This window comes from Heterocephalus glaber, unplaced genomic scaffold (genome assembly GCF_053883595.1).
Source record: "Heterocephalus glaber isolate CG9 unplaced genomic scaffold, H.glaber_assembly_v1.0 deba00001461, whole genome shotgun sequence".
Taxonomy (NCBI): domain Eukaryota; kingdom Metazoa; phylum Chordata; class Mammalia; order Rodentia; family Bathyergidae; genus Heterocephalus; species Heterocephalus glaber.
Genome location: NW_028258308.1, coordinates 1,481,470 through 1,553,558, shown reverse-complemented (window position 1 = coordinate 1,553,558; position 72,089 = coordinate 1,481,470). Strand labels below are relative to the sequence as shown.

Sequence of the window (72,089 nt, the reverse complement as noted above, 5' to 3'; positions counted from 1 at the left end):
AAAAGATGTCTCAGGATTGGGACTTACTAAGAATGTGGTATATGTCTTAAATTCTCATAAGGTCTCATTGTTTCTCATTTTTTGTCTTATAGCACTATATCCCTCCCATTAAAGTATTCTGCATGTGATAGCAATATTCCAGAAATATTTTAAACACTTCTTCAAAAGCATGAAGCAATGTTCTAATATGTATCCATTTTCATGAGTCTTGGTAAAAACAACTTAAATTTGCCAAAGGTTTTTTGAATAAATTTCTGCTATTCCTACGTTCCATACAGCATATTGATGTCCAATTTTCTCTGGGGATATAAAATCAGTGACATTAACCTGTACCTCCGCAGGTACTCACCTTCACTTATTATGAGGGGTATACATGTTGCAGAGGAAATATTTCAACACAAGTAAGACCTGCACTCCTTTACTATGCAAATAGAAGGGTTTTATTCTGTGGTGTAGTTGCACCGAGCCCCTGATTTCAAATACTCAACCCAATAAACAGCTCACGAGGATGTTAGTTAAGATTTTTTCCTGGCAAATTACTTATTTAGAATAAGCTTTTGCAGTTCGCTGTTTCTTTGCCACTTTCATTCTAAAGCAGTTGCCAAGTATCACTTCCATAAAAAGATATATGTTAAAAAAATAAGCATACACACATGCTATTTAAATCTTAAACATTGTATAAACAGAACAAATATATAGTCTAAAATAGCTGGCTCACTTAGAAAAAATATTTATAATATTATCACTCAAAAATATCAATGGTGCCAGATGTGGAGATGCATTCCTGTAATCCCAGCTTCTGCCAGGGGTAGGGGAGGCTGAGACAAAGGATCATCAAGTTCAAGGCCAGTTACACTACTTAATGAGATTCTGCTCAGTATTGTGAATGTAGCTCAGTTATAAAGCATCACTGAGTTAGATCTCCGGTACTGCAATCATCGATCAATTAATCAATCAATCAATCAATCAATCAATAAACAGGGTTCAGTGGTACAAGAGTTGCCTAGTATGCATGAGTCTTTGTTCAATCACCAACACTGGTGTGAGACACCCTAGATTAAATCTCTAGTACTGGAAAAAAATCTGTAGGTAATATTTTGGTGGTAATTTAATAGTTTTTTTGTACAGTTGTATTAATTTATACATATACTGGTATAACACTTTAGTCATTGCAGTTTTATTTCCTCAGCATCAGTGAAGTGTATTTTTTTAGAGAATTCTCTTATAGAGGATATATTGAGTGGACTATAGCATATTTATTAGGCAAACTAGCTTTCTGCATCTACCTACCTGCCAAGTAAATATTTAATTCTTTATTTCATATTTAATTCTTACTTCTCATACTTTGCACATAAATATTCTTGCTCTAAGTCTTGTTTTCATATCATGTTGAGTATGCAGAGCTTTATGTTCACTTACTTAAATATTGATGTCATTATTTGCTAATTAGAAAACTTGAAGAATGAGTCAGTTCTGTTATATGTAAAATGCAGAAAGCAATAGTACTATATCACAGTTTTTACACTGTTAAAATGAGAATGCATATAAAGGTATTATCACTGTTTTAGCATGTAGTAAATGCTAAATAAAGCTGGTCTATGGTTGACTGATACCATTAATGTCAGCATATATCTTTATTCACATCAATTATTACACCCAAGCAACACACTCTTACATGTAGCATTACTAGAACAAAAGGATGAAGTTTCAAAAGATTATTCTTCATGTGACTAAATGGCCATCTTGTGGTAATTTATGATTTGTATTTTCTTCAAACCTCATTACACTCTTTTCTTTTGTTTATTTGGGTTTTTTAAATTTTTTTATTTTTTGTTGTTGTTTTGTTTTTGTGGGTTTTTTTTTTTTTTTTTTTTTTTTTTTTTTTTGAGAGCAGGTCTCACCATGTAGCTCAAACTGACCTTGATTTCACTATGTAGCCCAGGCTGGCCTGGTATAGTCTTTCTAGCAATTTTATCCAAGAAAACTTATTTCTTTTTAAATACTTTTGTATAGAATACCCCTGTGACAAATATATGGCAAGAAATCAGAGAACAAATGAGATGGAACAATGGGAATATTAATCAGGGAGAGACATGTAAAAAGATGTTATTTTACGTGATGGTTACAAGAGAAACAGAAGCCTACAGCAGCTGTATGAGAATAATAGAGGAAGGCAAGTGAGGAAATGGAGGGCTCCAGTAACTATGGCTGGGACGAGAAACAGAGACTTAAGTGCTGGAAATTTCAGTAAACATTTCATTCCTGGCTTTCAGGGAATGGATACATGGTTGCTTGGACTACTTTCTGTCTTCCGTACATTAACTACATTCACTGACAGAAAACTTCTACTATTTAAGGAAATCTAATTGTGTCTGTTTTCTCACAATTGAAAGAAGTGATTCAGCCAGGACATACAGAACAGCAACAGGGTATTAGCTAAACTATGATCCTCAGACATGAGCAGGTTTTTGCGAACACTACAAGGCAGGAAGTATATCCGGCAAGCACTGGGCACAATCAAGTACTAGTTTAGGTAAGAGACTGATGTGCTGTGAATTAATGTGATCAGACGGCTCTTGGTCATTAAAAAAAATAAACATAGAGGGAGTGAATGAAAAAATACAAGGAATACCCAAAATTGAAGTGAGAAAGTAAAGAATCTTAAGAAAAAATATCTATTAAAAAGATACTGAAGAGTTGAAATGATCCAAAATTTTAGATTCACTAATGTCAAAATTAACTGTGTATGGTATGAATGATAATACAATGAACTATCATAAGAAGTAGAAGAAGAAAAATGATAAACATGGCTTATGGGCAGATGCAAATAAAAGATAGATAATAGGACATAGAGCAACAGAACTTTTTCAAATGGGAGGGGTATGAAGAGATGGAGGAAGGTGGAGGGAGATAAGGGAAAGGAGATGGAGAAAGAACTAAAGTATGTTATGTACATGTACTGTCACCACACAAGGAATGTAATAGTTATGGATTGCAAACATATACAATAAAAATAAAAAGTGAAAAAAATGTTCATAGATGTGCAAAGACTATACAGTTGAACAATATTTATAATTTGCTGAATGTAATCATTAAAAGATTTAACTTCTTACTAATTTCATGTATTTTTGCACCACTGGTTTTATGGATAAGAAATGTGTATAAAAATATATCAGGTCTATAATAAACTATACTAATAATTCTGATTAAATGTTTTTTATCATTTTGGCCTTATTGCAAGAGATTATTAGCAATCTAGTGAATTGCATGATAACCAAAGCTGTGATATGTGTAAAAAAATAACAGATAACCAGGGCATTCGAAAAAAGTATATTTTTTAGAATCAAATGGAATAAAGGAATACCTAAGTACCAAGGTAAAACCAATTCAACAAATATAATTTTTACTCAAGTTAGAAAATGTGATAGTTTTAGGCAACACATGACTGTAACAAAGCACATGCAAAGGCCTTTAACTTTTAAAAAATTATTTTTATTTGTACATTTAAGGTATACAATATAATGACTTTCATCACTAGAAATTTGAACATTTACGTAATCTCTTCTTGTTCTTATATTTTTGCCATTCCCCCTCAGCAACCTCTCCATCCCTCCCCATTAACAAAGACTTTGTTTCCATTCTTTCATTTTCTCAAATTAATTCAATTTCCTTCTTTCCTTTCCCCTACCCCTCCCACTTCCCCTTCCACTTTGCCCCTTCTCTTCCTATTGCACATTATTTATTATAACTTTTACTCCTTATTTACACTTTCAATTTCTCACACCAGAGAAACTATTCAGTATTTATACATGTTCTATTTATTTCACTTGAGTATAGCCTCAATGTGCATCCATTTAGCTATAAATATCTCTAATTTCTCATTTTTTAAGGCTGAGTAGTACTTCATTTTATTAAAAAAACACATTTTCTTTATCCAGTCTCAAGCTGATGGGCACTTGGGCTGCATCAAAGTTTTAGCTATTACAAATTGTGCTGCTATGAACATGGGTGCACATGTATCATCATGGGATGATTCTTTTAATTCTTTGGGGAAGATCCCCAACAGGGGTATACCTGGGTCAAATGGGACTTCCAGTCCTAGTTCTTTGAGGTATCTCCATACTGATTTCCACAGTGCTTGCACCAGGCTAGACTCCCACCAGCAGTGGAGAAGGGTTCCTCTTTCCCCACAGCCCCGCCAGCATTTGTTATTGGTTGATTTCATGATATCGCCCATTCTTTTCCTGGTGAAGTGGAATCTCAGCATTGTTTTTATTTGCATCTCTTGAATGACCAGTGATGTTAACTATTTTTTTTTTCATATGTTTATTTGCTATTTCTACTTCTTTGTCTGTGAAATGTCTGTGCATCACAGATGCCCATTTTTGGAGTGAGCCTTTAAATTGGGAGGTCTGATTTTTTTAAGTTCTTTATATACTCTAAATAGTAGACCTTTGTATGAGAAACAGCAGGTGAAAATTGTTTCCCACTTTATGGGTTGTCTCTTCACACTGTTGGTGGTTTATCTTGCTGTGCAGAAGGTTTTTAACAAGAAGATATCCCACTTGTTGATTGTTTCTGCTAGTTCATGTGCAACTGAAGTTTTCTTCATAAAATCTTTTCCTACACCAATGTCTTCAAGAGTTCTACCATAAATAAATAAATAAATAAATAAGAGTTCTACCTAACCTCTCTTCCAGTGAGTTCAGTGTTTCTGTTTTAATATTTAGATCGTTAATCCATTTTGATTTTAGTTTAGTACATGGTGAGAGATATAGGTCTGGATTTAATCTTTGGCAAGTTGAAACCCAATTTTTCCAGCACCATTGATTAAGGAGCCTATCTTTCCTCCAGTGAAGGTGTTTGGCTCCTTTGTGGAAAATGAGGTGGCTGAGTGTGTCTGATGTAGTTTCTGCAACTTCTAATCCGTTCCACTGTTTCTCAGGTCTGTCTTTTTGCCAGTACTATTCTGTTTTTATCACAGTAGCTTTGTAGTATAGTTTCAAGGTGGGGATTGAGATAACTCCTGCCATGTCTCTGTTGCCTAGAATTGCTTTTACTATTCTAGGTCTCTTCTAGTTCCAAATGAATTTTTGGATTGTTTTCCCAATGTCTGTGAAGTATGGTGCTGGGATTTCAATTGGGATTGCATTGAATCTATATAGCAGAATTGGAAATGTGGCCATTTTCACTAGGTTAATTTTTCCTACCCAGAAGCAAGTGATATCTTTCCATTTTCTGATATAGTCTTCAATCTCTCTTTTCAAACGGCTATAGTTTTCAGAGAAGAGGCCTTTGATTTCTTTTGTTAGATTGATTCTTAGGTATTTCAGTTTTTTGGATGCTATTGGGAAAGGAATTATTTGCCCTATTTCTGTCTCAGTGAAATTGTTCATGTAGAGGAAAAAATATTGATTTTTTTGTGTTGACTTTGTATTCAGCTACTGTACTGAATTTGGTTATTAAGTCTAGAAGACTTTTGATGGAGTTATTAGGGTCTTCTATATACAGTATCATGTCATTTACAAATAATGAAAATTTGACTTCTTCATTTCCTATCTTTATTCATTTTATTTCTTTCTCTTATATAATTGCTGTGGCTAATGTTTCCAAAATCATATTGAACAGGAATGGTGACAGTGGACATCCTTGTCTTGTTCCTGATTTTAGTGTGAAGGATTTCATTTTTTGACCATTTAGTATGATATTAACTATTGATTTTTCATAGATCGCTTTTATCAGATTGAGGTAGAGATCGTCTATTCCAATTTTTCATAGGGTTTTTATCATAAATGCATGTTACATTTTGTCAAATGCTTTTTCTGAATCTATTGAGTTGATCATATGGCTTTTGTCTTGGTTCTATTGAAATAGTGTATTACATTTATTGATTTGTGTATATTGAACCATCTCTTCATCCCTGGGATGAATCCCATTTTGTCAGGGTGTATGATCTTCTTGATGATCTTCTGCATTCTATTTGCCCTTATCTTATTAAGGATTTTTGCATCTATGTTCATTAATGAGATTGGCCTACAGTTCTCTTTTTTGGTTGGATCTTTCTCTGCTTTGGGGATCAAGGTGATGCTTGCTTCCAGGAAGGAATTTGGGAGTATTGCTTCCCTTTCAATTTCATTGAAGAGTTTAAACAGTAGTGGCAGTAGTTCCTCTCTAAATGTCATATAGAATTCAGCAGTGAAGCCATCAGGGCCCGGGGTTTTCTTAGTTGGTAGGGTTTTTTTATTACATTTTCAATTTCATTGAATGATATTGTGTTGTTTAGAACTTTAGGTCTTCCTTGTTCAACTTTGGTAATTCATACTTATCTAGGAATCTGTCCATTTCTTCTGTGTTGTCCATCTTATTGGTATATAGATTCTGGAAGTAGATATTGATGATCCTCAGAATTTCTGCTGGGTCCATTGTAATTTCACTCTTTTCATTCCTAATTGCATGGATTTGAGCCTTTTCTTTCCTTTTTTTTTGATAAGAGTGGATAAGGGTTTATCAATTTTGTTTATTCTTTTGTAGAACCAACTCCGCTTCCTTGATTTTTCTGTATCATTCTTTTAGTCTCCATTGCATTGATTTCTGCTTTGATCTTTATAATTTCCTCCCTTGTGTGAACTTTGGGTTTGTCCTGCTCTTCTTTCTCTAGAAGCTTGAGGTTCAGCAGCAGCTTGTTTAATTGAGCTCACTCTGTTTTCCTAATATGAGCATTCACTGCTATGAATTTCCCTCATAAGGCTGCTTGCATTGTGTCCCATACATTCCAATATGTTGTGTTGGCATTGTCATTTAATTGTAGGAACTGATTTCTTCTTTAATTTCAGCTGTGACCCAATGGTTATTCAAAAGTGTGTTGTACAATGTCCATGTGTTTATGAAATGAAATTCTTGCAATTTCTTTTGCTATTGATCTCCAATTTCATCACACTATGGTCTGATAATATACAGGGGATAACTTCAATTCCTTGGGACTTACTTAAACATGTTCTGTTAGCGAGTATTTGGTCAGTTTTGGAGAACTACCCATGTGCAGCTGAAAAAATGTGTATTCTGATTTGGTGTAGTAGAACACCCTGTAAACATCTGTTAAGTTTATTTCTTCAAGAGTTTGATTGAGTTCTAGTATTACTTATTTTTTGTCTAGTTGATCTATCAATTTGTGATAGTGGGGCATTGAGTTCCCCCACTACTATTGTATTAGTGCCTATTTGATTTTTCATGTCCATTAGTATTTGTTTTATATAGTTGGGTGCACTAGTGTTTGGTGCATATATGTTTATGATTGTCATCTATTCCTCTTGGATTGTTCCCTTTACAAGGATGTACTGTCCTTCTTTGTCTGTCTCTCTTAATCAGTGTTGATTTGAAATCCACTTCATCTCAAGGAGGATAGGTGCTCCTGATTTTTTGGGGGGGTTCTTGTCCCATGGAGTATTGTTTTCCATCCTCTACCTTTCAGTATATGAGTTTCTTTTTTAATTAAGTGTGTTTCTTATATGCAACATATTGTTTAGATCTTGCTTCTTGACCAATTCTACCAGTTGATTTCTTTTGATTGGTAAATTGAGACCGTTAACATTGATCTTTATAACTGATACATATTGACTTATCATTGTCATGACTTTTTTCATTTTGTTGGATTCTTTCACTTTGTGCTTAGTTTCTTGTCATGCCTGATGAATTCATTTTGCTGGAGTTCCTGGGCTTGTAATCCTCATTGTCTTTTCCTAGGGTATTGTTTAAAATTTTTTGGAGTGCTGGTTTGGTAATCATGAAGTTCCTAAGGTGCTTTTTGTCATGAAAGTATCTTATGTCTCCATCAATTTTGAGAGATAGTTTTGCAGGCTACATCAATCTGGGTTGGAGGCTGTTTTCCTTTAGGGCTTGAAATACATCACTCCAAGCTCTTCTTGCCTTGAGGGTTTGCATTGAGAAGTCTGTTGTGATTCTGATGGACTTTCCTTTGTATGTGATTTCTTTCTTTTCTCCAACTGCTTGTAGAATTTTGTTCTTCTTTTGGATTTCTGGAATCTTAACTATTATCTGCCTATGTGCAGATTTTTGATCAAGGCTTGTTGGAGTCCTATATGCCTCACTTATCTGTATGTCAGTTTCTTCTCCCCTGCTTGGGAAGTTTTCTGACATCACTTCTGGGATCCATTTTTTTTTAATGTAGTCTGTATTCTCCCTTGTTTCTTCATTGACTCCAGTCATTGTTATGTCATTCTTCTTTGAATTGTCTAGCAGCTGATGGATTGATTTCTCATGGTCCCTTACTCTTTTAAAGAGATTTTTCTTTGCCTGGTCACTAATTGCCATCTTATCTTCTATATCTGAAATTCTGTCCTAACACTGGCTCATTCTGCTGTGTAACATTTCAATGGAGTTTTTAATCTCCTGGAAATCTGTTTGGATCTGTTTTATGGATTCCATTTTTTTCCTATGTTAGGATTCCATCATGTTCCTCAGCTCCTCTATTTTTGTATATGCATCCTCTCTAGATTTATTAATCATGTCTTGCACAATCTCTGCTGTTATGTGAGAAATTATTTCTTATTTCATTTTATCCAGATCCTCTTTTGTTGCCAGTTCAGGGAGTCCAGGTGGTTGAGTAACAGATTGTTCCATCTCGCTTCCCTTTGGGGTTGCTTGAGGTGATCTGGGAGTCTGGTTTTGAAATTTGTTTATGTGTCTTCTCATTTCAACTGGGGGTGGAGGGGTGTGTGCTGCTGGCAGCTCACCTCCTCAGGGCTGGGGGTGGTGGAACGGTCACCCTGAAGGCTCCTCCTCACTGCTGGGGGTGGCTCTGACTGGTATCAGTCACTCTACAGCCCAGCATGAGACATCCTTAAACTTTTTTAATCACATTGAACAAATCAAGTAGCTAATGACTAAATTTTTCTGAAATGGGAAGATATTAAATCTAGATGAAAATTTGTGAACCAAGCTGTCCATCTTGACCATCAGAAATATCTATCTTCTCTCATAACTAGGTTCAAATAATAATAATAAAAGAACAAGCATATAATATTGTTTTGCCTAATATTAAATTTAATTCTAAAATATTGTTATCCAAATAAATTACATTAATCTCACATTCTTGGGTGAAGGTAATTGCTATTTTCTTTCATAATAGCCAATTTCTGATAACATGAACATTGTGAAAAGACATTAGTAAAAAATGTTAATTTTGGAAAAAATATATAACTACTGACTAAAATGATTTCCAAGGTCTATCATTATTCATTATTTACTTGCACGAATTATGAAAAAAAAGACATCACTACCATAAACACAGTTTTTGAACAAGGAAGACAATAGATAGATAAATATCAACTTAATAAATCAAATAAACCAGGAGAATAAAAATAAAAGCAAATAAATGGAAGTAAAACTTGATGGAAAACATTAGAATATTCCCACCAAGATCAAAAATAAAAGAAGAATGCCCCTGCCTCCATTTAGTCAACATTTTACTCATTCTAAGTATGGCAACATACTTAGAAATTAAATCAGTTAGAAGCACTGCACTGTGTAATGGGGAAGTAAAATAATATACAAATGATATGATGGTATTTCTAGAAAATCTTAGAGGATCACTGTCCTGCCATTCCCAGCCCAGAGGAAAGGGCTTTTGGGCCTCCATCTGATCCTCCACTCCCGGCCAAGAGGAAGGGGCTTCTGAGCCTCCATCACACTGCTCCTAGTCCAGAAGAAGGGGCTTCCCAGCCACCATCCCTACCGCTGCTCCCGGCCCCTGTCCCACTTCTCCCAGCTCAGAGGAGGTGAGCCATGCAGGCACCAACAGCAATCATCCCCCACCCCTCCAGTCGAAATGGGAAGACACATAAATAAGTCTCAAAACCAGATGTCTAAACCACCTACAGCAAGCACAAAGGGAAATGAGATGGAACACTCTGATACTCAACCACCTGGACCCACTGAACTGGCAACAAGAGGGGATCTGGAAAAAATGAAATCAGAAATAATTTCTCACATAACAGGAGAAATTGTGCTCCTAGTGCAAGACATGATTAATAAATCTAGAGAGGAGCTCAGGAACATGATGGAATCCCAACATAGGAAACAAATGGAATCCATGAAACAGATGCAAATAGATTTCCAGGAGATGAAAACCTCCACTGAAAGTCTACACAGCAGAATGAGCAAATGTGAGGACAGAATTTCACATATAGAAGATAAGATTGCAATTAATGACCAGGAAAAGAAAAATTGCTTCAAAATTATAAAGGAACACAAGAAATCAATCCAGGAGCTGCTAGATGATGCAAAGAAGAATAGCATAAGACTGATTGGAGTCAAAGAAGAAACAGGAGAGAGTACAGATGACCTAAAACAACTGTTCACAGAAGTGATGTCAGAAAACTTCCCAAGCAGGGGAAAAGAACTTGACATACAAATAAGTGAGCCATATAGGACTCCAAATAGCCTTGATCAAAAAAAATCTACACAGGGCTGGGGATTTAACCCAGTGGTTCATTTGCCTGCCTTGCAAGTGCAAGGACCCGAGTTCGATGCCTGGTACCAAAAAAAAAAATCTACACATAGGCATATAATTGTTAAGATTCCAGAAACTCAACAGAAGAACAAAGTTCTACAAGCAGTTAGAGAAAAGAAACAAATCACATACAAAGGCAAGCCCATCAGAATCACAGCAGACTTCTCAACACAAACCATCAAGGCAAGAAGAGTTGGAGTGACATATTCCAAGCCCTAAAAGAAAACAGCCTCCAACCCAGATTGATGTAGCCTGCAAAACTATCTTTCAAAATTGATGGAGAAATAAGATATTTTCATACAAAGTGCAAATTAGGAACTTTGTGAATTCCAAACCAGCTCTCCAAAAAATTTTACACAATATCCTAGGAACAGATATTGAGGATCACAACCCCAGGAAGCAAAGCAGAATGAACCCATCTGGCATGACAAGAAATTAAATGTAAAGGGGGAGAACCCCAAAAAAGAAAAAGTCATGGCAATGATAAGTCAATTCGTTTCAGTTATAACCATCAACATTAATGGTCTCAATTCACCAATCAAAAGAAATAGACTGCCAGAATGGATCAAGAAGAAAAATCCAACAATATGCTGCATACAAGAAACACACTTAAGTCAAAATGAAACTCATAGATTGAAAGTTAAAGGGTAGAAATCAATACTCCATGTGACGGGAACCAAAAAAAAAGCAGGAGTAGCTATCCTCTTGGCAGATCGAGTAGATTTCAAACCAACACTGATTAAGAGAGATGAAGAAGGATACTACATCTTTGTAAAGGGAATAATCCAACAGGAAGAGATGACAATCATAAATATCTATGCACCAAATACTAGTGCACCCAACTACATAAAACAAATACTAACAGACATGAAAAGTCATATATGCACTAATACAATTGTAGTGGGGGACCTCAACACCCCACTGTCACAAATAGATAGATCAACTAGATAAAAAATAAGTAATGAAATACTAGAACTCAATCGAACTCTTGAACAAATGAACTTAACAGATGTTTACAGAGTCTTCCACCCCACAAAATCAGAATAAAAATTCTTCTCAGCTGCACATGGGTCATTCTCCAAAATAGACCACATACTCATGCATAGAACATGTTTAAGTAAGTGCAAAGGAATTGAAGTTATCCCCTGTATATTATCAGACCATAGTGTGATGAAATTGGAGATCCATAGCAAAAGAAACTCAAAAAATGTCATAAACATGTGGAAATTGAACAACACACTTCTGAATAACCAATGGGTCACAGAGGAAATTAAAGAAGAAATCAGACAGTTTCTTCAATTAAATGACAATGACAATACAACATATCGGAATCTATGGGACACAATGAAAGCAGTCTTATGAGGGGAATTCATGGCAGTGAATATGCATATTAAGAAAACAGAACGAGGCCAATTAAACAACCTGATGCTGAACCTCAAGCTTCTAGAAAAAGAAGAGCAGGACAAACCCAAAGCTCATACAAGGGAGGAAATTATAAAGATCAGAGGAGAAATCAATGCAATGGAGACTAAGAGAATGATACAAAAAAATCAATGAAGCCAAAGGTTGGTTCTTCAAAAGAATTAACAAAATTGACAAACCTTTAGCCAGTCTTATCCAAAAAAAGAAAGAAAAGGCCCAAATCTATGCAATTAGGAATGAAAAGGGTGAAATTACAACCGACTCAGCAGATATCTAGAGGCTCATCAATACCTACTTCCAGAACCTATATGCCAATAAGATGGACAACACAAAAGAAATGGACAGATTCCTAGATACATATGAATTACCAAAGTTGAATGAAGAAGACCTAAAAATTCTAAACAACCCAATACCAACCAATGAAATTGTAAACGTAATAAAAAACTTATCAACTAAGAAAAGCCTGGGCCCTGATGGCTTCACGGCTGAATTCTACAAGACATTTAGAGAGGAACTGCTGCCACTACTGTTTAAACTCTTCAATGAAATTGAAAGGGAAGCAATACTCCCAAATTCACTCCTGGAATCAAGCATCACCTTGATCCCAAAAGCAGAGAAAGACCCAACTGAAAAGGAGAACTATAGGCCAATCTCATTAATGAAAATAGATGCAAAAATTCTTAATAAGATATTGGCAAATAGAAAGTAGAAGATCATCAAGAAGATCCTACACCCTGAGCAAGTGGGATTCATCCCAGGGATGCAGGGATGGTTCAACATATGCAAATAAATCCATGTAATACATTATATCAATACAGCCAAGGACAAAAACCATATGATAATCTCCATAGATGCAGAAAAAGCATTTGACAAAATCCAACATGCATTTATGATAAAAACCCTACAAAAAATTGGAATAGATGGTCTCTACCTCAAACTGATTAAAGCCATCTATGAAAAACCAATATCCAGTATCATACTAAATGGTCAGAAAATGAAAACCTTCACACTAAAATCAGGAGCAAGACAAGGATGTCCACTATCACCACTCCTGCTCAATATAGTTTTGGAAACATCAGCCACGGCAATTAGACAAGAGAAAGAAATAAAAGGAATAAAGATAGGAAATGAAGAAGACGAATTGTCATTATTTGCAGATGACATGATACTCTATATAGAAGGCCCCAAGAACTCCACCAAAAGTCTTCTAGACTTAATAACCAAATTCAGTCAAGTAGCTGGTTACAAGGTCAAAAATCAAATATCAAAAATCAATAGCTTTCCTTTACACAAATGACAGACACACTGAGAGAGACATAGGGCAAATAATTCCTTTCACAATAGCATCCACAACACTGAAATACCTAGGAATCAACCTAACGAAAGAAATCAAAGACCTCTTCTCTGAAAACTATAGCACTCTGAAAAGAGAGATTGAAGATGATGTCAGAAAATGGACAAACATCTGCTGCTCCTGGATAGGAAGGATTAATTTAGTGAAAATGGCCATACTTCCAAAACTGCTATATAGATTTAATGCAATTCCAATTGAGATCCCAGCAGCATACTTCACAGACCTTGAGAAAACAATCCAAAAATTCATTTGGAACAAGAAGAGACTCAGAATAGCAAAAGCAATTCTAGGTAACAGAGACATGGCAGGGGGTATCACAATCCCCAACTTGAAACCATACTACAAAGTTACTGTGATAAAAACAGCATGGTACTGGCAAAGAAACAGACCTGAGGACCAGTGGAACAGATTAGAAAATGCAGAAACAACACCAGACACACTCAGCCATCTCACCTTCAATAAAGGAGCCAAACACCCTCACTGGAGGAAAGATAGCCTCTTTAATAAGTGGTGCTGGAAAAATTGGGCTTCACCTTGCCAAAGATTAAAACTAGACCTATATCTCTCACCATGCACTAAACTAAAATCAAAATGGATTAAAGTTCTAAATATTAAAATAGAAATGCTGAACCAGTTGGAACAGAGGTTAGGTAGAACTCTTGAAGACATTGGTATAGGAAAAGATTTTATGAACAAAACCTCAGTTGCCCATGAACTAGCACAAACCATCAACAAGTGGGATCTCTTCTTATTACAAAGCTTCTAAACAGCAAGAAAAACCCCCAGTAGTGTGAAGAGACAACCCACAATGTGGGAAAAAATCTTCACCTACTTTTCCTCAGACAAAGGTCTACTATATCAGATCTATAAAAACTTAAAAAGATCAGACCTCCCAAATTTAAAGACCCAATCCAAAAATGGGCTTCTGAAATGAATAGACATTTCTCAGACAAAGAAGTAGAAATAGCAAATAAATACATGAAAAAATGTTCAATATCACTGGTCACTGAAGAGATGCAAATGAAAACAATGCTGAGATTCCACCTCACTCCAGAAAGAATGGCTGCTATCATGAAATCAACCTATAACAAATGCTGGCGGGGCTGTGGGGAAAGAGGAACCCTGCTCCACTGCTGGTGGGAGTGTAGACTGGTGCAAGCACTGTGGAAATCAGTATGGAGATACCTCAAACAACTAGGACTGGAAGTCCCATTTGGCACTACTACTGACCTGTTGGGGATCTTCCCCCAAAATTAAAAGAATCATACCACGGTGGTATAGGTGCCCCCATGTTCACAGCAGCACAGTTTGTGATAGCTAAAACTTGGAAACAGCCCAAATGCCCATGAACTGGAGACTGGATAAAGAAAATGTGATTTTTTAATATAAAATGGAGTACTACTCAGCCATAAAAAATGAGAAATTAGAGATGTATCCACATTGAGGCCATACTCTTAAGTGAAATAAATAGGACACATATGTATAAATCCTGAATAGTTTCTCTGGTGTGAGAAACTGAAAGTGTAAATAAGGACTAAAACATATAATAGGTCATGTGAAATAGGAAGAAAAGGGGCAAAGGGGAAGAAAGTGGGAGGGATAGAGGAAAGGAAAGAAGTTAATGGAATTAATATGAGAAAATGGAAAAATAGGAACAAAATCTTTGTAAACAGGGAGGAATGGAGGGGTTGAAGGGAGGGCTGGGCAAGGGTGAAAAATAAGGACCAAGAGAAATTATGTAAAGGTGCAAATTTCCAATGATCAATGTCATTATATTGTATACCTAAAATGTACCAATTATTAGACTGAATAATCAATAATGCAAAATAGGAAGAAAAGGTCCAAAGGGGTAGGGGTAGTGGGAGGGGCAGGGGAAAGGAAAGAAGGGAAAGGAAAAATGATGAGAAATGGACAAAATGGAAATAAAGTATTTGTAAATAGGGAAGGGTGGAGCGGGGGAAGAGAGGGCTAGGAATTGGGAAAAAATAAGAACCAAGATGCATCATGTAAAGGTAAGAGTTCCCAATGAGAAATGTAATTGTGTTGTATATCTAAAATGTACCAATACAACAATTTAAGAAAAATAAATAAATAAAAATAAATTGGTTGAATCCATGGGGAAAAAACAAAAAAAGAAAACCTTAGAGGATCAAAGTAAAAAAATCAAACAATTTAGTAAAGTAATAGGATAAAGGATTAGTGTACAAAAATAAATTGCCTTGATATACTTAAAAATAAAAAACTAGAAAACATAATGACCAATAAAACTATATTTACCAAATCATCTGAGAGGATTCATGACTTAGGAACAGACTGAATAAGAATTATGCCCATCCAATACATGGAAGCATTTGTTAATATATGCTAATAGCTTTCTTTTTGACCAATCTTATTCTGTGCATTTTCTATCTATAAACTGGAAGCTGGATGAAATTATTTCTAACTGTAAGAAATTTTGTTTTAATACATGTCAAGACTAATGCTGTTTTTTCAATAGAACTCTAATTCAAAAGAGAATTTTTCTTTGCTGACTTGAAGAGCTTACTTGGAGATTTTTTAAAAGCCATTGGTATTCATAGGGCACAGTCTGAACTTTGAAACCTTTTACTAAAAAATTTAAAGTATTGAATTGTGCCATGAGGTTTTCATTGAGAATTTTTTAAGGATGGATGAATATATTCATGTGTTTGGAGAATAAATATTTTAATTTATCAAATATATTTAAAATTAAGAAAATGTAATTTTAAACTCTTTTAGTATTCCTAAATATTAACAGCTCCTAGAAGATTCTCTGAACTGAGGTTACATGAATTAAGTATAGAAAGGTTAATTTTATGTCCTACATCTGAACGTTACCAAAGCTTCAGGTCTGAAGAAATGAATTTATGTTTTGTTTTTCCTATTGTTTATTTGAAAATCTTTATTTGAAATTATCTTCTTTTTAGAAGCACTATATTTTTTTCATATCAGGTATAGAATTTTGAAAAATGTATTTAATATGTCCAAAGATTTAAAAGACAAAGAAATTTAGCGGAACAATGAACACTATAACAAAATATTAATTACTCCTTTGGCTCAACTTAGATACAAATAAATCCAGCATCTGGTTAGCTTTTGTAAATTTTGAAAAGATTATATTCTACACTTGGGAATCTTCAAATCCAAGAAGTTGCCCAAAAGAAAAATTACACTGCTCTTTGTAACATTCATACACTTGTCTCAGATTGGGAAATTGTGAGAGTCATGCTAAAATATTTTAATTCATGCACAATTTCCCCACAAACTTTCTAGATTATTAATGAACTGTTTAGAAGTCTATTTCATATGCTAGGTATCTTCACCCAAGAAACTCAACATTTTTTGAAACAGAAGTTAAGATTTATTTCCTCCCAGAAAGCAGATGCACAAATGATGAAAAGGCGTACTCTCTGTAATCCACGTTTAAGTACCAGTTCTATGCGCTGATTCAAGAGTCAAGAAAGAGGAAGAAAGTAAATAATTGAATTGAAATATGAATTTTAATATTTGTAAGTTATAAAGACATATAAAATAGTATATCAAACACACTGGAAAAATAGGGGATTGGGATCCTAAGCATCAATAAACATAAAGTTTAAATGAAAACAGACACATGGAATTTGATCTCTTAAATTGTATTGCTGCTGTAGTCTGAATATGTGTGTCCCTCTCAAAATTGGTATGTCGAAATCCTTTAGATATTAAGTCAGAATTTGCCAACTGAGAATGCCAGACTGGCATGCAATTAATTGTTGAAAAAAAAAAAGTGTCTTCAGTGGCCAGTGTCACAAAATCCCTTTACCATTTCTGCTCTAATCCATGACTGACTACTAACCTATAAATATTTGCTATTAGAGCAGAAATGGCTGAGACAAGAACAAAAAAGTAGAAGACTAAATTATTTTCTGTTCTGGGGTTGCTCAACAAAGAGATAAAAATTGGAATTGGAGGGAATTAACTAACACCATTGGATTTCCATTGCAATCCCAGAAGTACATATGAAATTCCCATATATGCTTTAGATGTAAACAACATATTCCTGAAATAAAAGCTATGCTCTAGACCTAAGGGCAAATGTAGAATAACAAAGCTTAAAAACAACTTTGCACAAGATCAGTTTTGCTGGCTGATTTTTAAAAAGTAGTCAATGTTTTCAAAGTCCTTTGCTTCTATATAACCACATCTAAATATATAATATGTAATAAAAAATTATCAGGTATGTGCAAAGCAGAAGCAATTGGAATTAGAGTCTAAAGAAAAGTCAGTCAATAGAAATAGACTAACAAATTAAATATTTAAAGCAGAAGACCATAATTTTTAAATAATGGTGACAAACACACAAATGATTCTACAAAAATGATAGGTATAATAGGTAAAAATAAAGACTTTAAAAGATTGTTATAAAATTTAAAAATAATCAACTTAATGTAAAAATAAGAAATGTAAATGTGTGATTTTTTAAAAATTCTTTAGTTTTAACAGCATTTTATATAGAAAATTTTAAAAGTACCTATATAATCTAAGGTTGATAAATTAAAAATTAGTTACTAGAAATTATCCAAACAGTAAAACAAAGGGAAAATATTGACAGAGGAATAAATAGTGAACAGAACTTCAGTGAGATACCATATTGCCTATTGCCTACTGAGCACAAAGAGTATGAATTCATTTCTCATTAGGAAGAATGGAAGCCAGGAGAAAGTACATGCCTCCAAAGTCCTGGGGGTTAAAAACAAAGCAAATAAACCAAACTGCATCTACAATTCTATATCCAGAGAAAATAGCTTCTGATGATGAAGAAAGACAACTGTTCTGTTCCCTAGAATGATGTATTAAAAACCAAAATTACACTTTCTTTAAAAAACCTTAAAAACTGGACAATATGTAGGAAGCAATATTCTCTAGACATGACATAACAGTGAGAGCTGAACAGTAATCCAGGAAACCGATGAGCCCTCTGATGGTCCCATTTACTGTAGGGAGGCAATTTCTATGATAAAGTGCAGAAGGAAGGAAGGAAGGAAGCAGAAACTCGTGATTTTGCAGATGTGAGACTAAAGACAAGAGATCGGACAAAACCAGGTGGCCAGAATATGCAAGGTCTGATCCTTGCAGAGAGTCCCATAGTGCTCTGCACGGGGGTCCCTTTGAGCCTTTGACTGAGTCCTAGTCTGCAATGAGTGAAGGAACATAATACAAGAGTCTGGGAGATAACCCCTGGTGAATAATCATAATTATTACCCATATTTTCTAATTATTATATTTTAATATAATAATTTAATTATTATATTTTACAAAAGCTTTAGCCAGTATTGAAATAAATATCAAAATGTAAAAGTAGCCCTTTACATCAAATATTTGAAAATGGTATGACTGCTTAGCTTTTGTCATGAAGAAAAAGCATGAATCAACTTACTGGATTTGAGACCCTACTGTATGCCCATGAATTTCATCCTGACAAGACCCTGCTGAAGTAACTGAGGAGGAATGTGCTATTCAAAGAAGAATAATATTGAGTTGACTAGAGCACTTCCTTTGCTTCATCTCTTTGAAATTCCAAAGCATAGAAAAGGACTAACCCAGACACTAGAAAAGACTGTGTTGGTAATGTAATTATTTATAAAAGCAGTACTAATAAATAAACTAGGGAAGTCCTAGGAAAGTGCATAGGTCTAATATTTAAACCTCCTCAGTTTTACTTTATCTAAATAATATTTTATTCAACATCTTCTTCATAATCTATTTTTTTTTTAACTTGAAGGAATCTTTGGAATATGCTCTTTGGAAAGTTGACAGTGAGGCCTGTGACTCTAAGCACAATCCCTGACATCTGCCAAGGGAGGTCCAGCCCTGATTGCTGAGGTACACCAATTACCCAGTTCTTAATTGATTTTCTCGCTCAGGTGGAATACCTAATCCTTGAACTAAACCGTCGGATAATATGTTTTCCCTGAGTAATGTGTTGCTGCATAATTCCAAGTACATTTCTCTCTCCAGTGTGATATATTCTAATATGACCTCATTTGTTATGTGTAAGTTAAGAAAAACATATTTAAATAACAAATTCATTTAGTGTAGGTCCCTTGTGTGTATAACTTGCAATGTAGCATAGAAGTTTTACTTGGTAGAATTGTATGTGCACACAGTAATATTTACTGTATTTACGATATTTACCATGAGATATTTACCAACAAACAAAAATTGTTGATCTAAATTTATTTTAAGAACACAGGCAAAATATTTCCAAATACTGTCTAGATCTCATAATATGAATTTTAACATCCAGCAATTATCCTTAAATGTGAATTAACAGGAATGTTTTTGACACAGTTTAATTGTCCATTTAAATGATTTAAAATATAAATGGGATTGTCATGCTCATTTTACATGCAGAACCATTTCTTTAATGATAAATAGCTGTACTGTATAGCTTTGGATTTTTCCTACTGAAATAATTGCTTCTTTGAAGTTGCACAGGTTGGATGATTTGTTTCAAAAATGAATCCCAACAGGAGATAGAAGATATTGTTATTTGTTGTGTTTTTTCATGCTGGACCACAATTTTTCTCTTGTTGCATTTATTTTTAAAGAATGTGTGAAGCTGAACTATGATGTTCCTCTAAAAAATAAAATAGGTGATTCTATAAAATACAACTTTCAAAGTACATCTATGCTCTTAATGTCCATAACATCTAGTAAATATGAGGTCAGCCTATTAGCAATGCTAGAGTGTATCTTCACTCTTTAAATAAAAGTTGTTAATTTATATATTTAATGTAATTTTATATATAATTGTTTATTACATTTGTGTATATATATGTCATACACATTACATTTATATTTTTATGCCTCTATTTAATACTTTATATTTGAAAAAAATGGTAAAAATAACTTTATATATGGACTACTGATTTGGAACATCCTGCCCAAGCTTGCTTTACTATCATTCATATGTGCATATATATGATAAACATAAACACTGTATACCAATAAGTGAGTGTACATGAATGCATGCACACATAAGTGCATTTTCTCCATCATGTATGGACAAATGAAGTTCTTTGATTTGCCTCAAGACTCTTATGTTCACTTAAAGCATAGTTTATTTAAACCCAAATTGATATAATTAAAAATAAAGGCCTTCTGAAATCAAAAATAACTATAGATTATATTTTAATGATGCAGAATTGTTTTTGATGCACCATGCTGTAGAATAGACTAGAACACTTCTGTGAAATGTGTAACTTCCTAGGACAACATGTATCAAATTTACTCAACTGAGGGTGCACTCTTAGCCAGGAGAATACAGAAGTTCTATTTTCCAGCTTTTTCCCCTTCTACTGAACACCAGATAAAAACAGACAGGACAGCAAAATTAAAGCAAACAAGCAAGCAAACTTGAATGACATCTTAAATGAAATCTTGTGACAGGAAAACCTCCCTGAAAACATGTGCTGGGAGCAGCAAGCAAATCACTCATAAGACAGCAGGAGCAGAGGGTTAAATCAGTGGAGCAGGAGTGGTGGAAAAAAATGATGGTCACTACAAACACAGATTTCAAAGTAATGAACACATACTCACTTATAGAAAGAGTAGGAGTACACCACTAACATAGTGAATAGGTCTCCAATAAAGCTTCAATGAAGCACAGGCCACACTTTCAGGTTCCAAATTTTGTGATTGACAACAAAGGTATGATCAAAGAGCACACTGCACAGGGGATAGCTGAGGATTCAGTATGACCAGAGAGTTCTGAAGTGGTGTTCAGCTGGAAGATTTCACAGGTATCTAGCAGGTGTTCTCTGAGGGTGTATTAAGACTATTCAGGGAAGGGGAGCCAAGCTAATGTGGCCATAGAGGGATCAGATTGTTCAGGGAGGACATATTGGATAGAAGAGGGAAGGAAAGAAACACAGCTTTTAAGGTGAAAGCATATCAGTGAAAGGAACTACTTAGTCAATGTATGCTGTTCTCACCCTGAGTCCAAAGTAACTCATAATTATCTTAAAAAAAAAAAAATGAACCACTAGAGACCTGAGATGTGCACCTACAAATCTGCAGATATGTCTACAATTAACTGCATTTGTTTTCCTTTCTGCTGCATTGTATATTTACCTTCCTTAAAGCTCTGTGAAATTTTATAAGTTCTCTCTTTAGATTCTTAGGAGTCTTTTCAATTGTCCGGCCACATATCATGGCTACATAAACTTTCTTTTTTTTTTTAATATGACATTAGTTTTGTCTGTATTTATTGGGAGCAGTTTTTTGGGGGGTTTTTTGGGGGGTACCGGGGATCGAACTCAAGTACTTGTGCTTGCCAGGCAGGTGCTGGAACCACTGAGCTAAATCCCAGGCCCATTTGATTTTTTTTCTAAGGAAGAGAAACAGATCTTTGGGTTGCAAATAGTTACAGGTGAGTGGGCTTTTTAGTTATGCAAATATGGACAGGAGTGGTTTTTTCCATCCCTGCTGCCCCTCCCTGAGTCCCAGGCATTAAAAAGCTGATCTCCAGGAAGAAGGTAGATTATTTGCCTAAGGAAGATAGGACCTCTTCCAAGGGAGGAGAAAGAAACATTCTGATGAACTTCTCCTCCTTGGTTTGTAATTAGGGTGCTCTTTGGTGGACTAGATACCTCCCAATTCCTCTCCCTTAAGATCTTATGGCAAGAAAGAACATGTAGGGTTTGCAAACCAAAGGACCCAACTTCCTGGAGGAAGATGAGTGTGGTGAGTTGGTGACTCAGGCCCTGACAAAGTTCCAGGGTTTTTCTTGGAACCGCAGTGCTTTGGCAGAAGCATGACCATCATTGACTAAGGCTGCAGAGGAGCATTTCTCTATCCTGACACTTGTATTTCATTCAGCAAGCAATGAACATGAGGTAAGTACAAGGAGGATTGGCATCCTCTACACAGAGCAATTTTTTGAGGAGGGAGAGACCTAAGAGAAAGAGGTCATGGACTTCTCGTGTGGGTGATCACGAATAATTGTGACTGCTTGCAATCTTGAGTTTATGGAGGTCTTCTTACTGCTTACATAGAAAATTCATTCTTTCATCTTATCTTTACTGAGTTCCTTTTATATATCAGGCCCTGTTCAAGACAAAATTCCTTGAGAGGAAGGGGACAAAAAATAGCTATCCTCATATCTAAGACGGTAGAAGTCCTAAGAAGAGAGAGAAAGATAGGGGGCGTGTGTGTGTGTGTGTGTGTGTGTATGTGTGTGTGTGTGTGTAGATAGTTATAGCTGAAGAAGGCTTCATAGAGAAGGTATTTTATGAGGAAGGTGGTAAAGGAGAGGTGGGTGGATGCTTGGGGGTGTTCCAGATACAAGGTGATCTGGGCCCCTGAGGAGCGACTGAAACAGCAGGCACTGTTGGTGAAGAGACAAAAGTAGGTGCATTCATGGGAGGCCAGTTCCATGCAGGGACTTTCACACTACTGTAGGCCACTGTGCAGCTTTTGCCTTTTACTCTGAGTGAGACTGGCAATTATTGGAAGGAAAATTTGGATAACACAAATGTAGAAAGAGGAAAAACAAATGGTTTCCACCCATGGTTCTCTCATTGAAGGCAGTGGCTGGGTGAATCATTCTTTGTCCTTCTTTAAACTCTTCAGTAGCTTATTTGCTGGTAGAATGAGGTCCTGAATCCTGGACTGGCCCTTCTCTCTGCCTTCATCCTCATCTGCTTTGACTCATTCTCTCTCGCTAAAAGCTGTCTCACTTTCTTGAAATCTCTGTTCTCTATTGCCTTTTCCTGTATGACTTCTGCATGTATTTTTTTTTTCTGTCTCAATTTTTCTCTCTTGTCTTTGGGCTCATTCATACTCATCCATCAGATCTCAACTTTTATTCATTCATCACTCAGCCCTTGTCATCGCTTCTGGGCCTTTTGGCTAAGATTAAGTATAGCCCATGTCATTGCACAAGTCTGTGCTTATAAGGTCCCCAAGCTTGGTTTAATTCTCTATTGTCACAATCTTCAGATCCTTAATACTTTTTGAACAAGCAGCCCTGTTTTTTTTACTTTGCTCTGGGCCATTTATATAGCAGGTCCTGTTGAACATCCTCCATGTATCTTTGCCTTGGTGTTGTGGATACAATGAATCATAAAAACAAGACAAAACAAAAAAATGATGTGGTCTCTTCTTTTGTGGAGCTTTCAGATTAATGGAGGACGTAGTTGTTAATCAAATAACTGGAAAATAAATGTAAAATTACAACTTAGATAAATGTGGTAAAGGAAAGGCACTTATGGGAATCTGGCTTAGGGACATTGAGATTCTTCCTCAAGTGCTCAAGCAAGTGAGCACTTGAGTCCTAAAAGATCGGAAATGAGCCAGGCTTTCCATGGTTCCCCTACCTCACACTTGATTATGTCTTCCTGTTCTAGTCTCTCATTGACCCTGCCATTCTTTTTTTTATAATGTCTATTAATATTGTAAATAATTGTATAACTCAACTTTCTTCAGAAAACATAGGTCCACAGGGTATCTCTCTTTTGCCATAGCACAGTGCCTGGTATATACTGAATCTTTCCTCTCTCTCTCTCTTTCTCTCTCCTTCTCTCTGAGACAGGATCTCCCCATTTTCTGTAGGCTGTTCTTAAACTCTAGGGCTCACATAATCCTCCCACATTGGCCTGAGTAGCAGTGACTACAGTCATTTACCACTGTACCAGACATGAAGTAATTTTTTTTTTCCATACTGGGGATCAAACTCAACCTTGCACTTTCAAGGCAAATGTGGTGCCACTGACTACTTCCCCAGTCCTAAGTCATATTTTTGAATAAAAAGATTAACTTTTTGGTATTCGTTTTTGCATCATTAACTTTTTCTACTTTTTTTTTGAGACAAGGTCTCAATATGTAGCCCAGGCTGGCCTTGAGCTCACGGTAATCCTCCTGCCTCAACATCCTGAGTCCTGGGATTACAAGTGCGAGCCACCAAGCTCAGCTACATTTTTCCATATACAAATCAGGAAACTGCAGCCTGCATTTCAAAATGATAAATTTTCCTTACTTTTTTTTTTGGCCAAATTGATAAAATGGCAAATCAGAGTTTTCAATGATTATGTGGATGTTTGGATTCAAAATGGATTTCAGGGGAGAAGGAATTAGAGATAAAGAGACAAGGTTAGGACACAATAGGTACAAAGCAGGAGTGGGCTTGAATTAATACTTATTTAGCAATATTTGCTAAAAACTAATCAGGCACTGTATTAGGCCCTGGTAATAAGATGATTTTCTAAAAAATGACAGACTCTCTACTGGAATTTATAGTGCAGAGTCCAGGGTACTGTATAGGGATAGAAGGAACATCCACCCCTTCATAAATGTAGTAGTGTTTTTGAATTAAGTGTGTTTCTTGTATGCAGTATATTCCTGGATCTTGCTTCTTGACTCATTCTGCCAGTCTATTTCTTTTGCTTGGTCAGTTGAGACCATTAACATTGATGGTTATAACTGATACATATTGACTTATCTTTGTCATGACTTTTTCTTTTTGTTGGATTCATTCTGCTGGGCTTCCTAGGTTGTGATCCTCATTGCCTGTTCCTAGAATATTGTCTAAAATTTTTTGGAGTGCTGGTTTGATATTCATGAAGTTCCTAAGGTGCTCTTTACCATGAAAGCATCTTTTCTCCATCAATTTTGAAAGACAGTTTTGCAGGGTACATCAGTCTGGGTTGGAAGCTGTTTTCTTTTAGGACTTGCAATAAGTCAGTCCAAGCTCGTCTTGCCTTGAGGGTTTGCATTGAGAAGTCTGCTGTGATTCTGATGGGCTTTTGTTTATTTGTGATTTCTTTCTTTTCTCTAACTGCTTGTAGCACTTTGTTCTTCTGTTGGGTTTCTAGAATCTTAACAATTATATACCTATGTGTAAGGTTTTTTTTAAATCAAGGCTAGTTGGAGTCCTATATGCCTCACTTGTCTGTATGTCAAGTTCTTTTCTCCTGTTTGGGAAGTTATCTGCCATCACTTCTCTGAACATTTTTTTTTATGTTATCTGCACTTTCTCCTGTTTCTGCATTGACTCTAATCAGTCTTATATTATTCTTCTTTGCATAGTCTAGCAGCTGATGGATTGATTTCTCATGGTCCCTTACAATTTTAAAGAAATTTTTCTTTTCCTGGTCATTAATTGCAATCTTATTTTCTATATCTGAAATTCTGTCTTCACATTGGCTCATTCTGCTGTGTAGACTTTCAATGGAGTTTTTAATCTCCTGGAAATCTGTTTGCATCTGTTTTATGGATTCCATTTGTTTCCTATGTTGGGATTCCATCATGTTCCTCCACTCCTCTATTTTTTATCTGTGTCTTCTCTAGATTTATTAATCATGTTTTGTACAATGGGCACAATCTGTGCTGTTATCTGAGAAATTATATCTGATTTCATTTTTTCCAGATCCTCTTTTGTTGCCAGTTCAGCAAGTCCAGGTGGTTGAGTATCAGAGTGTTCCATCTCATTTCCCTTTGGGGTTCCCGTAGGTGATCTAGAAGTCTGGTTCTGAGGCTTGTTTACCTGTCTTCTCATTTCAATGGGGGTGGAGGTGGGGGTGGTGTGCTGCTGGCATCCATGCAGCTCACCTCCTCTGTGCTGGGAGTGGTGGTAGCTTGGCCCAGAAGCCTCCTACTCTGCCCTGGGAGCTGCAGCACATTGACCGTAGACTCATAGACATTCAGCTCCAATGGAGCTGGGAGTGGAGGTGCACGCCTGTGATCTTAACACTCGGGAGGCTGAGGCAGGAGGATCACTTTGAGTTTCCATAAAGTTTCAAGAAAGGTACATTAAACAGATTGCTAGGACTTCCTGGAGTTTGGGATCAGATAATGTACATTACCTTGTACTGCTAATGGCAGTGCTCTGCTTGCTAATATATATATATATATATATATATATATATATATATATATATTTTAATGCACTGATGGCTACCATATCTATATCTACTACCAAGCCGCTTGTCATAATATAGTTTACCTAACACCTAAACTTGCTTTCCAAGGTAAGTCTCACAATCAGTGTGCCTGAAACTGAACTTGAAAGATCTTTCCCTTGATTATAGACTCCTGTAACACTTTGTTCCAAAAATGTCCCTGAAATTAGGATATAAAAAAAGTTCAGATATGGTCTTTAATTTCACTCAGCTATTCAACCACTTTTCAATCTTCCATTCCCATTCCAGGTCCAGCCATCAGCTCATTTTAGGTCCTCAAACACAGAAAAGATGATTACTTTGTCTGACTAGACTCTTGTTCGGTTTGATTGCTTCCAAGTAAGTTCAGGCCATTTTTAACAGGGTCTGGTAGCTTTTCCTCCATGACCAACAAACACTTGAGCAGTGATTACCCTCTAATTCAGACAAAGGAGCATGATTACTTTTAAAGCATTCACAACATAAAGTACTTCTATACTCCTGAAGAGGCTCATTTTCTACAGTACACATTTCATCAGATCAGAACAGGAAACAGATGTAACGTCCACTGCAGCAACCTCTCCTTAGGGAATGTGCCTCTGTGATCAGATACATTGGCACCACCACTTTGCCTAGCAATGTGATCTCCAACAGTTTACATCCTGTTTAAAAGACTATTTCTCATTTATAAAAGTGAATTAAATGACAAAATATCTCTCATAACATTATAGTGATGATTAAATGATTTTCTCAGAATATACTTTCACAAGTTATATATGAGTTTGTTGCCATTGTTATTACCAAAAGAAGACTCTTTCTTTTTCCAGTAGACTATTCAGTTTTCTAAATGTATCTGAGTAACAAATTCCATACTCCAAACCATATGATCTTAAAGTCACATTTAGAATAATTTCAACCTCATCTCTCAAAAATCAATTGAAATATCTTTTCCTTAATTTACTTTAGAGTATGCCATCAGCATCTCAGTATATCAACAATATACCTATTGATACACTACATTTTGGTACCATATTGTAACTTAACTTTCAAAATACAAATATCCTGTATGTTCTTAGTAAGCTTTTCTAGAATATCGAACTACACATATTTCATCACATTCATAGCACCTAGTTAAGTTGTTAGAAATAGTTGTTCAAACATATCTGACTATCTTGTCTCATATGGGTCAGTGAGTAAAATAAATTCACAAAGTTTGAGGTAACTTAAAATATAAAACTAGTAATGATAACCTTTCAAAAAGAAAAGTTAAATATATCAGAATCTCCAAGGAAAAACTACCACATTTAATTGATTTCAAAATTGATTCATGTGTTATCTTTGCATTTTTAAATGATTATAGGAAAATAAAACCCTAAGATCATAAAAGAAATATCCCATACATTTTGTCATGTTCTGCCAAATGTAATATCTCATAAAATCTTATTACAATTATCAAAATCAGGAAATTAAAACTGATAAAATACATAAATGCATCAGCAGACTTTCTTTACACTACCAGTTGTTCATTAAAGTTCTTTTTCAGGTGCAAATCCCACATTACATTCAGCTTCATGGCTCTTTATTCTATTAGCAGGAAGAGATTCCTCTTTCACGGCCTTCACATGATTGAATAACAGTGACCAGGTACATGCTACAGATATGTGCTCTTTGGCTGTGGGTTTTCTTTTCTGTTTCCATGAATAAATTAAAGTACAATTGGATAAAATACCACATACAGGTTATTGTATCATTCTCTGTGTATAATGTCAGGCAGTAGGTTATATTAATATTTTCCAGTGAACATTGATCTTTTGATTAAGATACAATCTCACAGGTTTCTTCACTGTGAGGTTTTTCATTGTAATTACTAAGTATTTTCTTGGGAGATCATATATAAGGCCATGGAATAAGCCTATTACTTATTATACTTTTATTCATTAATTTTTAGTATCTATTGATAATTCTTTCCTTCAGCACATTAATGTGTGGTTTTCACTAAATATTGATTTTATATTTCCATTTTCCATTTTCATCTATTGATTTGAATTCTATAAGGAGTAGCTCTTTCTTCACATACATTTATTTATTTATTATTTTGGCACATTTTTGTATACATAATGATCACATTCATCATAAGGAAGTTTTACCTGTACATAATATATTTTAATTCTTTTTTCCCATTCCTCTCCCTTTCCTTCAATGCTTTTTCCCTTCTCCATTTACAAAACTTTGCTTCTATTCTTCTTCTTCCATTATTTTTTTATTCCTATTCCTTTCCTTCCTTTCCCCCTCCTCTTTCACTGTTCCCCTTTCCATTTGAACTTTTTTTCTTTATCAATTCCTGAACATTTATTTACTTATCTATGGTTATAATCCTTTGTAAGTATTATTATTGTTCAGTATTTTTTAAAAGATTTGACCATTGAAAACTGATTTAAACAGGCTCCCACACAATTTTGATAGGGGCCCATTATTATTGAGTATTCTATTTGTTATGAAAAGTCAGAATAATTTCATATACATTCTTTATTTTTTCTTTTATGAATTATACATTCCTATTATTAATATTATGTGTCATAGAAATCAAATTTTTAAAAAATTATGTACATTTTTGAAATTTTGCAGTTATTCAGCCAATTTGAATCAGTATTTCCAAAGTTTCATGGACTCTATAAGTTGAAATGATTCTGTAATTTTTATGATTCTACCTTCTCTTCTGAGCATTAGCATTGTTTTGCAGATGAAAACAGGCAAATGTACTGTTGTTCTGGTTTTGACCTAAAATGTTACCCAAAGGCCTGTGTTTACAAAGTGATTGGATCATGGAGCTCCTTACTCCTCAGTGGATTTATGCACTGAGTAGGTGAGTGCTTTGCTAGAAAGTGTGGTATGGGGAGAGGAAGGTCACTGTAAATGCAACCTGGAGGAGTGTATTCCTGTCCCTGGCTCCTCCCTTCTCTCTCTACTTCCTGGCTGCCACAAGTTGAGCATATTTTCCTCCACCAGGCCCCTCTGCCATCCCATTCTGCCTCAGTAGCAGCCAAAATGGACTGAACATATGAGCCAAAATAAACCTCTCCTCCTTTAAATTTTAGGTATTGGATATCTATCTTGTCCTCATGATTGGAAACTGAGTAAGACAATTGTGTTTTCTGTACTTTAATGTATTTTAATTTAATTTGGCTTCTTCATCCTTATATTCTAAACAATGTAATCTGACTTCAGCAAACTTTTGTCTCATTCAAAACATTCTGCCAATGCACACTAAAGATTAAAAATATTGAACATTTATAATTTATTAGATATGTTTCTTTGGGACCTAAATAACTCCACATAAAATAAAATTTAGAAATGTTTATATATTATTCTTTTTAGGTTAAAGGCATAGTGAAACATAAAATAATATTTAATTTAGATACATATGATGATCATATTCATGTATGGAATTTGTACCTGTGCATAATATATTTTGATTATTTTTTCCCATTTTCCTCCCCTCCCTTCTCTCCCCCCTTTCCCTTCTTATTTACACAAGGTTTGTTTCCATTTTATCTTCCTTTTCTCATTTTTTTCCTCTTCCCTTCCTTCCTTTTCTCTTCCCCTCCCTTGGGCCTTTTCCCATCTGAACATTTTCTTACTGTATCACAGTATCTATTATACACTTTGGTCCTTATTTACACTTTCAGTTTTTCATACCAGAGAAAAAAATGCACTATTTACACATGTGTCCTATTTATTTGACTTAAGAATATGGTCTCCAGGAGTATCCATTTAGCTAGAAATGTCTAATTAGCTACAAATGTCTCATGTATATCCTTTATAGCTGGGTAGTCCTCTATTGTAATAAAAAAAAATACATTTGCTTTATCCATTCACCAGTTGATGGGCATTTGGGTTGTTTCCAAGATTTAGCTATTGCAAACCTGTGCCACTATAAACACAGGTTTGCATATGTCACTGTGGTATAATGCTTTTTTTCTTTGGGGAAGATACCAAGTAGAGGAATAGTTGGGTCAAATGGAACCTCAAGTCCTAATTTTTGTGTTTTGTTTTGTCTTTTAGTACCAGGGATCAAACTCGGGACTTTGAGCTTGTGAGACAGGTAGTAGAACCACTGAGCTAAATCTTGGCCCTCAAGTCCTAATTTTTTGAGGAATCTCCACACTAATTTCCATAGTGGTTGCACTGGTCTACACTCCCACCAACAGTGAAGAAGGGTTCCTTTTTGCCCATGACCACACCAGCATTTGTTATTGATTGATTTCTTGATAATAGTCAATGTTTCTGGAGTGAGGTAGAATTTCAGCATTATTTTTTATTAATTTTATTGTTACATTTAAGGTATACAATATAATGACATTTATCATTGGAAATTTGCACCTTTACCTAATCCATCTTGGTTCTTAGTTTTTTCCCATTCTCCTGCCCTCCTTTCAACCCTTCCACCCTCCCTATTTACAAAAACTTTGTTTCCATTTTTTCTTTTTCTCACATTAATTCCATTTGATTTTTCTTTTCCCCTACCCTTTCCCACTTCTCCTTCCCCTTTGCATCTTTTCTTCCTATTTCATGTTATCTATTATACCTTTTAGTCTTTATTTACACTTTCAGTTTCCCACACTAGAGAAACTATTTGGTATTTACACATGTGTGTCCTATTTATTTAACTTGAGTATTGCCTCAATGTGCATCCTTTAAAAACTAGAGCTATAAATATCTCTAGTTTCTTATTGTTTATGGCTAAGGAATACTCCATTTTATTTTTTTTTTATAAAACTATATGTTCTTTATCCAGTCTCCAGTTGATGGGCAATTGGTTTGCTTTCAAGTTTTAGCAATCATGAATTGTGCTGCTATGAACATGGGTGCACATATATCACTGTGGTATGATTCTTTTAATTCTTTGAGGAAGATACCCAGCAGGGGAATAGCTGGGTCTGGCAAAAATTATTCCCAATCTTGGTTGTCTCTTTACTCTGTTAGTGATCTCTTTTGCTGTGCAAAAGCGCTTTAATAAGATGGAATTACAATTGTTGATTCTCTGTAATATTTCCCATGTAATCAGGGTTTTGTTCATAAAGTCTTTGCCTACACCTATGTCTTCAAAAGTTCCACCTATTCTCTTTTGCAGCAGATTTACTGTTTCTGTTTTAATGTTTAGATCTTTGACCCATTTTGATTGAAGTTCAGTGCCTGGTGAGAGACATAGGCCTAGTTTTAGGATTCAGCATATAGAAGGCAAGTTTTTCCAGCACCATTTATTAAACAGGTTATCTTTCTTCCAGTGAGGTGTTTGGCCCCATTGTAGAAGACAATGTGGCTGAGTGTGTTTGGAGTTGTTTCTGTATCTTCGGTTCTGTTCCACTCATCTTTGTGTAGTTGGGTTTTTGTTTTGCTCTGTTTTTTTTTTGGGGGGGGGGGGTTGCCAGTACCATGCTGTTTTTCTCACTGTAGCTCTGGAATAAAATTTCAAGTCAGCGATTTTGATGCACTTGCCTTGCCTTGCCTTTATTGCCCAGAATTATTTTTGCTGTTCTAGGTCTTTTCTGGTTCCAAATGAATTTTAGCAGTGTTTTCTCTATCTCTTTGAGGTACGCTATTGGTATTTTAATTAAGATTGCATTACATCTGTGTAACAATTTTGGCAGTATGGCCATTTTTTCTCTGTGGGTTCTTCCTACTCATGAGCAAGTAATACTGTTCCATTTTCTGGTATCCTATTTGATCACCTTTTTCACAATGCTGTAGTTTTCAATGTAAAGATCTTTTACATCCTTTGTTAGATTGATTCTGAGGTGTTTCATTATTTTGGATGCTATTGTGAAAGGCATTGTTTCCCTAATTTCTCGTTCAGCAAGTTTGTTATTTCTTTTTTTTTTTCCTCATTGGGAATTGTACCTTTACATAATGCATCTTGGTTCTTATTTTTTCCCCATTCCTAGCCCTCCCTTCATGCCCTCCACCCTTCCCTATTTACAAAGACTTTATTTCCATTTTTTTCTTTTCACATCATTTTTTTCCTTTCCCTTCTTTCCTTTCCCCTGCCCCTCCCAATACCCCTACTCCTTTGGATCTTTTCTTCCTATTTTACATTATCGATTATTCATTCTAATCATTGGTACATTTTAGGTATACAATATAATGACATTCATCATTGGAAATTTGCAACTTTACATAGTCTCTCTTGGTTCTTATTTCTCACCCTTGCCCAGCCCTCCCTTCAACCCCTCCAGTCCTCCCTATTTACAAAGATTTTGTTCCTGTTTTTCCATTTTCTCCTATTAATCCCATTCCCTTCTATCCTTTCCCCTAGCCCTCTCACTTCCTTCCCCTTTGCCCCTTTTCTTCCTATTTCACATGACCTATTATACATTTAGTCCTTATTTACACTTTCAGTTTCTCACACCAGAGAAACTATTTGGTATTTATACATGTGTGTCCTATTTATTTCACTTAAGAGTATCACCTCAATGTGCATCCACTTAGCTATAAATGTCTCTAATTTCTCATTTTTTATGGCTGAGTACTACTCCATTTATAAAAAAACCCCAACATTTTCTTTATCCAGTCTCCAGTTGATGGGGATTTGGGCTGTTTCCAAGTTTTAGCCATCACAAACTGTGCTGCTATGAACATGGGTGCACATTATATCACTGTGGTATGATTCTTTTAATTCTTTGGGGAAGATCCCCAGCAGTGGAATAGTGGGGTCAAATGGGACTTCCAGTCCTAGTTCTTTGAGGTATCTCCATACTGATTTCCACAGTGCTTGCACCAGTCTACACTCCCACCAGCAGTGGAGCAGGGTTCCTCTTTCCCCACAGCCCTGAGAGCATTTGTTATTGGTTGATTTCATGATAACAGCCATTTTTTCTGAAGTGAAGAGGAATCTCAGCGTTGTTTTCATTTGCATCTCTTGAATGACCAGTGATGTTGAACATTTTTTCATGGATTTATTTGCTATTTCTACTTCTTTGTCTGAGAAATGCCTGTTCATTTCAGATGACCATTTTTGGATTGGGTCTTTAAATTTGGGAGGTCTGATCTTTTTAAGTTCTTTGTAGATTTGAGATAGTAGACCTTTGAGGAAGAGCAGGTGAAGATTTTTTCCCACATTGTGGGTTGTCTCTTCACACTACTGGTGGTTTCTCTTGCTGTGCAGAAGCCTTTTAATAAGAAGAGATCCCATTTGTTGATTGTTTGTGCTAGTTCACGGGCAACTGAGGTTTCATTCATAAAATCTTTTCCTACACTGATGTCTTCAAGAGTTCTACCTAACCTCAGTTCCAACTGGTACAGAGTTTCTATTTTAATATTTAGATCTTTATTGCATTTTGATTTTAATTTAGTGCATGGTGAGAGACATAGGACTAGTTTTAATCTTTGGCAAGTTGAACCCCAATTTTTCCAGCACCATTTATTAAAGAGGCTATTGTTCCTCCAGTGAGGGTGTTTGGCTCCTTTATCGAAGATGAGATGGCTGAATGTGTCTAGCATTGTTTCTGCATCTTCTAATCTGTTCCACTGGTCCTCAAGTCTGTTTCTTTGCCAGTACCATTGCTGTTTTTATCACAGTAGCTTTGTAGTATAGATGCAGGTTGGGGATTGTGATACCCCCTGCCCTGTCTCTGTTACCTAGAATTGCTTTTGCTATTCTGGGTCTCTTCTTGCTCCAAATGAATTTTTGGATTGTTTTCTTGAGGTCTATGAAGTATGCTGCTGGGATCTCAATTGGAATTGCATTAAATCTATATAGCAGTTTTGGAAGTGTGGCCATTTTCACTATATTAATCCTTCCTACCCAGGAGCAGGGGGTGTCTGTCCATTTTCTGATATCATCTTCCATCTCTCTTTTCAGAGTGCCATAGTTTTCAGAGAAGAGGTCTTTGATTTCTTTTGTTAGGATGATTCCTAGGTATTTCAGTTTTTTGGATGCTATTGTGAAAGGAATTATTTGCCCTATTTCTCTCTCAGTGAGTCTGTCATTGGTGTAGAGGAAAGCTATTGATTTTTGTGTGTTGACCTTGTAACCAGCTACTTGACTGAATTTGGTTATTAAGTCTAGAAGACTTTTGATGGAGTTCTTGGGGTCTTCTATATAGAGTATCATGTCATCTGCAAAGAATGACAATTTGACTTCTTCATTTCCTATCTTTATTCCTTTTATTTCTTTCTCTTTTCTAATTGCCGTGGCTGATGTTTCCAGAACTATATTGAACAAGAGTGGTGATCGTGGACATCCTTGCCTTGTTCCTGATTTTAGTATGAAGGATTTCAGTTTTTGACCATTTAGTATGATATTGGCTGTTGGTTTTTCATAGATGGCTTCTATCAGTTTGAGGTAGAGACCATCTATTCTAATTTTTTGTAGGGTTTTCATCATAAATGCATGTTGGATTTTGTCAAATGCTTTTTCTGCATCTATGGAGATAATCATATGGTTTTTGTCCTTGGCTCTATTGATATAGTGTATTACATTGATTGATTTTCCTATATTGAACCATCCCTGCATCCCTGGGATGAATCCCACTTGATCAGGGTGTAGGATCTTCTTGATGATCTTCTACTTTCTATTTGCCAATATCTTATTAAGAATTTTTGCATCTATGCTCATTAGTGAGATTGGCCTATAGTTCTCCTTTTCAGTTGGGTCTTTCTCTGTTTTGGGGATCAAGGTGATGCTTGCTTCCAGGAATGGATTTGGGAGTATTGCTTCCCTTTCAATTTCATTGAAGAGTTTAAACAGTAGTGGCAGCAGTTCCTCTCTAAATGTCTTGTAGAATTCAGCAGTGAAGCCATCAGGGCCTGGGCTTTTCTTAGTTGATAAGTTTTTAATTACATTTTCAATTTCATTGGTTGATATTGGGTTGTTCAGAATTTTTAGGTCTTCTTCATTCAACTTTGGTAATTCATATGTATCTAGAAATCTGTCCATTTCTTCTGTGTTGTCCATGTGATTGGCATATAGGTTATGGAAATAGGTATTGATGATCCTCTGGATTTCTGCTGGGTCTGTTGTCATTTCACCCTTTTCATTCCTAATTGCATGGATTTGGGCCTTTTTTTCCTTTTTCTGACAAGGTTGGCTAAAGGTTTGTCAATTTTGCTGATTCTTTTGAAGAACCAAGTCTTGGCTTCATTGATTTTTTGTATCATTCTCTTAGTCTCCATTGCATTGATTTCTCCTCTGATCTTTATAATTTCCTCCCTTGTATGAGCTTTGGGGTTGTCCTGCTCTTCTTTTTCTAGAAGCTTGAGGTTCAGCATCAGGTTGTTTAATTGGGCTCGTTCTGTTTTCCTAATATGCATATTCACTGCTATGAATTTCCCTCATAAGACTGCTTTCATTGCATCCCATAGATTCCGATATGTTGTATGGTCATTGCCATTTAATTGAAGGAACTGTCTGATTTCTTCTTTAATTTCCTCTGTGACCCATTGCTTATTCAGAAGTGTGTTGTTCAATTTCTACGTGTTTATGAAATTTTTTGAGTTTCTTTTGCTATGGATCTCCAATTTTATGTTAAGTAGCTTTATCACTAGTATTGAGTCTTTCCTGGGAAGTGGCTATTCCTCAGAGATGTCTTCTAGGTGTAGCTGGCTCTTGGTCTTTGTGTCTGTCCTAAGATCCTACCTTCTCAATAGGGATGACAAGTTGTTATCTATTTCCCTCAGCTCCCAGTCCTTTGGTACTAGACTACGGTGATGATTTTGAGCCCAGACAATCAGTGTGGTCATACAAGGGTGAACAACTGATTACTATAGGTATGGCTTCCTGGCTAAAACAGTATAATTAACAATAACAATATCATCAACCACTACCTAGAAACTGACAAGCTGTGGTAACTGCTAATTTGGTAACTTTAACCATAGAAACATGGTTACATAACAATTTCCAACATAAGCCAGGAATTTGTATGCAGTGTATTTCCCCTTGGTAGAGTGATTTTACCCTGTGGAGAATGGGGAATTTAAGAGGGCTAGGTGACAAAACTGAGTGATAACTGAAGAGAAATATAGTAGAAGCAAGGCTGGAGGTCAGAGGATGATCATCTAAATTTTGGGAAAGTGGAGAAAAGAACAGGAGAGAAAGAATCAAGCAGAAAACATATCAAAGCAAACCAGAAAGATTAGCAACAATGTTCATTCATAAAAATTCATAAAAATATTTAAAATCCAAGAAAGACAATTGAGGAAAGAGAGACACAAGATGGGCAAAACAAAATAAACAATAAAAGTAAAAAGCTAAATAATCACACACACACCCAAAAAACTGACAGGAAAATAAAACAAACTAATAAATTGAGAGAGAAAAAAGGGGGAAAAATTTCCCTGTGCCCACAGTTCTGCAGTAGTGTCCAAGTCAGAGCCCACATCTTTCCTGGGTAACCCCACAAAGTCTACAGTAGGATTAGTACTGGATGTGGGGCTGATTTTGGCCTCTGGATTTGGGGACTAGGGCTTGTCTTTAGTGAGCAGCTTTCTGGACGGCCCGGCCATGTCTCTTTCCCCTGTTTATCTCTGCACTGCTCTCCCAGCTGCTATGGTTCCCTCAAACAGAGACAGCCAGAGGCTGCTCCCAGTCCTGTGTATAGTTGGCCCCTCCTGGACCTTGCACAGCCTTCTATCTCCCATACCACACTCTGTCATCTGCAGTCCAAGTCCCTCCCTTACACTGGTCATAGGGTAGGGGGGGTTGTTTGTTCCACTTGCCACCCTCAACCTCACTGCCCATCCCTAACCTTGTTGTTTCTGGAGGTTCCAGTTAGCCACTGTGATTTTATTTGATTTTCTCTGAATACCTCTAATATGGCTCCTCTTCTGTTCAGCCATATTGAATCCTCTCCTTGTTTTGCTGATTCAGCATCTGGCTATGTGGCCCAGGCTGGCCTGGAACTCACTGTGATCCTCTTGCCTCAGTTTCCTAAGTACTGAGATTGCAGGTATGCACAAGTACACCCAGCCCAATGCCACTTAATCAATTTATTTCAATAAACTTTACAACTCTACAACATACCTGATATCTTTTAAATAATTCATTTTGTGGTTCTTTTTGTTTTTGAAATAGGATCTCACTATGTAACCCACACTGGCCTGGAACTTGCTATCATTCTGCCTCCACCTCAGAATGCTAGGATAACAATGCGCATCAATACACTCAGCTGATGTGATATTCTTTAAAAATATTTTTTAAATTGTCTTTTCTTTCAACTTAATATTTTTAAAAGCAGAAAACTGAGAAGATCCCACATATACTCTCTCCTTACACACACACACACACACACACACACACACACACACGCACATACACACACACACACATATATTCTCCCTGTTTGCCTTCCTGAGAGTGGTGAATTTTTATATTGATGGGCCTACTTCGACACATCCTTATCACTCAAAATGTACAGTTTGCATTAGGATTCACTCCTGTACTTGTATAGCATATGAGTTTGGACAAGTTTATAATGACATAAGCCATCATTATATTTTATAGAGTATTTTCTGTGCCCTAAAAGCTCTGTTTTCCATATGCTCTGTGTTTCCCTCGTTCCAACTCTGACAACTGTTGCTCTATTTATTATCCTCATACTTTTTCCTTTCTCAGAAAACCATATAATTGGAAGCAAACAGTATGTCACCTGTTCAGATTAACTACTTTCACCTATTAGCACACATTTAAGTATCTTCTATGCTTTTTCATGGCCTGAGCATAGAGCTTGTGTGTGTGTGTGTGTGTGTGTGTGTGTGTGTCTGTGTTTGATAAATAAGATTTCATTGCCTTTCATTTATCCATTCACTTACTAGAAGATACTTTGTTTCTAAGATTCAGTAGTTGTGAATAAAGCTACTATAGATATCAATGTACAGGTTCCATGTAGACATTAGTTTTTATCTCCTTTGGGGAAATGCTAAGGAGCAAAATATATTACACTTTGTAAGAAACCAACAAATTCACCTTTGAAAGTGGCTGTACCATTTTTCATTTCCACCAAGAATAAATGAGATTCCTTTTTGCTCTACAAAGTCTTCAGCATGTGGTGTTAACAGCATTCTGGATTTGGCCATTCTAAGAGGTATAGTGTAATATCTCATTGTTGTCTTAATTTGCATTTTCCTGAAGGTAGATAATATGGAGCATCATGCCACATGCTTATTACCATTTTTATATCTTCTTTTATATCTTCTCATAAGATTTTGACCTACTTTTATGGATATAGTTATTTCATTAATGAAGAGTAACAACTTACATTAAGAAACATAATTATAATCAGGGGAAGAAAAATACAAATGTCTATATTAATCTATGTTATATGCAAATCTAAGCGAAAGATTGCATTTACTTCCTGTAAATTAGTTCAAGATGTGGAAAACAAAACTAAAATTCAAATCTTCAAATTTGTTTTTATTTTCAACAGCTGTAAACTTTTCCATTTCCAATCCACACTAAGTTATTTTGTAATATAGTATAAAGAATTCCAGGTAAAGTTGTGACTGCAGAATGGAACTAGAAAGTGAGAAGAGCTCCACCTAAATTTCAAAGATCTGCCCAAGTTCTACTTTCTCTGTAACTCGGTACAGAAATTTCAACAACATGACTGACAAACATTCCATTTCTTCTTGAACATCTCTACTGATAAATAAAGCACCACTGATGTCTAGTAAAAAACAAGTTACTTGAAAACCTTTTGAAGCATTTAAAGAAACACACTGAAGCAAGGAAAATAGCTATAAACATTTTACATCAAGCCATTTTTGTTGTATTAAACCTTTATAATAATTAGAAGCAATACATTTTTATCCTTTTTGATTTTAACAGGACAGAAACTCAAATACATACAGACAGAGGAGCTTAAAAACTAAAAAAAAAAATGTGATGATTACTTTTAATTGTTAGGTAGAGCAACTAAAATAACTACAGTTTCTATTTTTTCCAGTGCTTTAATTTGGAATGATTCAAGTAATTCTCTACCATGGCAATCTAAATTATATTAAGCCAATTTACAAATGGAACCTTTAAGAACCACAGATGAGGGAAAAGTCCATTAAAATAAATAAAAATGAGTGAAAAAGAAAGTTAGAGTATAACTAGTCTGGACTAGGAGGAAGGGTGTATTCCTTTTTTTAAAAAACATGATACAAGAAGAGAAAATTGTTTTTAAACTTTAATCTTTATGGAGTAAAGCTTATATTAAGAGTCATATTCTTAAATAGGTGTTATAACTTTTTTTTTAGGTGTTATTCTTAGAAGAGTGTCTTTGTTGACGTAAAGTGCATAAAAAAGAACAAGTTGCATCTCCAACGAAATTAAAAATGCTTTACATGTAACATAACTGATATGATTGAAGCTAGATAGGAAAAAAGGATCATGGAAGAAATTGTACATTTTTAATAGTTTTTGAATTTCTGTGATGTAGAATAAGACTTGTCAACTTCATAGAAAAAAAAAATGAATGAAATTAGAACCAAAGAATAAATTTGACCACAGGGTGCATTTATAATTAATTTGAAAAGTACTTTTCAGTCGATGTCATATGGACAAATATGGTTAAAATTGGAGCATCACCAAAATTACACATGTGCAGCATAGAAGATTAAATTTTAGAAAAGATGTAAAGAGAATATATGCATCAAGTAGAACATTAGATTAGATATACTATGAAGTTATAATTTGACTAATATAAGAGACATCAGTGGAAACTCAGAAGCCAGAAATACAATTTTCTTTCTACTATTGTAGTAGTCTGACCTCTAATCTTTTCATCAGTAGGCAGTTATGGTTAATATGTGTGTGATCCTTTTCTCTAAAATTAAACACTAATTATAAAAAGCTAAAATTAGAATTAAATATTCCAAAAATTATCCTTTATTTCTGGTAATAACATTATATTCCTTCATCAAAAATATAAAATTAAACTTAAAAACATGCTTAAAAAGAATGTCTCTGTAGTAAGCAATCTTTCACATATTTTTACTCAGTATCAGAGAGAAGACAATACAGTATATGCTCCAAGACTTTATGTGTGGTTTGAAATCTCCAAAAAAGAAATGCCTTTGAATTCTCACTCTGGTTTTAAAAATATATATTTGAATGTTTTAATCTAAGAGAATAAAAGTATTAAATAACTAATATGATGTTTTTTCAACTCTTTGGTATGTAAAATCATGCTTTATGAGAAATCTATGTATTATTCAAAACAAAAAGACAGTTGTTGATAATCACATGAATTATTGTCATAGTTTAGAATAAGTCTAACCAAACAATTTTTATTCAAGCTAAAAAAGACAAAGGAAAACACATAATAATAGGGAAACTATGAATATGAAAATATATTTGCAAAGTTTTTTTCCCAAATAAATAATTGAACTATTTTATATGAGCAGTCTAATCATTGATTTTTATTTAGAAAATGGAAAGCATTTTTACTTCAATTACTTTGAATTAGTATAAAAGCTTTTTTAAATTGAATCATTATATCTTAAATCATAAGTCTAAAGAACTACTTCATCATTTGAAATGAAAAGTAAGACTGTGACACTTAAGTTTCATTATTCCTTGCTGCGTGACCAACCAAGAGGACGATGTGAATCCAGTAAATTATGATTAAATAATATGTGACAGAGTTCTCCAGCCAATAGTTGAAACCCTCAAAGTTACTTCATAGTCATAAGACTTGTGTCATAGAGAATAATCACTGATTTGAGGAATAGAAAAGCATGGAGGGTCAGCTAAACTTTTTCACAAATATGACACTCACCATAGACTGGCAGATCCCAGAGTTTTGTGTTGTCATTGTAAAAAAATTTTCCTAATCCATTAAAGAATTTTAAGAATGCCACTGACATAATCAATTTTTATTTTAGAAAAATTAACTAACTTCATATCTTATGAATATGACACTAAGATTAGAGTTAGACAACATGGAAGCTTTTAGATAAAGCCTGAAGCTAAAACTTGGACAGAATTTACATGAGATTAACTAATACAAGTCAAGAGATCTGGTAGTTATTTGGATGTGGGGAGGTCAAAGAAATGAAAAACAGAAAACTAGAGAGCTAGTGTGTCAACATCAAAGGTAATATTATTTTTAACAAGATACCACAGGGGAAAGTGCAGTACAGCATTTTGCAGAGAGTGAGAATTTAAACATTTAGTACATTTTGATATGGATATGTGGGGTTTGAGACTTGTATCAGATTCTAAAGGAAGATGGTCAAGACAAAGCTGTAGATCCTATTCCATGACAAGTTTCTAATTACATTAAAAATAAACTCAAAAAAGATTATTCAAAAGAATGTACAAGTGTCACATTTTAAATCAGTTCAAAATAATTGGTAGTGCAAAGAGGAAAGTAGATATATTAGTTGAGATCAGCTAAAATACTGAGACAATATATACAATTTTTAAAATTTATGTTAGAAAAAGAATATATGAAAATTTAAGTATAATATTAAACCTTCAGAAATTAGAAAAAGATATACAGAAAAAAACTCATGGAATCTAGATTGAATGAAATAGTAAAAATAGATATGGATAGAAGTTTTAAAATATGTGATAAAAAGATTAAGAAAACAGTGGATAGTTTTTCAAATACTGATAAAGTGGACAAAAATGTGGTCAGATTGATCCAGTGCATAGACAATGAAAACTAAACTGTATTATGAAATAAAAAGGAATAGAATTTTAAATGTAAAAGAATTATATTTGTATCCTTATATTACAAATGGAAAAATTTAAGCTTAAAAATAAATACTGCCCTAGGAAATATAACTTATAAGTGGAAGTTCTAAAATTGATGACGTGCCAATCTGAACTTCAAAGTCAGTATTACATTTTATGCAATATATCATCCCCTTACTATGATAGATAAAAAATTTTATTAATTTTATTGGTACACTTTAGGTATACAATATAATGACATTTACCATTGGAGATTTATACCTTTAACAAAGGAGCCAAACACCCTCACTGGAGGAAAGATAGGCTCTTTAATAAATGGTGCTGGAAAAATTGTGTTTCAACTTGCCAAAGATTAAAACTAGACCTATATCTCTCACCATGCACTAAACTAATCAAAATGGATTAAAGATCTAAATATTAAAACAGAAACATTAATCCAGCTGGAAGAGAAGTTAGGTAGAACTCTTGAAGACATTGTCGTAGGAAAAGATTTCATGAACAAAACCTTAGTTGCCCGTGAACTAGTACAAAGAATCAACAAGTGGGATCTCTTCTTATTAAAATGCTTCTGCACAGGAACAGAAACCACCAGCAGAGTGAAGAGACAACCTACAATGTGGGAAAAAATTTTTTACCAGCTGTAACTCAGACAAAGCTCTACTATCTGGAATATATAAAGAACTTTGAAAAATCAGACCTCCCAAATTTAAATACCCAATCCAAAAATGGGCATCTGAAATAAGCAGACATTTCTCAGACAAAGAAGTAGAAATAGTAAATAAACATATGAAGAAATATTCAATATCACTGGTCATTCGAGAGATGCAAATGATAGATAAAATTTTAAAATGCCCACATCAATTTTCCAAATTTTATTCACATAGTTAAGTTACTAGAACTTTTAAATAATAGCTCTTCTGGGTAACTATTAAACTTATAAATAATTTGAAAAACAAATAGCTTTGGCTGAGGAAAAGTGAAAGTGCTATTGAATGACATGTCCCACTGGCTGGTGTAGGCTAAAAGTCCCTTAAGAGCAGAAGCCATGTATGTTAGTTAGCTTTTGGTTGCTGTGCTCAAACATCTGAGGAAAACAACTGAAAAGAGGAAAGGCTTATTTTGGCTCATAATTTCACAGGTTTTAGTCTGGTGAGCTGGCTCCATTGTTTTAGGACTACACTATAGGAAGGTAGAAATATCATGGTGGGAGGGTGTGGTGGTAGAAAGGTGCTCACCTCATGGCAGCCAAGGTGGGAAGAGAGAGAGACAGAGGAAAGGAAGAGGGAGAGAAGGAGAGGGAGAAAGGTGATGGGGAGAGCAGTAGAGAGGAAGAAGGAGGAAGGAGAGCGAGAGGGAGAGGGAGAGGAGAGAGGAGAGAGAGAGAGAGAGAGAGAGAGAGAGAGAGAGAGAGAGATTCTTCAAAGCTCTGCCCCCAGTGACCAATGAAGCCTCATCTCCAAAATATTCCACCACACCCCAGTAGTCCCATCAACAGGGGACCAGGCCTTCAACACTTGAGCTTTTAGAGTACATTTAAGATCTAAACCAAAATACCATGTGTTCTTTTTTTCCTCTTATATCCCAAGAGGTTGGTATACTATGTGACTGTCATTGGACCTTTGAGGACTTTTAGTTTGTATATTCATAATCCATCGCTATTTCTCAAAATCGCACAGAGTCATGAAGAAACAGATTTTGCTCTACCACTATGCTTGTAGAAAAGTGAAAAATATTCATTAAAAAGCTACTTTCGACTTTCTTTTACTGTAACAAAATATATCAAGTAATAAAATTAAAAAGAAGAAAGGATGATTTTGTTGAAAATATGAGAAGTTTCACGCATTGCTTTTGGGCCCGTGGTGAGGCTATACTCCCTTGTAGGAGCATGTGGTAGAACAAGCTGGGATGAAAAAAAGAGAAAGAGGAGTCAGAGTTTCACAGTTCCTTTCAAGGTTGTGCCTGAAATGACCTCAAGCCTCCCACTAGGCCCCACCCTCTCAAGGTTCCATGACTTCCCAAAAACACCTCAAGCTGGAGACTGTGGTTTTAACACGTGGGCCTGTGGTGTATATTCCAGATGTAACCTCTAGTCCTACTCATCCCAAATAGTCATAGAAAAGAAAAGCATGTAGGGCAGCACACATATATTTTATTTCATATCAATGCTTCAAACTCTTACCAACTATTGATAAAGATAGTATATCAAGTGAGAACACAAAAACATTCACAATGGAGTTACCAGGCAGGAAATACTATATATATATTTTCTATATATAATTTCTATCAAAGTTTCTTGACCAAAAAGTTAATGAATAATGGCATTAACTTAAAAACATATATAAAATGCAAATAGCCAAAATGATTTGGACAAAACTGAACAAATTTCATGGACTTACTCTAAATTGCAAAATTGAGATGGTATATCATGGTTTTAGTCTACCAGCACATATACAGATCTATAAAAAAGGTATAAACAAGCCTTCTTTGATCATTTATTACTCCATAAAATTGACATATCTTATGGCTTATAATTAAATGTCCATCTAAAGCCCCATGCATGCATAGGTGGTGTTTTGGGTGTGTATAATACTGGATCAGTCTACCAATTGGTTTAATATGGTTTTGGGTGTAGAAGATGAATTTACTGAAAAAGGAAAGACTACTCTGAGCATAAGTTGCATCAAGCAATAGGCTTGTAGCCTATATGGAATAAAAAGGGAAAAAGGAAGGAAGTCACTCAGCTTCCTTCCACCATGCCATGGACTGTTTCTTTTCTGCCATGCCCCTCTGCCATGCTGCACTGCCTTGGAGACAGGTGACTATGGGCTGAAACCTCTACAAACACTAAGTTAAAATAATCATTTCCTTGCTTGGCTTCTGAATTCCAGGTATTTTGTCCCAGCAATGAGAAAGTAATTAAGAAAACATGTAATTCAATTGAGATAATATTTTATTCAAAAAATAGTGCTAGAACAACTGATCATTCCTACAGGAAAGACAATAATTTTAGTGCATGACTCAAATCAAATAAAAATTAATTCAAAGTGGACTGTAGACCTAAATATAAAAGCAAAACAGTAAAAGTTTTAGAAGAAAAGTCTTACAACTTTGAGCTGGTAAAACGTTCTAAAACATAAATAAAGTGTATTAAAACAAAAAAAACTACTATATTGGACTTTAAAATGATTTAAAATATTTACTCTACAAGATACAATGACAAGAATAAAAAGATGGGCTTACACTGCCGAAAACTATTAGTTTTATATTTTCTGATAAAAGGCTGTGTCTAGAATATGTGTATGTATTTGTGTGTGTGTGCACATACCTGTGTCGATGTTTCCAAAAAGTATTTGAAGAAGAAAAGCAATCAGCGGTAAAAGAGCAGAGCACCAGAGTGGATACTTTCTTCTCACAATCAATATTGGCATGAAAAGTAAGTTACAAAACCAGATTCATTAGACAAACATGCAAGTTAAAGTCACAGTGATATAAAATTCATACAATTTCATATTTACAAAAATACATAAAATCTAAAATGTTTACAACAATAAATATGACCAAGAAATTAGAGCCATAAATTGTCATGCATTCCAAAGGGTAATAGAAAATAATAACACCATTTTGAAAGACTATTGTCCGATTTCTTACAAACTTTCTTAACCTAAGCTCTGATCTTGTATTTCCACTCCTAGGAGAGAAAATATAAGTCTCTAAAATTTTAAGAGAAAATATAAGTCTAAAAAATGATGTGTATAAGAATGCTGCAACAATCCTATTTATAGTAGTTAAAATTTTAAATAAATCATCCGAAAGATGAATGTTTATACAAATTATAGTGCATTTATGCAATTATGCAATTTATGCAATTATACAATTATGTGACAAAATTATCTGCAAGCAGAAAACAATATAGTTAAAATTCTAAAATACTATATTAAAGGGGATCAGAAACAAAGGGGTACCTTGTCTGTGATTTCCTTTATATAACATAAGAGTAGACTAAACTAATCTATGGTGATGAAAATCGTCATGCTGGCTTCCAGTGAGAGGTGAGAATTGACTGAAAGAACCTGCTGAGGTAATATTTGACTTGGCAAAAAGGTTCATTCTAAGTTTAAATTTAGGTTTTATTATATCCATGTATATATTTTTCCCAATTGTACCCTTAAGATATGTGCTTTTATCTATATCTATATTTTATCTCTCAAATAAATAATTCTATGCATATATATTTAAATATATGTATATTTAAATAGACTTATTACACACACATACACAACTTCTCAATACATTGGTCAGAGAAATCTAGGATAATTTAACTGTTTTAGTGAACACCCTTTAATTTTTCCTCCAAGGTATCCCTTACTTACTTTGTCTTACAGGACCCATTTTCCTCCTGGCTCTTTTTCAATCCCTTCGGAAATGATATATTTTTTAATCACTGCACTTCTTTGTCACTTCTTCCTTCCCAGGTCTCCGTAACAAACTCATTTTCCCACTCCCATTTCAAAGCTTTCCTCACAATTTGGTTCTCAATGAGCATGATCTTTACCACACTAAACAAAATGATGCCCTCCTTAATCTGATTTACTTTTTTCATATAACTTCCCAGTTTCTAACACACACAAAAAGTTAACCAGTTATATACCTACGGCGTATTTTTGTTCCTTCTGTTTCCGCTAGTTTGTAACTCAGTTCTATTTACTGGTGTATTGCTCAGAAATATGTGAAACTAAATAGAAATAACATCTTTTTCATGGCTTTTTTTTTTTTACAGATTCAGATATTGGTACAGTAAATTTCTGATTGAGTACGTATACATGACCTAGAATCTCCAAAGATTTACAGCATGAGCTCTCTTTCTGTTTTTTTGTTTTTTGGGGGTTTTTTTGGTATCGGGGATTGAACTCGGGACCTTGCGCTTGTGAGGCAGGTGCCAGAACCACTGAGCTAAACCCCCAGCCCATGAGCTCTCTTTCTCATTGGCCTATCCTTCTTCCCATTTTTCTTCATTTCTTCCTTTTCCTCTTCCCCTTCTTTACTGCCTCCTTTTTTTCCTTCATCTCCATTCTCCTATGCATTTTCCTTCCTCTTCCCTCCTTCCTGCCTTCTCTTTGTTCACTAGAAGCTCTGTAGCAAACAAGATCATCAGAGAAAACTGCCCGTTTCAATTCCTTTCTGAAAATGCATGGTAAGGAAGCTAAGGAATAACAAAAAATAATAATTTTACACTAGAGACAAATACTTTCTTGGGAGATCACTTTGTGGTTTTTTGCAAGTATGTTTACATAATAGAGAATATTCTTACTAAGTAAATTTCTCAGCACATGCAATTTTATCTTTAAAAATAGCAGGAATGGACCTCTATTAAAAAAAACCTGCCTCTTTTTACTTCTCAAAGCAAATCACTGAATAAGTTTCTTTCAAAGTTAAGATCTAAAATACATAGTTAGGACTAAAAGGTAATAAAAAGTTTTTAGACTGGAAACATTGCAATTCAAAAAGAGAGCACATTCTTTAAAAAGTAGAAAAGCCATGTGGGTGGAGTGTTTTATACTCTTATTTATATTAAATTAATGAAATATTATTTTCCAGAATCTCCAAAACTATTGGGCATCAAAGAAAAAAATAGAAGGAATACTGAGATGACTGCCACTAGAAAATCAGTTGGAGAGGTAGCTTTATGACTCTTGTCATTACATTTAGGTTTATTCAAGCAAAACAAACCTTGATTTTATAGTATAAGTTGGGTTCTTTCCAATAAGATGGTATAATACCAGAATGTTACAAAACTAAACAGTGAAATACAGAAAATGTAAGCCACAAGTAAATGTTTCAACAAAATGTAAAATAAAGAGGAATTTAAACAACTTTAAACATTTAAATAGTATAAGGAAATGAACAAAATGCAAGAAAGTAGATTTTATACATATATATGTGTACATTAGAGTACTGTAAGAAAATCACAATAATAAGTAAATAATTTTAAGTATAGAGCTCAGTAACATTAAATGTCTAGGCCATTTTTAACTAGAAAAGGAAAGTCATAGACTGTATCCTTTTCCAAATCTCTAATTTGATAAGAAGCTTTAGGAAATGAAATAAGGACTGACAATATTTGAATTATGTCCCAAATATTCTTCTTACACACAAAAGCTTAGAAGCCTTGAGGTTTATAAATATGCTTCCTGTGTTATGACTGTAAACAAAGGTTATATTCATTGAATGAAAAACACTGGCATTATTTAGTCCTTAGAAAAAAGCACCTATTTCAATTTCCATACACAGACAGAAAAATACCGCTTACAATGGTCTCTGCTCTTCAAAAATAATTCTCCTGAATATCTCATATTTACTGTTTCAATAAAAGTATGCATAAATTTCATTAGTATATGTATGTAGGTAGTCTTTTATCACAAAGCCCAACAATATGATGGCAAATTAAGAAAGAATAGCTCTCAAAAACTCCAGGCTTTCAGGAAGATGAGACTTTTCAGTGGCCTTCTGCATTCTATAAACATCTTTTTAGAATGATTTGAAAAAGAAGCAAATTAATGATTTTTTTTAAACCCTCAAAAAATCTATGCTACACTAACCATCTGCAGGTTACATTTATGCTAATTTGGTTCAGAAAATATCCTTATAAATGTAAAAGCTTCATTTGAAATCTATAAACTTTTAAGTCTAGAATTTTAATTAGGGAGCAAAACTATTGCCCTAAGTCTTTCAAGTGAGCTCTTACTTTTACTGTAAGTTAGGAATCAAACCAGTTGTAAGATAATGACCCTCCTGTCAAATTGATTCAAGCTGCCTGCATTGTTCCGAGCTGTGAACACAGGTCAACAAGATCTTAATGAGAAAAAGGATGTGTTAACTTGCATCAAATGGCCAATAGTTTCACCAAACAGAAAAAACATCAAATCACAATTTTCTGTGGTTTCATTATGTTTTTAATCATGAAGCATTAGATCTATCAATATTCAAGCTTTGTCTAAATCACAGACAGCAGCACATCTGTGATTAAAATGAACAAGTCTCATTCAACAGCAATTTACTAAATAGTTCTACTCTGAAGACCTTTTGTGAAGGATTTTTCTATTTCTATTGGCTAGAATTGTATTTTAATTTATTTGTGGGATGACTTGTTGCTTTCTCTGAAAGAGTTTTTTAAGTTGTCTGGCTGGCATCCTTAGACAAGAAGTTAATGACTAGATCACAAAGTAAATGTCTTCCTGAATTCACTACTATCATTTTATAGGTTAATTGTTACCTCGCTTCTTAAAATGACTCATTTACCTTTTCCTTATCTAAATAACTTCTACCATCAACAGAATGAGTTTTACTGTAATCCTAAAGAAAATAAATTGTCAATTGACCTAGGTCAAGCCTGAAGATGGTCTTTTACCTCTTCCCTACTCTCTTTCTCCTGTATAGACTAGATAGTCAACTTTGTTTGACTAAGATTGTAGCCCCTGGATGGCACAGCCCCACCAGACAGTTATGTTATGTATCCTCCCGCCTTGTTCCCTTTCTGTGCATGCTCCAATCATGAGACATTCACGCTATGTTCAGCCTAGGCCACGTAGGCCATGTAGCACTAGTTACCCTGCTTTCTCTTCCTGTTTGTCTTACACTATAAATAAAGAGCACGCTGGACTCCAGGCAGCCATTAGCTCAACAGGCTATGGTTCCACCTGGTAGTAGCTTTCAAGCAAATTTTGGTATGTATCCTTCTTTCTCGGTATTTTCAAATTTTCTTCATCTCCCCCCACTCTCCCTGGCTTCAGACCCTACACTGTGCAGGTCGTGGCAGTCACAATGAATTAGCAATTGTTTTTGCCAACACTAATTTGATTTCAAAACATATTATATTTCAGAGGCACGTTCAAAATAATGCATGTTTTGGCGCACCCGAGACACCCCCGGGAGGCCGGGCCCAACCCTTCCAGACCCGCCTCTTGGAAGGGCGAAGGGAGTATGTCTGCAGACAAGCGGGACACAAGAGTTGAAAGGCCAGAGCGCTCTGGCAGGGACGTGTCAGGACAAAGTGTGAGAGGCGCTCTGCCTGGGAGTCCAAGTAATGCTTCTGGGTATGGCGGCCGAGAGAGCAACAGAGGAGTCATCTCAGACCGGGGCATTGGAACCCAGCACTACCCTGAAGTACGACACGTGATTGATCGCCATGGACAGGACACAAGTGGACCAAGGAAAGAGTGGCATGGTCCACCTTCTCAAGGGCCTGACTACCACGACATGAGGCGAATGGGGGATGGCCGGGTAGGCGCAGATATGATGAGCCAGCACTCACTCGAGTAATGCATCTCCAATTAACAGAATTGTACAGATGGGGGGAAGTTCCATGCCAAGAGTAAGTGGCTCTGGATTTAAGCCATTTAAGGGTGGACTTCCACGGCGATTTTGAAAATGAGCTCTCTGCCATGGTTTCAAGATAATTTATTGAAATCTCCTGTAAACTTTATTTGACTACTTAAGAAGAGGACCCTCTGACCTGCTTGAGAGTTCTGTCAGACTTTTTGTTTTCTTTTTTAAAAAAATTTAACATGATTGCTTTTCTCAATTTTAGAGAAGACATTTAAATCGTTTTGTTGTAATTTTTAATAGTTTTGTGTATCATTCAACTTTACTTTCTTGCAGCACCAATACACATTTGAAAAGATGGGAGTCGAAGCTGTTTTGTTGAAGGCTGTGTGAATACGAGGCATAGTTTGCAGCTGTGTGGTAGTGGGTAATATGCAGCATTGGCACTGTGGTGCCAGGCTCTGGACATTCTTGTTACTAAGCATTGTCGGCCTCCATTTTGAAGGCTGTCTAAGCTTAAAAATTCTGCTGTCTAATTTTCAGAGAGTAAGATTGTTCCTTGCATTTCTGAGTATTATGCAACCTTTTTTTGCAGAAGGTACTGTTACATTAAGTGCATCTGTGTAACCTGGTGAAAAAACGTAATCTTTTTTGAAATAAACCTTCATATTCTGTATAGTTGCTAAAGTGTTGAGAACCTTTTTAATTGTAAAATGAGAACAGCAAAACACTAATTCAGGTTTGCATGGAATGAAACCAAATAGATAATGAAACCGTGGCCATGAGGGTAATGCCGTGAGTCTCGGACTGAGTTGTTCAGGTGAATGCACGCTTAGGTAAACTGTACTGTTGGATGATGAAGCCCGTCTGCAGGAATTGTGTAGGTATTAATGTTTCCATGTTCCCAACTATGTTGAGAGGTGGAAAAATCCCAGATTCTAGACTGGTGAATCGGTTGGGTTTTGTAAATACTTGTATGTGGAAAGACATTGTTGTCTTTTTTGTGAAAATAAAAAAACACACCTGGAAAAAAAAAATAATGCATGTTTTATGTCATGCTAAAATCAAAATTTTATATAAGGAAAAAAATGTCATGTAATTTCCCTTCCTAACACATCAGCATATTTTCAGAAACAATGATACACAAATTTTATTTCCAATAGGAATCATGGGAGATATTAAAGTAGAACTTATGTAACATAAACAAAAATGTATTAGAATCATATCATGGAGAGACTTTCACAATTGACCGAAGACTAGAAAACAGTTGAAAAATAGAAAGATCAGCCATGGGCAACCCAGCAGAAATGTCCCCAAAGATTTTACATTATTTTTCTACCACCACTGATCTGCTATGTTCGTAGTGTATTCAGATTATTCAAAGTTAAAGTGATTATTAATATTCATTATTTTTATTATTTCTGTTAAAAGAAAACCTCCCCTTTTTCTTTCTTCTATGGTTTTAGGTAAAATTATGCAATATTTTACATAATTCACTCTTTCCTAAAACATCAATTATTCTTTGAAAAAATTAGTAGTTGTACTAGTGTTTGCCACAGGTAGTTTTGACTACTTAATCCCATTTTCCAATAAACTTATTCTTTTCTGCTAGTTGTAAAGTTTTGTTTTTGTTTGTTTAATTCCAGGGCATTCCCTTTATTTTTTCATTCCTACTGACTTTAAGGTATTGTTATTCATTTCACCTATCCATAAGCTACTATCATCCAATGCACTATAATTAATATTACCTTGAAAAGTTGTCTACGAAATTAGCTTATAATAAGGAAAAACATTTCATTCACCTTCAGTTTTTCCTTCTCCAACATTCTTTTCTTTACCCAGATCCAAGTGTCTAACTTACATGATTTTTTTCTCCTTGAAGTACTTTCTTTAAAATTCCTTGCAGAGCAGTCCTGGGGGTGACAAATTCCTCCAGTTTTTGTTTGTCTGGCAATGTCTTTATTTCTCTTCCATTTTGAAGCAAAACTTTAATGGCTATACAATTTAGGTTGGTGGTTTCTCTCTTTGAATATCACATACTTTACTTGATTCTCTTCTTTAAATGTTTTCTTATTTAAGAGAAGGCTGATGTGACTCGTTTTATATCTATGGGCAAAATATAATATCTTTTCTCTACTTTCCATAATTCTATCTCAATAGACTACTTTCCCTATTTTCTTTAGTTTTCTGCTCTTTCTTTTTTACAATAAAGTGTTTCTTCTCCTTGCTTTTCACTGGAGAATTTATGGACTTGGTGGATGCCATTACTTTTGGAAAATTCATGGCCATTTGTGGCTTACCTTCTTGGTTTGGGGTCTGCCATTACTTTTAAGAAATTCGTGGCCATTATTACTTCATATAAGTACTCTGTTCCTTCTCTAGTTCTTTGCCTCTGGTGTCCTATATATATGTGCTGTGCCTTTTGAAAATGACTTAAAATCACTGGCTATAATTTCATCACCACCATCCTTTTGCATTTCAGTTAGAGAAGTTCCTATTGGCTTTCCTCAGCCATATCTAGTGTAATTGGTAAGCACCAGACTCTATGAATAAGCAATCAGAAACATCTTTGATTTTTCTAACATTGTTTCTGATGTTTGGTCTATTCTTGTAGTACTTTTGCCTGTAATCCACTGTCATTATACACAAATCAAGTTGGAGTGGTGGTGAGGTGTAAGGAATGAAATGGTCTAAGCCCTTCTGACAGAACATCAATATTTTAATTGAATTATATCTGCTTTGTGCCTTTTTAGATGTTTTCTCCAAAAATATAGATTCTGTGTCTACCTTTTGATAAGGAAAAAGGATAAAGATGACTGGGGTTGAAATACTGTCATATTTTCAGTGGAGATAAAGTTCTAGGAAGTTGGGGGGCTTATTTGTTTGTTTGGTTTTGTTGCTGCTGTGTTTCTGGAGAATACATTTATTTAGAAGAACATTCAGTATGGCTCCCATGCCTTTTGTACAGATAAGATCTCAAAAATGACTCTCCAGATTTCCTGTCTCTCCAGATGTCATGAAACTGTTTTTTTTTTTAGGAAATCAATTCTCAGAAGTATCCAAGAAGAATCACTAATTTTCAGCTTCAGCAACTTTTCTTTGTGAAGATGTTTTCTTTATAGACAAAACCTTTATATTTGTTATTGCAAGCATTGTCTTTCTATACTGATAAAAGTGGAATCTTTGGGAACAGAGACAGAAAAACATATTTAAAATCATGTAACAAAAATAGCATTGGTTAAACTCATTTTTTTACTTTACTTGTATACTTATATTTTACTCAATTCCTATTCTTGGTTCCTTTACAATTTCCCTAATCCCTTTTTCAGGTCATATTTTGCTTCTGTTCAAGCTCATTGTCTTTGTTCACCAAAAATTGTTTCACACATCATGGAAATACACTTCTGAAGGAATCGTTCTATTCTGCCCTCACACATTTGAAGTCATCTGAGACTAAAGGGCACATATAACTGGCATGGATAATAAAAATCTGACAGATTTATTACAGATAACACGCACATATTTGAAAGCTTATTTTAAAACTTAGTTTTAAAATATGCATATTCTTTTATATAAGATTCTAAACCAGTTTTTAAAATTGAGTATATTTAAGCAACAGTAATGAATATAAGCAACAGTAAAGAATATAACATTTGGAAATAGGAGATTAAGTGCTACCAAAACTAAACATCTCCCAAAAGAATTATGGTATTTGACAGTTGTGAAATCTCTAAAGACATGTCAGTTTTATTTCTTAGGTAAATCTGTCAGTATACTCACACCATGAAATTCCAAAGTGACTATCAACAAATGACAGTACAGCGAAACATATGTGAAGGCACTTACACAAGCTTATTATTTTGATAAATTTTAAATCTATGAAGAAAAATTAGAATGATGATATGGTCAGGAAAAAAACCCTAAAAACATTAAACAATCTCTTCTGTGTCTCTAGAAAGGAATTAATAGATCAAATGGAAATTGGCAAATATAAAAGAATAAAATGTGTTCCTTTGAGCTCTCCATGTGAGTGCCACAGAAGAGGAGGGCTAGGAGAATAGACAGCTTTCCTGGAGGGGTCTAACTCTTTTTGTTTATCTATTATCACTTCACTTAATCTGGGTTCTTCATCTCACCCAGTATTCCTAGCAATTTCATTTCTCAAAATATTTATAAATTCATTTCCTTTGCTTTTCCTTGTTCATGAAATTTTCTCCAATACAAAACAATTTCTGCCATTTTTATTGACAAGTTCTTTCATTTTTTATCTCACATTCTCCTTTCCAAAATTCACCCCCTGTACCATTTTCTTTTAACACATCTTTGCTATTGATTTTATTGTAAGTTAGTAATCCTGTCATGATACTTTTGTTATCCTATATGAAATGATGACAGCTCACATTTAAAACCACACAATGAGACAAATGGGTATCCACAAGCAGAAGAATAAAGTTGTACTTTTACCTCACACTACACACAAATTGCCTTAAAATAGATCAAAGGCCTAAATGTAAGGGCTGAAGTAGAAGCCTGTTAGAAAAAAACACAGGGGTAAATCCTCATAATTTTGATGAATCAATACTTTCTTAGATTTGAAACAAAAGCACAAGCAATAAAAGAAAAGCTCTATTGGGCTTAGTCAAAATTAAATATACCTTTGTCCTGAAAATAATACCAACAATACAAAAAGGAGAATCCAAGAAAATATTTGCAAATCATATGTCTGGTAAAGCTCTGGGATAAAGAACTACCATAGCACAATAAAAGATTCATAATCCAATTGTAATTATGCAAAATATTTGAATAGACATTCTTCAGATGTACAAATCAATGGTAAGCATGTGAAGAACATAGTCGATATTTATATTGATTTCCTCTTGATGTTGTGACAAATTATTGTGAATTTATTCACTGAAAAAAACACAAATTTATTGATTTTCATTTCTGGAAATCCAAATCCAAAGGTCCTCACTGGGCTGCATTCTTTTCCAAACTCTACCACAAAGTCTGTTTTCTTGACTTTTCCAGTTTCTAGAGACTACGTGTGTTTTGCGTCTCATGGTGCCTCATTCTAGATTTGAAGTAAGCAACATAATATTTTCAAATCTCCATTTTCTTGTTCTTCTGAACATCTACTTCCCTCTTCTACATTAATTGCACCTATTTCACTATTTTAGGTCCACCCAGATTAGCATAATCTCTTCATTTTAGATTTAGTCAATTATAGCAAGGTGTAGTATACACACACCTGTAATCCCAGTACTCTTGGAAACTGAGACAGGAGGATTGCAAGTTCCAGCCCAACTTGAAGTGGTTAGCCACTTAGCAATACCCTGTCCCAGTACAAAGGCCCTAGTTCAAAGCAGAAAATGGAGAAGGGTGGGGGGACAGAGACAGAGAGAGACACACAGAGAGAGACAGAGAGAAAAGAAAGCCACTTTTTAATCTTAAATCTCTCTGCAAACCTAACTCTCCCTTGTCATGTGCTGTAACTTAATACATTCATAGGTTCCAGGGACTAGAACCTGGACATGTTTATTCTTCTGCCTATCTCTACATCATTTGTCCTTAGGACCATGTGAACCAACATCATAATGAGATTATTATATTATGTCTACTGGGATGCTATTATCAAAGAAGCAGAAAATAACAAGTATGGACAATGATGTGGAAAAACTAGAACACTCATATATTACTAAGGAGAAAGTAAAGTGGTAAAGTCACTTTAGAAAGAAATCTGAAAATCTCAAAATGACTAGACATAGATTTACTATAGTATCCAAGGATTACAGTCCTAGAGGTTTACTATAGAATGGTGAAAATATATGTTTACAGAAAAACCTGCATACTAATGGTCATATAGTCTTTTTTCTAATATCCAAAAACTGAAAAGAAATAAAATCTCTACTCATTGCTGAATGGATAAACAAGAATGTGGTATGTAATATACTGAAATATCATGCAGCCACTAAAAATTAAAAAGTCTTTATAAATGCTATCATATGCATGAACTCTAAAAGAACACTAAATTGAATAATTAAGAGACAAAAATGTATGCACTGTATGATTTCATTTGTATCAAATGTCTAGGAGGAAGAATCTAAAGATAAGTAATTTTTTGAGAGTACTAGAGATTGTACTAAAAGATTCCACACAGAGTTACATCCCTAGCTGTTTTGGTATTTTTAAATTTTGAGACGTTCTTGTTTAGTCACTAAGTTGCCCAGTTTGGGTTTGGCTCCAGGGGCAGGAGCCAAAAAAGATTTGAAGATAACTGCTAATAGATTCAGGGATTGGGGGGTGGAGGTTATTAAAATATTGTGAAATTAGATAGTGATAATAGTTGTTCTGTGACTAAAGAAAGAACCCTGAATTTAAACTTTTAAATGATTTTTGAAAAATGAAAAGCTAATGATGCATGCACCAAGCTCTATGCCAAAGTAGGTAGCACTTTTTGTTTAATTTTTGTTTAATTTTCACAACTTCCCTTAAATGGAATTGGTATTATTATCTTCACTTTATAAAGAATCATATTCAAAGTGAGAGGCAAATAGCAAACATGCAGAAGAAAGCGGTGAGCGTGAACATCAGGCTCCACAGCCCAATCCCAGAGCCTCATGGCTCTCCATCTGCATTTCTAATATAGGACTTAATCCTATCAAATACATTTTATACTCTTTGTTGTCAATAGTTTTATGAGTTTTTACGACCTCCAGTGTTTAGCTTATGGGAAGTAATGCAACATAGCTTCTGAAAGGGAAAAAGAAGACTGTGTTGTGATTATGTATCTGTGTGGATTACCACACACATAAATTTGAGAGGTTGCTTCACAGACTCAATATTTATTTATTTACTTATATATTATATTTTTTGAAGCAGAAAAGAAAACATAACTAGTGCAGAGCTGTTGTGGATAGTAAGTGAAGTATAAATAAACACTACAATGTTTGGTGTTCATTCATTTATTATTCATATGATGATGCATTCATTATTTCAGCAAATATTTACTTTGTGTCTGTTCTTTGTGTTTGTGTCAGACACTAAAATGCTAGCGATAGATCACTGAGTAAAATGCAAAAATCCTTGACACTATGAGACTTACTTTCTGGAGAAAGATTTACCAAAAAATGTAATAGACATATAGATTATATTAAATAATGTTATGTTAGAAGATTATAAATACTATAGAAAAAAGAAGTGCACCAGACTGTGAGGGTGGACTATAATGTATATGCAAATGGGCTGTATTTTAGTTCAGTTCTCATTGCTCAGACAAAGTTTCTGACACTCACAGTTAAGGAGGAAGAGTTAATTTCAGCTCATAATTTGTAGAGGTTTCAGTTCACAATTAGCTGTCTCCAAGGAAAGACAGCATTGCAAAGGGGCAATCATGGAGGAAAAACAGTCTATGGCAGGGTAGGCAGAAATTAATAAGCAGTGAGCCTTCCTTTCCCTTTTATCCCATTAAGGCAATAAGCCCATTGAATGATGCCACTCATACCCCAGGAGGGCCTACCCATTGTGTGCACCTGGAACTATGTTAAAAAAATCAGTGGGCTAATTTAGTTATAATACACCATTAATCCCTATTTACACACACTAAATATTTGGGTTTTTTATTGCTAATATTTTCAGCAACCAAGTTCTCCTCTATTCTGTCTTCACAGGCCACAACTTTACTGAAACTTGCTTTCTGGCTAAACTCAAAACCTTTTAAATAATGCTACTGGCTGTTTTGCTCTTGATTCTCAACATAGATCTGGCTAAAACCTCCCAACAGTAGCCCCACCACTGCCTCAACATTAAACTGTCTTGAAATTTCTTATGCAAGATTGATTAGTCAGCCCAGTGTCCCTAATCTCAGTTTCAGGCAGGGTCTTGACATGAGCAAAATGCAGGAAAATTTTCTACCAAAATTTTCTAACCTGCATAACCTGGAGTCTAACTGCCAATGAAGTTCCCAAGTGAAACCTCCTGAGCCTGGTCTTTACTAACTGCATTTCTATCAGCATTCTGGTCTTCTGAACTCATTTCTATCAGCATTCTGATTCCATTATGTTAATGGACTTTCATCTGCCTCTTGTTACTTATAGCATATACCCAGGTAAACATCCAGATCTCAACTGTATTTACTTACAACCAATTTGAGTTACAACTAGCCCTCAGGAACCGATCAAGTGCATAAGTCAAGGGTCCACTGTATAAGGATTTACAAGGTAGGCTTACAATGACCACCAAGAGTCAGATGTGGAAGAGTGCAAGAGGCTGTCTGTGCATTGGAGACCTGAAGGTCAAAGATCAGAGACTTGGAGCTCGCTGCAGTATCCCCTGTGAGTCAGTATCAGGAGGCTGAGGGCTCTTCAGTGGAAGGCTGAAGAGTCTGCTAGAAGCCAATAAACAATGTCCAAGGTGAAGGTGAAGAGGAGCTCCTCTGAAGAATCAAAAGCAAGCCTTCCTTTTTTGTTTCTCTTGTATTCCATTCAGGCTAAAACCTATTGATTGGTGCCACCCACACCCAAGGTTGGCCTTTCTGTTATCCAAGCTCAGAACTATGCTAAATCAATCAGTGGACGAATTTAGTTACCACACACACTTAATCCATACTCACACACCCTATATCTAGCCACTTCTGAAGAGCCCACACTACGAGTGCATGGGGCTTTGAGGGGACATCTAGATACAAGCCATAATGGGCTGGAATTCCTCTGAGTGGATATTTAGCAAAGGCTTGAAGGAGATGAAGGACTCACCAGTGTAGAGGGAGTCCTTCTGGCTCGTGACACATTTGGTTACACAGGCCTATGTGACTGGAGTTGAGTGAGCAAGGGAGACAATAGTAAGAGATGAGATCAGAAAGGGCGTAGAGTGGTTAATGCTTGCAGACTACTGTAGGCTTGTAGATCAGGCTTTATAGATTAATTAACATTTATATTTGTCTGGAGTTAAAGGAGTAGCACCTGGAAGGTTTTTTAGTTGAGCACTGATATTAAGTAACTTGCATTTTGGAAAGATCACTCTGACTACTGTGTTGAAAATAAACTGGAAAGAAAAAAAAGGACAGAACCAAAAAGGCCAATTATAAAATCATTGCCACATCTGCACAGCTGGGCATGGTGGCACATGCCTGTGATCTCAGCATTCCAGGAGTGGGAGGCTCATCAACAGCAACTTAGCATGACCTTGTTTCACGGAGCAAGGAGGGGTTGGGGCAGTCCTGGGAATGTAGCTCAGAACTGCACAATTTTTTGAAAAAGAAAGAAGGAAGGAAGGAGAGAGGAAGGAAGGGAGGAAAGAAAGAAAGAGAGGGAAGGAAGGAAGGAAGGAAGGAAGGAAGGAAGGAAGGAAGGAAGGAAGGAAAGCTGTTCATTTAGAATGACCTCTGAGGCCATGGTAAAACATTGTCAGATGTTAGATTGTTCTTAGAGTAGAGCCCATGAACAAGATTGACTGATACTTTGGATAAGTAGTATGAGGAACAGGAAAAGAATTCAATAATGACTCCAGTGTTTTTAGCATGCAAATAGCAGGGATAGTTTTGCCATTGAGATGGAAGAACTGAGTGTGAATCAAGTTAAAATGAAGGTTGAGAAATTCATTTTTGAAGCTCTTAAGCAAATTTGACATTTTCGACGTCTAAATAGCCAATCATTATTTGGATTAGTTACCAGGTTCTTCATAAACATTAGGTAAGTAAGTTAATATTTATCCAATTTGTTCTTCTATCTAAGTAACTGCTTGGCTTGGTAAAACTTCCTTAAGAAGAGAGTAGTCATTTCACTTAAAGAAAAATAAAACTGGATTGATTGAAGTTGTTAAAGATGTGTTAGTGTTTTTATCCTACAAATATTCAAGTTCAATGTCACATACAAGAAATTAGATAGAATATGAGTAAATAAGGTTACTGTATTATACTTACGGTGACATGAATTTCTGGAGCTTTGCCTTAGCCCAAGTCACTTTTTTAAAGCAAGTATAGGCAAGATTACTGCTGGTGAAAGTACAGAACATGAAAGTTAATTCAAAATTATTAATTTGGCTGAACTGTATCTGTAAAAGAAAAAGATAGGAAAATCAATTATTTCATTGTCTTAGTTTCCCATAATATATAGCAACATCAGCAAAAAGTCCCAGTAAGAAGTCACTTTTTACTGTCCATGAAAATGTTATTCTTAGCCATCATAAGAATACAAAGTAACATAAATATCACCTCCAGAAACATCTAGACACTAATTTGTTTTGTGCTATTTATAAAATAAATGTAAAGATAGAGAAATGAGAAACAATAAACTATAAAAATTACTGTTACTAAAGATTAGTCAAATGGGGCTGGGGATTTAGCTCAGTGGTTCTGCAGCCTGCCTGCCTCGCAAGTGCAAGGTCCTGAGTTTGATCCCAGGTACCAAAAAAAAAAAAAAAAGATTAGCAAAAAGAATTTGGCAGGACATCCATTTATTCAATCAACAGTTATTGGTGAGTACTTAAAACGTGCAAGACAACATTATAGAAAATATACTTAAAACTACAAGTACTGTTACTACCAAGTAGTTTACTGACTAAATTGACATACACATATAGTTTTTTTCTTATATTTTTGTTTTATCTGAAACAGCTATAAATCACCTGCTGAGTCGGATTCGTTAATACTTAACCAATTCCATGGCACAAATTTAGAAACTGAATTCACCATCGTGATCTATTGGAATTTTCTTAAAATCAGAGGATTGAAAAAGAATTTAACTTCTTTGAAAATTAGACTTTTTGTCCATTAAAATTAACATCAGAAACCAATGCAATTCCAATGTGACTAGTACAATCATAAGCATTTCCTAAACATCACTTCAGGAAATTGAGTAACTCCTCATGTGTTGTCACTGGCTTATCTCTTTTAATGTCTTAAATGGGGAAAAACTTAATTAAAAATCAGGTGTAGTAGTGAAGCAAGTTTAATACATTAAGGTAATCAAAGGTCCATTTACTGGATTTCAGCTTCACATTTTCAGGTACCTGGAGAGATAGTTGACATTTTTAATTCTTTGTGCTTTAATGAAACACTCTATTTCAAACTTCAATCCTAGGAATATTACTTTTGTACCTGTGTGTGTGTCTGTGTGTATGTTTGTATATGTGACTGTTTTAGATCAAACATTTACTGTTGATTAAAAAGCAAAATTCATCAGATTTTTTAAAAAGTGCTTTCATTCTATTGTAAATAAACTTTTTTCTAACTTTTTATTTAAACTTTAGTAAGAAAATAATTTTTTAAAGTTTTTCTTGATTTCCTCTTTTATAAAATCTTGGCAGATTTTTTTTTCAAAAGAAGCAGTATTTTATCTCTAGGTTGGCATCATATTTCTCTAACTTCAAACTATGACTCTATCACAAAACCTTGTCTACCATATTCTAGAAAGCCAATTACATACAATTTTTCTCTAGATCTTACTGTAGCCTCAAGTCTTAGATTTTGATCCCTTTCCAAAATTGAACATTGCCTTCCATCAGGTACTTCCCTTCTGATGTTCAATGTGTGGAAGTTCCCTGGTATTTCCCTGGTATCACCTGTCCACCTTCCAAATGTATGAGATGACTCAATCTTTTCCATTTCTTTACTACTCAATCCTCTCTTCATCATTTAGTTTTGTCTCCAAAAGGGTACCATTCCATAAAGAACAGGTGTCTCTATTTGACACTAATTACCCAACGCAGGGACCAGTCCATATTTGTCCAGTTTTGTGAAATTATTGAATATTCATGTAGCATATTCAGTTTGCGACTGTGAGCATAGGAAGAATGACATTGTAAATGAATCTCTTACAAGAAAGATGAGGGTCAGCATTCTATACAGGATTGAAAAATTCAACAGAAAGTCAAGAGAGTTGCACAGTATGTTCTCCCATCCCATGACTGGAGAAGTGTCTCATGAGTAGGAACACTATTATTTTCCATAGAAAAATGCACATGTGCACAGTATCCAAATTGATGTTTACACAGTTATTCAACCAAGGGTACTTACCCTTTGCAACATCACTCCTTCCCTATCTTGAGTCAGGAAGCAATTTCTACACATTAATGAAAAAGTTTTCAACAGTGTTTGAATTTGATGCAATAGCTAAATGTCCTAAAAAGTAAGACCAAAGGCACAGTTTAGGTCAACTTGTTCTAGTACGTAGTATTATTACCAGGGTATTAGGCCAAAGTGAGAGCCCAAACAAATCAGGTCCAGCCACTCATCACAAAATCCAAAAAGTAAAAGTAATGATGCAAAGCAGAAAAGCAACTTAAGTTGATATAACTATCCAGGAGAGAAAGAAACAAGTGTTGTAAACCTTGTTTTCAGGGATATTGATACGAGCTCCCAGATTACATAGAAAAGAAGATCAGTAGTAAGCATAGTCTTACACAAGCAAGCTTTGATTGGTGCAGCCTGGTTGATCATTATCTCAGAATTGGTCAAACAAGTCCCTGTTGGCAGCAATAACAAAGCTATTGTTGCTTGGGGAGGGGTAGCTCAAGTCATTACAAGATGTTGTGATCAAATCTCTTGGGATTGGAATACAAGATTGGTGCAGGAATGAAGGGCTCAGGGCAAAAGACACAGATACAAAATAGAAGCAGAGACACTAGTTCGAGTGCTACTGATGCAAACCAAGTGAGAGTCAGTGTTTTCAGCAGAAGCAGACTCCGGGTCTTTGTTACAGTATTAATGTAGTATGTATAATTTTTTAATGGTAACAAATCAGATTAGTGCATTAATATGACAAGGAAAATGGTGGTACATTTCCATTTTATAATAAAAACTTAAAAATACAGTGTTTAGCTGATAAGGTGGCAGTATGATATAGAAAACTAAAGCCTGCATCAAAGATTAGGCTTAGGAGTCTTAAAGCTCAAACAAGTGAAGTTCTCTCTATGAAGCTAAACTAAGAAATATGAAGTAGATGTGACATAGTTAGGGACAATGATGAAAAACAGATAGTTCACTGATTATGTAAATATTGTGATCTGAACTGAGAGGATCTTATTTTGAGTTTTAAAGATTACCTGAAAAGGGTCACAGTAAATATTGTTATACTTCTAGAAAGGTCTAAAATTGAACAGTGAAAAAAGTTTAACATGTATCAAAACAATGATGTTTTCTTTTAGAATACATTTAAATTTATATATTTTTTACCTAATGTAGACTTTATTGTTGTCCATAATAATTAGAAAGATAAATAATTAGGCAAAATAAATATCAAAATTTGCACTTTAAGAGAATTTAGTAAATTAAATCAGTGTTAAATATGGAAAATATTTTCATTAAATAATATACATGTAACAAATAAGGCACAAAACATATGTTAATAGAAAATATGTATTGCACAAAGTGCCCTGGTACATTAGCAAATATTATCAGCCTCCAGATGCATAAAAAATACCAGTTTCCTTCCAAAATCTTTATTTTATTTTTGCATTTTGTCTTTATTCTAGCCACTCTTTTTACTTTTAAATGTATGCAGCTAACTGGAGAATATTTTCAACTCCATGAAAATAAACACACCATTTTTATCCTAGAAAACAAATGTTATCTATTTATATATGGTTTGGATAAACAATTTCTAAACTCTAAAAATTCACATCTGGAGACCATCTTAGCTCATCTCTTTGCTTTAGTCTTAATAACCTATTAGGCAAAACACATCATTTTTAAAAATATTGCTGGCATCTGTTTTTACAGTTCTACTGCCAGTGTCATATAAAAAGTTCCCGTCCCTGAAAACAGTTTCTTAACTAGTAGCTTGCATTTTAATTGTCTATAGCCTATATTCTTTGTACACAACTGTGGTAAAAATCACTTTTCTTTCACTGCATGTATTATGGGAAGTATCTCAGCTTCAAGCTCTTGCCTCCAAAGAGAATTTTTAGCTTTTTTGATTGATTTTAAAGAACACACACAAAAATCAATAGCTTTCCTCTACACGAACAACAGACTCACTGAGATAGAAATAGGGCAAACAATTCCTTTCACAATAGCATCCAAAAAACTGAAATACCTAGGAATCAACCTAATGAAAGAAATCAAAGACCTCTTCTCTGAAAAATATAGCACTCTTTAAAGAGATTGAAGACCATATCAGAAAATGGAAAGACATCCCCTGCTCCTGGGCAGGAAGGCTCAATTTAGTGAAAATGGCCATACTTCCAAAACTGCTATATAGATTCAATGCAATCCCAATTAAAATTCCAGCAGTATACTTCACAGACCTGGAGAAAACAATCCAGAAATTCATTTGGAACAAGAAGAGACCCAGAATAAGCAAAAGCAATTCTGGGTAACAGAAACATGGCAGGGCATATCACAATCCCCAACTTGAAACTACACTACAAAGCTACAGTGATAAAAACAGCATGGTACTAGAAAAGAAACAGACCTGAGGACCAGTGTAACAGATTAGATAATGTCAAAACAACTCCAGATACACGCAGCCATCTCATCTTCGATAAAGGAGCCAAACACCCTCACTGGAGGATAGATAGCCTCTTTAATAAATAGTGCTAGAAAAATTGGGTTTCAACTTGTCAGAGATTAAAGGTAGACCTATATCTTTCACCATGCACTAAACTGAAAAGATTTTATGAATAAAACCTCAGTTGCCTGTGAACTAGCACAAATATTCAACAAGTGGAATCTCTTCTTAAAAAGCTTCTGCACAGAAAGAGAAACCACCAGCAGTGTGAAGAGACAACCCACAATGTGGGAAAAAAATCTTCACCTGCTCTTCCTCAGACAAATGCCTACTATTTCAAATATATAAAGAACTTAAAAGATCAAACCTCCCAAATTTAAAGACCCAACTCAAAAATGGGCATCTGAAATGAACAGACACTTCTCAGACAAAGAAGTAGAAATAGCAAATAAACATATGAAAAAATGTTGAACATCACTGGTCATTTGAGAGACACAAATGGAAACAATGCTGAGATTCCACCCCATTCCAGAAAGAATGGCTGTTATCCAGAAATCAACCAATAACAAATGCTGGTGGGGCTGTGGGGAAAGAGGAACCCTCCTCCACTGCTGGTGGAAGTGCAGACTGGTGCAAGCACTGTGGAAATCAGTATGGAGACACCTTAAAGAACTAGGACTGGAAGTCCCATTTGACCTAGTTATTCCCCTGCTGGATATCTTCCCCAAAGAATTAAAAGAATCATACCACAGTGATATATGTGCACCCATTTCATAGCAGCACAATTTGTAATAGCTAAAACTTGGAAACAGCCCAAATGCCCATCAACTGGAGACTGGATCAAGAAAATGTGGTTTTTTAAAATAAAATGGAGTACTACTCAGCCATAAAAAATGAGAAATTAGAGATATTTATAGCTAAATGGATACATATTGAGAGGATACTTTAATTGAAATAAATAGGACACACATGTGTAAATCCCGAATAGTTTCTCTAGTGTGAGAAACTGAAAGTGTAAATAAGGACTAAAATGTATAATGGATAATGTGAAATAGGAAGAAAAGGGGCAAAGGGGAAGGGGAAGTAGGAGGGGTAGGGAAAAGGAAAGAAGGAAATGGAATTCATATGAGAAAATGGAAAAATGGAAACAAAATCTTTGTAAGTAGGGAGGGATGGAGGTGTTGAAGGGAGGGCAGGGGAATGGGGAAAAAATAAGTACGAAGAGAGATTTTGTAAAGGTTCAAATTTCCAATGATGAATGTCATTATATTGTATACCTAAAATGTACCAATGATTAAAATGAATAATTGATAATGCAAAATAGGAAGAAAAGGTCCAAAGGGGTAGGGGAAGTGGGAGGGGTAAGGGAATGGAAAGAAGGGAAAGGAAAAATTATAAGAAATTGAAAAAATGTAAACAAGTTCTTTGTAAATAAGGAAGGGAGGGCAGGGAATGGGAAAAAATTGGAACCAAGATATATCATGTAATGGTACAAGTTCCCCATGAGAAATGTAAATGTATTATATACCTGAAATGTACCAATAAAAGAATTTAAGGAAAAGAAAAGAAGAACACACACATGTACACACATGTGCGCATGCACAAACACATAACTTACTTCATATCTTCTGATTACCAAATTTGCACAGCCCACTAGAGACTGGGCTTAGAACTAGGCTTTCTGCTTACCACAGGGTCCAATTTAGGAGTTAGAACATCCTGTGCACTCAGCATAGGTTGATTACACTGAGCTCAGCTTTTTTCCTGAACATCTGGCCTAGGAAAAGTCTATGCATTCTCACGTCTATAATATATTCCTTCTATCTACCAATCACTAAATTCTACTCAACCTTTAAGCTATAGTAATGCCCAGTTTTGCTTACTGTTGTGCATACTTATTTTTTCTTTCTCTATCATAATTTTGTATTAAGACTACTATATCATTTGGTTTAGGTGTTTCTACAAATAGGTTATCACCTGTCTAAAAACTTCTCATATTTGATGAATTTTCTATAATGTTTAGCAGAATGCTAAACATACAACAGAAGATTAATAAAATTTGTAATTTTGTCCTGGTGGATAATTTTATATTCTAATTACATCATCAAAGTTTTAAGGGAATATATTTTCTATGGCATATATGCTACATATTGGGCACACAGTGAAATGATTACCTATTTATAATGTCATATTTAAGTTGTTTTCAATAAAAGAAATAAAATCTACTTCAATAAAGTAGTAAAATACCTACTTCAAAGGCCAAGGATTTAACTCAGTGGTTCTGCTGCCTGCCTCGCAAGCACAAGGTCCCAAGTTTGATCTGCGATACTCCAAAAAAAAAAAAAAAAAACCCTAATGCAAACTATAATAGTATTATAAAGAAAGATTAACAAAATTGCCAGGGAAAAGCATACCTATCAGTTTCTTGTTACAGATCTCCCAAAACTAAAATATAAATTTTCTGAGAAAAGCAATCACCTCCAGCTACTACTACATTATATATCCTCAGATTAGCATATTGTCTTTTTCTGTATTATAAAATTACTAAAAATATGTGTAGAGCTATGAATACAAGAGGTTTATTGTGATTTGTTGAATAGTCCTGTGTGTGTGTGTGTGTGTGTGTGTGTGTGTGTGTGTGTGTGTGTTTGGCAGAGGCTCTGGGAGACAAGACATAGCTAGCGAGGAACGGAGAAGTAAGTTTTAAGGCACTTATTTTATTTATTCTGACTGTATTTTAAAGACTTTATAAAGACTTTAAAGAAGACTCGAGAAGAGAAAGCAAGATAAATTATCACAAGTAGAATGAGTTTGGGAAAGATTGCTTTATTAATGGTACAAACAGTACTTAAAAGAGATATGACCACCTGCCTTGCAAGCTCAAGGACCCGAGTTCGATCCCTGGTACCAAAAAGAAAAACCAAAACAACAAAACAAAACAAAAGAGATATGAGACGATATTAGGAAACCAGCTTGGAGGCTGTCACATCTATAAGTCTTAAACAAAATTAATAGCAGTGGGATAGAAATAATCAATTCTTGAAATATTTAAATGCTAGGAATATATAATGATAGAGCCATTCTCAAGAACACTCTGGCACAATTATGGATCAGAAATTATACTGGGCCGGGGATTTAGCTCAGTGGTTTCGCAGCCTGCTGTGCAAGTGCAAGGACCCGAGTTCAATCCCCGGTATCAAAAAAAAAAAAAGGTGTATGTAACATAGATATGATTCATTACATGTGGACAAATGTATCAGGATACAACTACAGCACTATGTCTGGCAGAAGTCTTTCTACACAGCAGGGTTGTCCATCATTGTCAGAGTGGATAGGTAGAATGGGGTTTCTGCATACTATAGACTGCTGTGTAACAGTCATAAGCAACAGGCTGAATATACAAAGCATGATGTGAGTAGTTATTGAAGAAGTAGGACATTTAGTCCTGTAATAAACAAGTGTACACATTAAATACATGAAAATTAAGCTATCTTTTTCTTCTAAAATATTTATTGTTTTGCTTGGTATTAAAGTGAATCTATAAATATCCTTTAGTAGAATTAATAGCATCATGATGTTGAACTTTCCCATTCAACAACAATAATACAGCTTTATTTGTCCAAATTATTTCATTTGCTCTACTTTTGTCTTATAGGTAAATCTTTAAGGCAACCAAAATAAGAAGGTGTGAAATGATGTTCAGGAACAGTTTGTTTGCACATACATCTTGCTTCAAAAACTGCAGAAGTGCCTATGTACTGATTTGTTAATCATTTACTGTTATAAATTTGCCAAATGACCAACAAGAATGATAAATGAATAAAATTGTTTCTACTTTGTTCAGAAAAGGACTATTGGGAAGGCACTTCCCTGTGTCTTGTTTCCATGCTACCCGATATACTGTTTTAGGGCTGGTAAAGTCATCCCTGTGTAAATTCTTGTAGTTCAGGATAAAAGATCATTTCAGACATTCATGATGAACCTATTAAATGTGGGAACTGTGACGCTTAGTTGTAATATTATCCATTAATAAGGTTTAAACAACTTAGTCAAAAAAAGTACACTGAAGAAGAGAGTTAGTTTCATTTGAAGGATTTTTAGAGCTAAAAATTATGCTTAGAAACCATTTTCCCAATTTTTAGCACTTCTGTAAGTGAAATTGCTGATGCAGATCTAAGTTCCTTTCTTCCCTTATATCATTATCTCAGAGTTTAAAGCAATAATCATTGCAATCATTCAAGTTAAGTGCTTCCTATTGTGAATATGAGCTAGCCCTTGTGTCTATTGATTATTGATTGTGTTGCCACTTTTAAGGTGAAATCTTTTCACTCAAAAGGCTCCACCAGTGATGAGTGTATCCTCCTGATGACCCTTGTTCTCTTTCATCTTTGGCAGGATGTCGAATAGCATAAATAATTGCTGAAGTGTTGCATATCCTGGTCTTTATGTGACTACTCAGGATTCCCTGACACAAGTACTAATGAGCTTCCAATTTCTGAGTTTTTCTTTCTCTTTAATTCTTTTTGAAAAGATTCATAGAAATTTGCTTTTAATAAGGTAGCAGAATTTTCTATGATTTCACTGACAGTTTTCACTTCTAGTTTATTCTATATAACCATAAATGAAAAACATGAAAGTATAATCTACCATGTAAAAATGCCCCAGGTTTTCATTTCTGTAAAAGATTCAAGAGAACTCTTCAAATATTTGATTTTCTGAATTCACATTCCAAAGTGTCAAGCATAGTTCCTGAAACAGCTGAGCTGAGCATTATTCCTGTCCCTTCTAACTCAGAGACATTGCTCAGATTAAACATTATAAACATCAGTTTTCCAGTGTTTAAAGATACAATAATATCTTATACTTTATAGGACTATTGTGTAGATTATCAATCATAAATAGAAGATATTTGGCCATAGTAGGCACTTCGAAATGGGGGAAGATGGTTGTGATTACTTAGACATGTAATGGTGTAGTACAAACAATGGACAGGAAGTTCAGAGGGTGGTAGGGATAGAGGAAAAATCTTAGCTCTGTGATACATCAGTCAGTAACTTTAGTCTTTTAAGACTCATACCTTCTCAGTAGTGTTTATGTCTGTTTGGTAAAAGTTATTGATTTAAATGTATTTGTTAATATTTTATAAAAAATGAAAACTCCCACAGCAAAATTTCTCATGCACTATTGTTTGACTGTCTCATCATCTGATGTATTGGCAACCTAGGTGGCCTGCTAATGTTGCTTGCAATTTTTGTCATCTCTACCAAAAGGAGGAAAGGGGTTAAGAATCCTCCTTATACCCTTTTACATTTCTGATTCTGAGTGTTCCTGCAGGACTGTTCTAATAGACCTACTCACAGATCATCAATAAATATTTCACTTATATCCAAATACAAAATCATGCATTATACATTCTCTTTCAAAGTAATCACAAATCTCACCTCTGTTTATGGCTGAGATGTTGTCAACATTCCATGCCATTGCTTAGGAAGGAAGTCAGTGGCAATAATTTACAATGTGTCCTTTAAGCCTATTTTGAAGGTTCCTTGTAATTTTCCAAACACAGGGACCAAACCATCCTGAATAGCATTACAATAATCTTATATCCAGAAAATTTTACTAACTATTGAATTTGCCTCATGCAGCAATTAAAGCTGACGAAAGTAATGAGCACTAAATGATTTCTGAGATACAATATGAAAGGAAGACATTATTTCCTCTAACGTTTTAATTAACAGACAATATGAGTATACATTTATTATTTTTGTGAATAAAATTAATCATCTTTGAAAATTTCAGCTTTAGTCTCATTTTGTACATGAAAATATATATATTGCCCTATAGTTTTATATTATTTAAAATAAATTTTCATGATCTATTGATCATTATACACACACATATAGACACACTCATACACATATATGTATATATGTGGAGATGACATTTATATTATAAAAACATATAGATATTTAGAATATATATATGCATATGATGTTGAATTTTACATGTTCATACACCAGAAGGAGAAAGTTGGGTTTGGGGAAGTTGCAAACTGTCTTTGTTATCATGTCTAACACAGATTACACTGATATCTTCAACTTTTTACTTGGTAGCTCCTTTCTAACTGGAATTCCTTTCTTTTTTCTCTTTCCTTGTTTTGTGCTCTTTCTCTTTTATCAATTTTTATTACAATATATTTGCAGTACATAATAATTATATTCCTTGAGGGGAGTTGGTACATGTAAATAACACAATTTAATTTTTTCATGCCCTTCCCTTGCCTGCCTTTCCTTCTCCATCCATCTATTGTCCTCCACCCTCTTTTTTTTGTTTGTTTATGTGTATCTTCAGTCCAGCATTATCTGTAGCTAAACAAAGACTAATTTTCTGATGGAAGACACAACTGCCAATGTGTTTACATAGCTGGAAACATTCAACCACAAAATCACAACAAAAAGTCTCTAAATTACATTGTCCCTTCACATCTAAACACATTTCTCCAAGCTTTTAAGTGAATGAATTTACTCAGTGACCTTGTGGATTTTGATGGTCATTTTGAACTTGAAGTATTTGAAATTGCTTATTTAACTTCAATTCAAATAAATTTCATCAAGTTCAACATCAATTAAAGCTCATCAAAAATTCTACTTCCATTAGTCACCTGGTTGGGAATACTTCAAGTCTCAGGCCACTTACTAAAATCATCCATGGTAATTATAATGTCAATAGGCTAAAGAAGATAAATTATTTTAAAGGACACTTTCTTCTTTTGTATCTAAAAATATACACAAGCTCATGATACTTCCACTAGAATATTTTGTAGTTTTTAACAGTATTTCCTATTCCTAGGCTTTGTTAAAAACAAAATTTCTCCATTACAATTGTCTTCAAACATGGAATGTGCATTTTATTCAACTTTTATTTAAAGAAAATCTACTGCAATTCTATGAAGAATGAACATTTCAGGATAAACAGATTGACAAATACGACCTCTGACCCAACATCCACATTCAACCCTTAGTTGTCCTGCTTATTAACCAACTATTCATTAACAACCAATCTGCCACTGGACAGGTCCAGAGAGTTCATCTGTCGTGATGATGATCTATGGTGCATTTCCCCAAATGTCTCACTGCTGCGTGTCTCTCAGGGAAGCTCCCACCGAAAGCTTTAGCTGTTTTATGGCGGGTGCTCTCTCATGGGTTGTCACTGACCTTGTAATAAGAAGATCCATTCTTAAAGAAGAAAAAGCTGTTCATGACCTTGCCATCACAAACACAGCATGATTTTCATATGTTCAGCTTGGCCTCTCAGCTTCATGCTCATTCCAGAACTTTCTAATTAGTTTTCTGACACATCCAAGCAGCTGTCTTCTGGACAGATTTGAACTACCTACACTTTT

At 34.9% G+C, this 72,089-nt stretch overlaps 1 protein-coding gene across 1 annotated transcript; it reads left to right on the top strand.

Annotated features, from left to right (window-relative positions):
- The first annotated feature begins 21,864 nt into the window (after positions 1–21,864).
- LOC147826706 (SAFB-like transcription modulator) lies at positions 21,865–53,442 on the top strand. The gene is made up of 2 exons (XM_087216993.1): positions 21,865–22,201; positions 49,802–53,442. The coding sequence occupies exons 1-2, from the start codon at positions 22,191–22,193 to the stop codon at positions 50,238–50,240; spliced, it is 450 nt and encodes a 149-aa protein (XP_087073119.1). The 5' UTR covers positions 21,865–22,190; the 3' UTR covers positions 50,241–53,442.
- The last annotated feature ends 18,647 nt before the right edge of the window (positions 53,443–72,089 follow it).